Below are 67,982 nucleotides of genomic sequence, written 5' to 3'. Positions count from 1 at the left end.
GAGGGTCATTTAGCGCGCCGGCGGACGTTCGCAGTTCGCAGCAGCAGACAGCGAGCAGTCCACGAGGCACGCAGTAACGGCAACTCGACAAACATTCCAATTTGCGTTGTCTATCTCGTAAAAGGTGGGCGCCTCGAGTCTGACGCACACGACATCAAAGTCAGGAAGCTGAATTTCAAAGCGAAGTTGTTCCAAGCACTGTGCGGCTCTCCGTTCACGAGGTAACTTGGGGCGTTTGTTGCCGGTCAGCAAGGACCGCGGCAACCGGGCCCGCGCGTACACGTGGTGCAAGAAGACTGATTCCGAGAGCCGTTTTCGTCGCTCTGTCTCTCCCGCACTCATGGGGCGTCCCGTCTCGGTGCGAGAGCGACAGAGCGACGAAAACGACTCTCGGAATCAGTCTACTGGCGGTGCCCGAGTCATGATAACGTCCTCGCGGCTTCGCGGCTTCGGGGCGTCGCGGGTCAAAAGAAGGTTTTCGCCTAGGCCGCGCGGAGCGGCGCAGAGTCAAGGTCCCTCCCGCCTCGCGACGACGACGCACGGTCTTCGACGGCCGGTGTCCGAGAGCGCGAGGCGCGCGCCGCACAGTGGGCCAGAGGACCGCTGGAGGCGGACAAAACTCTAGACGCGTTTAGAGCTCCAGAGTCGCTACATCGGACTCGAACCGAACGTGTGACCCCACCAATGGATTGCTCTCCGAGCGAGGAATCCATTCGTGGGATCACACACTCGGATCGAGTCCCGTTTAGCGACTGTGGAGCTCAAAACGCGTCAAGAGTTTTGTCCGCCTCCACCGGTCTTCTGGCCCACTGTGCCCGGCCGCCTGAAGGACCGCGCTTCGTCGCTCTGTCTCTCTCGCACCGCTACGGGACGCCCCTTGAGTGCGACAAAGACAGAGCGACGAATCGATTCTTCAAATGAGGCGACCGTTTTGGTACAACAATCCAACCTGCACACAGTGGGCCAGAAGACCGGTGAGGCGGCCAAAACTCTAGAGTCTAGAGTATAGACGCGTTTTGAGCTCTAGAGTCGCTAAACAGGACTCGAACCGAACGTGTGATCCCACCAATGGACTCCTCGTTCGGAGAGCAATCCATTGGTGGGGTCACACGTTCGGTTCGAGTCCCATTTAGCGACTCTGGAGCTCAAAACGCGTCCGGGATTTTGACCGCCTCCACCGGTCTTCTAACCCACTGTGCTGCACCGTGCTGGATCGCGAGTCCGCCACCGTCTACGTGACCTTGATCCACCTTTTCCGCAGTGACTGTCCGCTGTCTGTTGTCGACAGACGAAACGAAAACGGCGGGTCGCTGAACCGCGTGCCGCGTGCCAGGGGCGGGCCAGTCCAGGCGCCCGGCGGAGGGGGGAGGGGGGGGGGACGACTCACTCGGACCCACTCCTGCACGGCCGCAATCAACATCCAACTTTTAGCCAAGTCGGAGTGTACAGTGTACCAGGATTCGCACACTGCTCACCGACCGCGACGCGCATTCCTCTGTCGATTCGGTTCGGTTTCGAAAAACCCGTCATTTGGCCGCCATTTTGCGCGCGCTTCCGCCGCACAGTGGGCCAGAATGCCGGTGGCGGCCAAAACTCTAGACGCGTTTTGAGCTCCAGAGTCGCTAAATGGGACTCGAAGCGAACGCGTGACCCCACCAATGGATTCCTCGTTCGGAGAGCAATCCATTGGTGGGGTCACCCGTTCGCTTCGAGTGTGGAGCTCAAAACGCGTCTAGAATTTTAGCCGCCTGCACCGATCTTCTGGCCCACTGTGCGCCGCTTCAACTTTTCCTCTTTTCCCAGGACGAGGCTCCAGTGACAACGTACCGAGTACCGAGCCCGCGGCACAATGCCGATACCATCGGGCGCTGTTACTACTATGTATATCAGCGACTTAATGTCTTGATTAAGAGCGAGGCGAGGCTGTAAACAATAATTACGGTTGCGCGGGAAGGCCGGGGCCTTGTCGCGAGGGGCCGTCCGTAAAGGGGGAAGTCCGCGGAGAAAGAAACCACCGTTCGTTTTGTTGTTTTTTGTTGTTGTTGGAGGGCCCCCGTGCTGGACAAGCTCGGCCTCACAGGGACGCCGTCGTCGTCCACCTCACCCTGGCGGTGCACGGCCGGCACGCCAGCGGGACTCTCCGGTGACGAGACGGCCGTCGCCGTAAAGAACTCCCCGATAGAGAATGGAGGATCAATCGGCGTGATTTTCATCAAATCCAAACGCGACGGCAAGTTGCCGTTGTCGGCGTCGTCGCGCGCGGCGGGGCGCGCCGCCACGGTGGGACAGAGGGCCGGCGCCGGCGGCCAAAACTCTAGACGCGTTTCGAGCTCCAGAGTCGCTGCGCAGGACTCGAATCGAACGTGTGACCCCACCAATGGATTCCTCGTTCGGAGAGCAATCCATTGGTGGGGTCACACGTTCGGTTCGAGTCCCATTTAGCGACTCTGGAGCACAAAACGTGTCTAGAGTTTTGGCCGCCTCCACCGGTCTTCTGGCCCACTGTGCGCGCTGCAGTGCGCGTGATCCGCCATTGTGAGTACCTGCAGTGCAGGTGCTGCAGGTGCCGCCGAAGGTGTGGTGGAGCACCACGGCCGCCGCCACAGCCTCCACGGCTGCCTACCACCTCAAGGCCTCAAGGTCAACCTGCCAATAATTCCGATCCTCGTAAACAAAGCTGAGCCCGCAGAGTGAATCGCGCTTCGTACTGTGGGTCGTGGGTTCAAACACTCGCCCCATTTTATTCCTTATTTTTCTTTCTCTCGTTTTGCCATGCATTTTTAATCGAGCTCTGATCGCGATTGGAGTCCAGCGAGGGGCTTGGTGGGGGAAGGAGCCGCGCCGCGGTGCATTCGCCTGCATTCGTGCATTATGCACGCTGCATGGTGCGTTAATGCACGCCATGCGCGCTGCATGCAGGCTGCACACTGAGAGTCGTTTTCGTCGCGCTGTCTCTCTCGCACCTACGCGGCACGCCCCATGAGTGCGAGCGAGACAGAGCGACGATAACGACTCTCGGAATCAGTGTGCTGGATGGCGCTAGCGAAGCCAGCGACAGCCTGGAGGTCACCCACCACCACCGGTGGCAAAAGTAATAACAAAGACGCGCTGGAAAAGGAAATCCCTCTCTAACAAGCGAAATAAATTTCCCGCCGCGACGACTTATTTAAATTATGGTGAATCAGTCCCACGCTCCGGCGGTGCGGCAACATCCATTCTCGATCCACCGACCGAGATTCGAGATTCGAGACAAGCAAGAGCGCGGCTGTTTCCGGAAGACGGTTGGCCGGCCTGCTCCGGGACGGAGTAAGTTCGGTTGCGACACGCCGCACAGTGGGTCAGAAGGCCGGTGGAGGCGGCAAAAATTCTAGACGCGTTTTGAGCTTCCAGAGTCACTAAACAGGACTCGAACTGGACCGTTCAGAGAGCGATCCATTGGTGGGGTCACACGTTCGGTTCGAGTCCCATTTAGCGACTCTCTCTAGCGACGAGAGAGAGAGAGAGAGAGAGAGAGAGAGAGAGAGAGAGAGAGAGAGAGAGAGAGAGAGAGAGAGAGAGAGAGAGAGAGAGAGACAGACAGACAGACAGACAGACAGAAGAGAGAGACAGAAAGACAGAGAGACAGAGAGACGGACACAGAAAGACACTGAAAGAAAGACTGAGACAGAGACAGAGGGGGAGGGGGAAGGGAGGCACACACGAGGACCTGCCTCCATGGTTACGTTGGGTCTTCCGATTGAGACAGAGATAAGGAGGGTGGCCCGGAATACGGGAAAATCCGACGTGGCTCGCAAACGACCCCTAACCCCAAGACCCTGTTGCTTTGACACAAGCCGCTCCACGCGCGATACCGTGACACCGTAACCTCCACGCGTTAACGATTGCCGTTCGAGTGGGAATAAAACGAAAAGTGGTTGCCGTTGCTCGCCCGCTGTTTCCCCCCGTGTTTTTCGCTCGCGAACGATTGCGTTGGCGTGGCCCCGCGGATTTTCCTCTCGAGTTTCGGGGCGCTTTTCAGCTTTCAGCGGCGGCGGCGCACAGTGGGCCAGAGGACCGGTGGAGGAGGTCAGAGTCCCGGACGCGTTTTGAGCTCCAGAGTCGCTACCTGGGACTCGGACCGAACGAGTGACCCCACCAATGGATTGCTCTCCGAACGAGGAATCCTTTGGTGGGGTCACACGTTCGGTTCGTCTCCCTTTTAGCGACTCTGGGGCTCAAAACGCGTCCGGGACTCTGACCGCCTCCACCGGTCTTCTGGCCCACTGTGCGGCACGTGGTGGTTCGCGGGCTGCTCGCCGTCCTGACCTGAGGTGTAGTGTTGTGCAAGTTAACACAACGGGGCCGGGCCGGGCCGGGCTGACGGCCGGGGGTCGCTGAATGCGGCTCGGCGCGCAGCTGTTGGGGCTCTGTTTTCAGCTTAGCGCAGCGCAGCGTAGCGCAGCAGCAAGGGCAGCTGCGGGCCGCGGCCGTGCAGGTTCACCAGCTGCTAGGCCCTGCCGCCCTGCCGCCACTCCGTTCGCGGCACGACCCCGCGAGGCACAAGGCAGAGGCTTCACGTTCGCCGTCTTCACCGACCGCTTCAACCACTTCAACCAGTAAAATAACTCCAACTGCTTCAACCACTTCGAGTACTTCACCCCTAACCTGAGCCTCACCAACTTCGCGCTTCACCGCGCTTCACCACGTTTCATTACGCTTCAACACACTTCACCACGCTTCACCACACTTTACCACGCTTCACCACGCTTCACCTCACTTCACCACGGTTCACCACGCTTCACCACGGTTCACCACGGTTCGTTCACCACGCTTCACCACGCTTCACCAAACTTCACCACGCTTCACCACGCTTCACCACGCTTCACCACGCTTCACCAAACTTCACCACGCTTCACCAACGTGGCGGGCGCGGGCAACTTGGTCTGCAACACAGAGCAGCCTGGCGGGTTGCCTACCGCGGTCTCGCAGGCGCTCCAGCTGGCTCGGCTAGCTCGGCTCGCTCTCGGCTTGCCCGGCTTTCTCGGCTCCCACTTCAAAGGCTTGGCGGATTGGCGCTTTGCAACGCGCTTCGCTGTCCGTCTCTTTCCCGCGCTTTGAATTGCGCGCTCGCTCCGCGGCTCCGCGGCCCCGCGGCGCACTAGATCGCCTCGTGTTTAGGTTTAGCTCGCCGGCGCCAACATGAAGAGCGCACGCGACGCCTGTACACAGAGTGGGTACACTGCCGCCGGGTACACTGGACAAAGTCCTTAGGCCGGTCACTCTAGGTCACTCCAGCCAGGACGACAATGCACGGCGCCAGAAGCCCGGAAACTCGGAAACTGTCCCTAAGCCGTATTTTGCAGTCATTACCGTAAATGTTAAAAATGTGCTCTCAGATGTTTCTTTTTCAAAATAAGTATTATATAAAATTTTAAGAAATCAAGTAGAAACTTGGTTCTTAGTTAGCCCTCAAAAAATGTGCCACCACACCACATTACGCGGAATCCTGCGCTAAGTTCGTGACGTGTCTCGAGCTACACATCGCCCCGCCACGCCGCACCCCGCCGCGCTCCGCCCCGCCCCGCCCCGCCACGCCACGCCGCGGGTAAGAAAGTAGCGCCACACGTTGTAATGCACGCCACGCCACGCCACGCCACGCCACGCCACGCCCCGCCAGGCTGCCGCACCCACCGATGTGACCAATGGATGTGACAGCGCTCCGTTCCCGCGGCGCCCTTGTCGCTGCAGTCCGCGGTGTAGTCCTTGTTGTTGTTGTTGATGTTGTTGTCGTTGTTGTTCGTGTTGCATCTTATCGAGCCGATCGGTCCAGCAGCGCCACTGTATACGGCCCGGTCTTCTGGCCCACTGTGGAGCGTTCGCCGCCCTGTCTCTCTCGCACCCGTCGGGGCTTCTCGTTGGTGAGCGAGAGAGACAGGTTGACGAGGAGCACTGAGGAGGCAGCCTGCCGCACAGTGGGCCAGAAGACCGGTGGAGGCGGCCAAAACTCCGGACGCGTTTTGAGCTCCGGAGTCGCTAAGCAGGCCTCGAATCGAACGTGTGACCCCACCAATCGATTCCTCGTTCGGAGAGCAATCCATTGGTGGGGTCACACGTTCGGTTCGAGTCCCATTTAGCGACTCTGGAGCTCAAAACGCGTCTAGAGTTTTGGCCGCCTCCACCGGGCGTCTGGCCCACTGTGTGCCGGCCTCTCTGAGTCTCTGGGCAGGCGGCCTCCTCGGGCTGGCGCCGCCGGCCAGGGGGAAATCTAATAGAAAGAGCGGCGGGGCGGGGCGGGGCGGGGCGGGGCCTGTCTCAACGTAACGCCCTTGGGTGTTACTCGGGGGTTACGCGCAGCAGGTCCTTCCGTCGCTCTGTCTCGCTCGCACTCATGGAGCGTGCCGTAAGGGTGCGAGGGAGACATAGAGCATTCTGCGTGCGTTCAAACTGCAGCGCGAATGGCACAAGCCTGGCAGTGTAGGAGTCCCGTTCCGTGGGCCGCGCGCCAGGAAAATAGAATTGCAGTGGAGTAAGACGCCCCCGCCCGGCCCGCCCGGCAGGACGTCCTCGCGGCGTCCTCGCTGCCCCACTGGAAGTCGCTTCTCGATCCGCCTAGCGTTACCCGGTCCGGCCCTGCCGGCCCTTTGGCGCAGTCTATTCGCAGGGCGTCCCCCCCCCCGCCCGCCACTGCCCGCCGTGGCTGACGTGCGGCGCGGGGGCGGCGGGCCGGTCGGTGATTGATACTGCCCGCGTGGGAGGGGAAAACAGGGAAAACCCTGCCTGCTAAGTAGTGCTGCTGCCCGCGTGGCCAAAAAGTTTCAAAAAGAGACTCGGTCCTGCCGGGATTCGAACCCGCGGCGATGGCGCTGCGGAGTGCGGAGCTCGGAGGTTCGGTTTGGACCGTCCTAATGGCTTCGGTGGGCCCCGCGAGTCGGGTCGTGTTGTTGTGGCCTTGCCAGGCCTTGCGGCTCGTCGACTCGTCTGCGGCTGCAGTTGGCGGGGCTGCACACTGATAGATCTGTCTCTCTCGCACCTATAGGGGACGCGCCATGAGTGCGAGAGAGACAGAGCGACGAGACGACTCTCGGAATCAGTCTGCTGGCGGGCCGTCTCGGCACCGCCATGGCACCGCCTGGGCAAAGGCAGCGCGCTGCAAGTGTGCAGCCCGGGCGACATACAGTCTGCGAGTACTGTGCTGCTGCGCCAGATAAGCATTGTCCAAGACGCTCCTTACAACACGTCTGTGTATGTGCGCGCGCACACACACGCGCGCCAGTGTGTGTGAAAGAGGCAGCAGTCTGTGTGTGTATTGGTGTGTTTTCTTCCGTATGGCGGCCGATGTGTTATCTCCGTGGCGATTTTTACTGTGTACCCGAGTACGCAGTGCGGCGGTCAAAATTCTAGACGCGTTTTGAGCTCCAGAGTCGCTAAACAGGACTCGAATCAAACGTGTGACCCCACCAATGGATTCCTCGTTCGGAGAGCAATCCATCGGTAAGGTCACACGTTCGGTTCGAGTCCTGTTCAGCGTCTCTGGAGCTCAAAAAGGGTCTTAGTATTTTGGCCACCTCCGTCTGCTGAGGCCTAACAGCGCCGATGACGATGACCGGTCTTCTGACCCACTGCGTACTTCGGTCTGCTTTGGCCTCCTCCGCCGGGCTTCGCGTCTTCTTGGCCCACTTACAACAAACATGTGTCCCACCTCGGTCATACTTTTTAAACTGTATACGGAGCCTTTCCTAGAGCCCGCCTACGCAGACGGTAAGCCACGCGTCTGGTCCAGGGCAGACCCCCCCCCCTTTCCCCCTTCCCAACTACGTCTCACTAAACCGCGATAAGTTAAGCATCGCCTTGGGTGCTATCGTCATGCTATCGTACTGTATCGGGCTGTAGGCTGTAAAGTCTAAGTTAGTTTAATGCGTAGTTAGCCCGGCCGCCATGCGCTCACCGAGCCCAGCCCAGCCTGGCCCAGCCCATGCACTTGCAGTGCCCTGGGGGAAAGGAAAGGGGGGGAGCATGCAACACATACCCTATCAAATCAAACCAGAGTATGCTGCGGCTAAACTTTCGGCCGTGTAACAGTTTATCCGTTGCTGTTTTGCTGATTAAAATCTAATGAGTCGGTTTATAATTCATAATTCAAGAAGATGGATAAGCAAGCTCGAACGCCTGTCTAGCGGAGTAATCTTCATACGCGGCCCGGGTTCGAACCGCCGAAAAACTGAGAGTTCTAAATGTAGGACTTTAGGACATCAAAGCGTTTTATGTAGGACTTTAAGACACTGAGAGGTCCAAATCGAGGACGCTAGAACTATTGAGGGAGTTCCATTACTTTTTCGCACACCTTCTTGGATATTTTAATCATATTTAGGAGCGGTGCAAATGTTACATTTTTCATAATTCATTTTAATAGTAAATTTTGTATGTTCCTCTAATTTTGGAGCAGATTCTTTTCTGATTTGGCTTCCACCGCCCCGGGCCCCGGTCAGTGCAGCACCCTGACCCAGGCTAACCCAGGCCGAGGAGCAGGGCGGTCGCAGCAGTAGTAACAGCAGCGGTCCGATTCGGAGGACTCTGTCTCTCTCGCACCCATGGGGCGTTCCGCAGCACCGCAAGGGTGCGAGAGAGACGGAGCGACGAAAGCGGTCCTTAGCGTGCAGCAGCAGCGGCGGAACACTTCCCGGCCGAGCCGCTCGACCGCGTGACCGCGGTGTGACCGCGCCGACATTGGCTGCCGTGCAGCAGGCTGAGGGTCGTTCTCGTCGCTCTGTCTCTCTCGCACTCATGGGGCACCCCGTATGGGTGCGAGAGAGACAGAGCGACGAAAACGACTCTCGGAATGTGCCGCCCCGGGCGTGCCAGTGGCGTGGCGCGAGCGTGTTTGGACCAGACGGCACGCACACGCACGGCGTGGCACCGCGCTCCGCACGCACGATCAAAGCTTCGTTGTGGCGGCAGCGGCGCGCCAAAGGAAGGATATTGTTCTCGCTGAAAAAAATAAATAAAAAATATCGGCGAGTCAGTGCAGTCTGAGACACAGTCGGAGACGCCCGCCCACCGCAAGCTTGCGTCATCACTGTGGACGGAGGGTCTGAAAAACGTCTAACAGTTTTGAACGTGTCCTTTGAAATGTTTAAAAATTTCCTGTTTCGCCCTTCCCGCGACTCCTCGATTTTTTTCGCGTGTGTCGTCCTCAAGTTAGGAAGCCACGAGCTCACGAAATCGTGGTGAGTCACTCGGCTGATTAGCTTCTGTCCTTGTGTCACGAAAAAGCCAGCGCGAACTTTGAATTTCGGCACTTGGGGGACCAAATTTGGTGCCTGCAGAGTGCAGACTGACGAGACGTTCCGTCGCTCTGTCTGTGCCTCTCTCGTGAGGCTCGAAGGAAACAGCCGCCTGAAAAGAAGTCTCCACTTAAGGGGTATTCGAACCCACGACCGCGCGCAAGGGGTCCAGACCATCCCCCGCTCGCCCCGCACCACAGTGGGCCAGAAGACCGGTGGAGGCGGCAAAACTCCAGACGCGTTTTGAGCTCCAGAGTCGCTAGATGGGCGAACCGAACGTGTGGCCCCACCAATGGATTGCTCTCCGAACGAGGAATCCATTGGTGGGGTCACACGTTCGGTTCGAGTCCTTTCTAGCGACTCTGGAGCTCAAAACGCGTCTAAAGTTTTGGCCGCCTGCACCGGTCTTCTGGCCCACTGTGCGCACGCTCCGCTTGCTCCAAATGGCGAAGGAACGACCCTTGATGATGTTACTTGTCGACGGCACGGCCCTCCTGGCCTGCCTCCGCCCACGCAGGCCCGCCAACATTAATCACACACAAAAGTAGTGCACAAATTTCGCCCCATCACCCGGAGGTCCAGACGATGACGTCAGGGCCGGCCGGTCTCCCCGGAGGCGGGGCGGCGGGGCGAGCGGGGCACCAGAGAGGACTCTGCGGGGCACTTCGCCATTGGTCAACACACACACACACACACACACACACACACACACACACACACACACACACACACACACCACACACACACACACACACGGGATTCAAGCTCTGGTCGGTCGTCTGAGAAGGGCTTGGGGCTGAAATCGTGCCCGAAAATCTGTATCAATTTTGAATTGTTTTTGGAAATAATTTTCTTTTGGTTCTAGGCGAAGCCCACACACGTGCATCCGATGCAGTGCTAGCGACGCTAGCGTGGCGACGTTAGTGTTGTTTGTAGGCGGTGCAGCGGCGGGGCAGCCGTGCCCTGTTTCGCGACCGCTTCGCGGAGGTCCCCTGAGTCACCGTGTGGCGCACGGCGCGGCGCGGCACGGCACGGCACGGCGTGTGCGCCCAGTGTGGCAGTGCACCGGATCGCCCCGCACGCCACTGTAGCGCCGTGCGCCAGCGGCTGCAGCGGCCCCGCTTGGCTGCAGACTGATGCCGAGAGTCGTCTTCGTCGCTCTGTCTCTCTCGCACTCATGGGGCGTCCCGTGCAGGTGCGAGAGAGGCAGAGCGACGAAAACGACTCTCGGCATGAGTGTGAAGGGAAGGTTCCGGCCGCCAGAGTGCGCGCAAATGGCGGATAGGGACACGAGGGACACGGAGGGGGTGGCGGAGGAAGAGAAAAAGGCAACATTCCTGTCAGATTGCCCGGCCGGGAATCCGGACAATGCGGGGATAATCATGGAGTGCGAGTGTGTACACAAAGTACTTGTTGGCGGTAATTGACATTTTAAGACGCGCTGATGATGGTGAGGCAGCGCCTCGGCGCGGTCAATGGGCGCGCGGCGTTATTCAAAAGCCGCGGTCCTGGGTTCGAACACCAGCCGAAGGCGCGGTTTTTTCCTCGCGCGAACTCAAGTGATTTGGCGCGCGCGGAGGCAGTGCGCGCGGACCGGGCTTTCGATTCCACTTGGAGGCTGTCTCTCTCGCACTCGGGAGGCGTCCCGGGAGGGTGCGAGAGAGACAGCGACGAAAACAGGGTTCGGCATCGGCCTGCGGATAGCGTCCGCGTGCACTAGTTGCAGTCCAGGTTGTTACCTGACCAAGGTGCCCGCCCTGCCCCGCCCCGCCCCGCACAAGTCAAAGGCGATGAGCAGCGGCCGGCCCAGCGGCACGCCAGACGGGCGGGGCGGGGCGCGGCGGGGCGCGGCGGGGGCCCGCGCGGCGCGGCGACAGGGAGGGGGGGCGCGGGGGCACGGCGGGGTGAGGTCCGGGTCCCGGGTCCGCCTGGCGCCAGCAAGCAGGCCGTGCCGTGCCTCAGTGCCTCAGTCTCACCCTCGGCTCTGGCCTGTTGCCTTAGCTAGTCCCGTCGGGGCCGCCGCCGTGCCGCCGTCTCTCCGCCGCCGCGCAGCCACGCAGTGCCGCACGCGCTCCGAGCTCGTCAAGGCCGTCGCCGTGGACGCCGCCGTCGTGAACTCCGCCGCTGTGGACTGCCTCGCCGTGGACTCCACCGCAGCACACCCTGCGTCCAGGAGGCCCACGAGGGCATGAGGGCCGATGAGAGCCGCAGTAGTGAAGTCCGTGCACTGAACTCTCCGGGGGCCTTGCCTGCCTCGCCGCGGGCCCCTGACGAGGCCACGGCCTGCCACGGCCCCTGGCCAGGCCTTGCGGCCGGCTCTTCCCCGTCAACGACATGACCCCCTGGACGCTCGCCACCCTCGCCGTCGTCGCCGCCCTCCTCTGCACCACCCATGCCGCGGAGACCATCACAGGTGAGTCCACGACGCCGGGTGACAGCGCTCATTCATTGCGCGCGCCGTCCCGGGTTCGAATCCCAGCCAAGCCAGTGCTGACACCTCGCGCTCCTGTTCCAAAGTCATCGCAATGCCCGCAAATCAGGCCTAAAAGTCGCCGTCAGCGAGTTCGATTTGGCGGGATTTCGCGGCGGTCTCGCGGCAGTGCCTCGACGGCTTTCTGTTCCACGCACGTCGCACGTCACGGCCCAGGGCTGGGGCGGGGTGTCTCAGGCAACGTCTCCCGGAAGTGTCATTAAGATGCCGGCATATTTGACTATACGTCAACAAGGCGGCCTCCATACACCGCAAAACAAACACGTAAAGTGGACGTGCGCCAGCTCCAACCCGTTTCAGGGAGTTTTTCAATTTCGGTTCATTTGTGAAAGGGGGTGCACAGTGGGCCAGAAGACCGGTGGAGGCGGTCAAAATCCCGGACGCGTTTTGAGCTCCAGAGTCGCTAAATGGGACTCCAACCGTGTGACACCACCAACGGATTGTTCTCCGAACGGGGAATCCATTGGTTGGGTCACACGTTCGGTTCGGGTCCTGTTTAGCCACTCTGGAGCTCAAAACTCGTCTAGAGTTTTGACCGCCTCCACCGGCCTTCTGGCCCACTGTGGGGCGGGAGTTTTCTCCGTTTTCTCACAGCGCTGGGCCCCGCCATGGCCGCGCGGCCGAAGGGACCGGGTGCAGCTATTTCCCCGCTCTCTTATCGTTGATGACTCAGTGCTTACGGGTAAAAACAACTCCTCCAATGTTTGGTCTTTTCTTAGTACGGCTACGCGGGGAAAAATTCAAATGGGCCAACAACTCTGAAATGGCGCAGGCGAGATCTGGACCGCGCTCGCCCGCTACTAATCTGCTTCTCGAATCGGCCCAAAGCCGAAACCACTTTTCGGCGTGGGCGCGCGTGTGACGTTTGGTTGCGTTAGGTTGGCGGAAGTGCCGCGGCAAAGCCACGCAAAGCCGGCAGGCAAAGCGAGTCAAAGCGAGTCCAAAGCGAGGCAAAGCGACCGGCCTTGACCCACCGAAACGCCGATCCCGAATCCCGCTTTTCCCGTTTTGGCGCCAACATTTAAATCTATTCGAACGGCCAGCGCGTCGCCGCCAACCCGAGCCGGCGTCGCTCGTGCGACTGCAGCGCGGCCAGACTGATTCCGAGAGTCGTTTTCGTCGCTCTGTCTCTCTCGCACTCCTGCGGCGCCCCGTAGAGGTGCGAGAGAGGCAGAGCGACAAAAAGTCCACAGGCTGATTCCGGGCCAAGGGGAAATAACTCCAGCCAAATTTGTACACCGAAATTCATCAAACTTGTAAAATTCACTAAAATTCATGAAAATTCATCATAACTCGATTGAAATTCATTGAAATTCATCGAATTTTGACCGAAACTCGACTGAAATTCCTCGTAATTCGACTAAAATTCATTGGATTTGTACACCGAAATTCATAGTGGTTTCCCCTTGTTCCGGGCAGTGTTTTCGTCGCGCTTCCTCTCTCGCACACTCTGACATGAGAGAAGTGCGAGAGAGACGGAAGCACGGTTCGGCACAAGCCTACAGTGCAGCGGCGTCGTTGAAATCCCTTCCTCCTCGGCAATTGGCTATTGATTCGGAATTATCGAATGTCGAGCGGGAACATTCAAAGACTCAATTCTACGCGACCACCTTGCCGTGCTGGTGCTGTGCTTTTGCAATCGCACACGTCAAAAAACAAAACCAGCCTTTTTAAAAAAACATTGCGCAATCGTCCAAATCTCCGGAGAAACTTTTTCACGCGTGTTGGTGCGATGAACGCAAAAGTGCCTTACAGCCGCTTCGTTTTGTTTTCCAACCGTTTTCGAGTGACTCGCCGATACAAACGCATCCGACGCAGAAAGTCGTAAGTGGCGGTGTGCCGCGCGCCAGTTACGCGTTTTATTTTGTGGGCACGCCGTCGTCGAGGCGCGGCCGTCCCACAGTGGGCCAGAAGACCGGCGGAGGCGGCCAAACCTCTAGACGCGTTTTGAGCTCCAGAGTCGCTAAATGGGACTCGAATCGAACGTGTGACCCCACCAATGGATTGCTCTCCGAACAAGGAATCCATTGGTGGGGTCACATGTTCGGTTCGAGTCCCATTTAGCGACTCTCGAGCTCAAAACGCGCCAAGAGTTTTGGCCGCCTCCACCGGTCTTCTGGCCCACTGTGCGCCCGGGCCGCCTCGCCTGCCTCGCCGGCCGGCCGAGCCAAGTTTACACACTTGCCAAATGGGCGAATGAAGCAGAAAGGCATCCCATTGAGAATGAGTCCGCCCTGGAAGGACGGCTGGAAGGCCTGGAGGGCCTGGAGGGGCTGGACGCGACGCAGCCGTCGGACGGACGGGATCTCCAGTCCAGCGACTCCAGCACACTGATTCCGAGCGTCGTTTTAGTCGCTCTGAGAAGCTCCAGACAAAAAAAACCACTTGGTCGGCGACATCCTAGGAGCGGGCGCTTGTTGTGTTTTTTCGGTTCCTTCTATGTATACGAACTGCCGAAAAGACACTTGGACGAAATCCGACACCCCCTGTGGCTTTGGTACGGGTCTAAACACCCCAAAAACAGCTGTTTTCGAGGGTTTGGGACTAGATGGGTTCTCGCAAACCGAGATCCAAAAAAGTACCCAAATGGGTCTCAGATACTCAAAAAAATGCGCTCTTTCGAATGCCGTGTCGAACGAGGCTCTACGACGTCGGGCTTGGATGCTACGGGCTCTCAAAGTTGCTCAATTTCACTATTTTTACTGAAGATTTGAGCATATCAGGGCCGTTTGAAGTAGACCATCGGCGATTTCGCTCCTCTTTGTCTTGAATGGTGCCTACCCATAGGTAAACACCCCCACAAAATTTCAGCCATGTCAGGCAATTATTAGAGGAACTGTGAACAATTTAAGTTTTGGGTCATTTTACCACTGGGCTTAGGTGTTTTTGGGTCCAGAAAAAATATTTTTTTTAGCTATCTACTTTTGATCAGCACCTCTTGAAACGCCTTTTTAACATGGTGCCTCAAAACTTTTTTCGAGGACAAACTTGCCTTTTTCTCCAAGTTATGTTCTAATTACAGCTAGAAAAAGACAAGTTTGTCCTCGAAAAAAAGTTTTGAGGCACCATGTTAAAAAGGCGTTTCAAGAGGTGCTGATCAAAAGTAGATAGCTAAAAAAATTATTTTTTCTGGACCCAAAAACACCTAAGCCCAGTGGTAAAATGACCCAAAACTTAAATTGTTCACAGTTCCTCTAATAATTGCCTGACATGGCTGAAATTTTGTGGGGGTGTTTACCTATGGGTAGGCACCATTCAAGACAAAGAGGAGCGAAATCGCCGATGGTCTACTTCAAACGGCCCTGATATGCTCAAATCTTCAGTAAAAATAGTGAAATTGAGCAACTTTGAGAGCCCGTAGCATCCAAGCCCGACGTCGTAAGCCTCGTTCGACACGGCATTCGAAAGAGCGCATTTTTTGAGTATCTGAGACCCATTTGGGTACTTTTTTGGATCTCGGTTTGCGAGAACCCATCTAGTCCCAAACCCTCGAAAACAGCTGTTTTTGGGGTGTTTAGACCCGTACCAAAGCCACAGGGTGTCGGATTTCGTCCAAGTGTCTTTTCGGCAGTTCGTATACATGGAAGGAACCGATAAAACACCACAAGCGCCCGCTCCTAGGATGTCGCCGACCAAGTGGTTTTTTTTGTGTGGAGCTTCTCTCTGTCTCTGTCGCACTCATGGGGCGTCCCGTGAAGGTTCGAGAGAGACAGAGCGACGAAAACGACTCTCGGAATCAGTCTGCAGTTGCGAATCAAAGAATCCAGCCGGGAGGACAAAGCCGGCAAACGCGGCATGGCCGAAGCGCCGAGCGAAAACAGCTCGCGATAAGAAGGAAGCGAGGCGTTTGCCGGGTTTTTCAACTCCGCGGCCGCGCCAAACAACGAAATCCAAATACGAGGCGGTTTTCACGGTTTCCGATTTTCCCGAATGCTTCCTCCACCGGTAGAGTCGGCGACGCGCCGTCGTCCGCCCGCTGCTGCAGCGCGGCCAGCGCGGCGCAGGGCGGGCTGCCTCGCTTCGTGGGGGGTCTAGGGGGTCCTGGCGGAGTGGAAGGGGGAGTAGGGGAGGACGCTGTTTGCTGAGCCTGCAGGTTAATTAAAACTGCGTTTCCATCCTTGAAAAAACAAAGTCGCCCAGGTGTGTTCCTGGGCACGCTCACTGACAGGGGCGGCGAAACACGCGGAAAGTCGCGCGGCGTCGTCAAATTGGTTTCCGTCGTCGGAGGCGAGGCCGGGCTTTGACGGCGAGGTCGTGGACTGACTGGACCATCGCGACGACGGCCTTCGCGGCCTTCGCGCGAACCGACGCGGACCTTCGGGTTCAGGAGTCCCCGGAGCCGGGCCTCTTATTTGCATTCACTTGGTCAGCTATGCTGACCGGCCTCCTCACAGTGGGCCAGCAGACCGGCGGAGCGGCCAAAAGTCTAGACGCGTTTTGAGCTCCAAAGTCGCTAAACAGGCCTCGAACCGAACGTGTGACCCCACCAATGGACTGCTCTCTGAACGGGGAATCCATTGGTGGGGCACACGTTCGGTTCGAGTCCAGTTTAGCGACTCTGTAGCTCAAAACGCGTCTAGAGTTTTGGCCGCCGCCACCGGTCTTCTGGCCCACTGTACCCCGCAGAGGCGCGAGAGAGACGGAGCGACGAAATGACCGGGGAATCGGCCGGCGAGACGGCCTCGTCGAGGACCGCCAGCGCAAAGCCAGCCGGACGCAGCATTTAGCCTGGAAGCCTTTTAAACGCGGCTAAAGGCCGCAAAAGGCAGCTACAGGCTAAATCGACGGCCGGCAAAAGGCCTTTTGCCTTTTTACTTGAAACCGTCGTCGAATTAGTCGGCGCGTCTTTATCCTTTTTCCCCTTTCCCTGCGAGATGCGCCGGCGGTTTGATTACGTCGTGGCAATGCCCATTTGAAGCGGCTAAGTGGCGCTGTCGCTCTGTCTCTCTCGCACCCCTACGGTGCCGCGCGGCGCGCCCCGTGAGTGCGAGAGAGACAGAGCGATGAATCACTGTTCGGAATCAGCGAGCAGCCCTGCCGCCATGCCCCTCGAGGTCCACGACCGACCGCGCCACTGCCGCCACGCCGCTGCCCTGGCCACCGAGACCGCCGGCTGGCCGACCGGCGCCCGAGGCCCCGCACAGTGGGCCAGAAGACCGTTGGAGGCGGCCACAACTCTAGACGCGTTTTGAGCTCCAGAGTCGCTAAACAGGCCTCGACCCGGCCGTGTGACCCCACCAATGGATTCCTCATTCGGAGAGCAATCCATTGGTGGGGTCACACGTTCGTTTCGAGTCCCATTTAGCGACTCTGGAGCTCAAAATGCGTCTAGAGTTTTGGCCGCCGCCACCGGTCTTCTGGCCCACTGTGCCCCGCCAAGCTTCGCGCACTTAGCGCCGTCTGCGTCCGCGCCACAGTGTACGTGCACCGTGGTCCAGGCCGCCGTCGCCGAGGTCCAGGACGCACCTCGTCAGCACGACGGCCACCCTGAGGCGCTGCAGGGTGGCGGGCCTGCCTACCACACCGCAAGGCGCGGATAGGTAATCGCGGCGCCCATAAACGCTCCAAAACGACGCACTACTCCGAGGGGCCGGGGACTTTTAGACGCTGCAGCGCGCTGAGGCGTGCGTGGGGTATTGACCGTGAGGGTACCCGGGGAAGTGCTCGTAATGGGGCCTGGATTGGGCAGGGCCTGCGGGGCCGGCGGGCCTCGGGGGCCTGTGCAGGGTCCGGGGGCCAAAGGGCCCCGCCCTGGAGGCCCTGGAGGCCCTGGAGGCCCTGCGCTCGTTACCAACGAGGATGTGATGATGGGTGTGCTGACTAATTGTAATTGATGAGTTTGGGGCCGGGCCCGGCGGGCCGGCATGGGAAGGTACCCAAGGTACCCAAGGTACCGCCCCTTGATGGCCTTCATTTTCGTTTCGGTCGTTTTATGCGTTTTGTGTGGTCAACATCTTGACTTCTCCATTGTGTGGCGCGGCCGCCGCCGTGCCGCCGTGCCCGCGATGCAGTGCAGTGGCATTGTGGCTGCGTCCATGCACACACACTCATGACGACTCGATTCTCGGAGGGGCCATTCAAGCGGGCAGTGCGGTAGCGACATCCGAAAACGAAACACAAATCAAAAATTAAATTGACCTTTGTTGCTTCTCGTTTGAATGCTCACAGCGGTGTATGTTTCACATGTCGGTCCGCCACCGCTCCGTGCACGCGCGTCGTCAAGTGCACGAGCAACGAGGGGCGGCAACCTCCGAGAGAGAGGGAGAGGGGGGGAGGGGGGAGGCAGCCAAGCCCGGCCCACCCAGCAGGTGACCGCCCCGAGCCCCGCGCCCCGCGCCGTCCCGGGGCTTAGGCGTGTAACTCTGTAACCTCTTAACTGGATAGGATTGTCTAAATGGATACGGGCCGCCGCCCCGCCCCGCCCCGCCCCACCCCGCCCCGCCCCGCCCCGCCCCGCCCCGCCCCGCCCCGCCCCGCCCCGCCCCGCCCCGCCCCGCCCCCCCGCCCCCGCCGCCCCCCGCCGCGGTTGACTCGGACGGACTCGGAGCGGAGCGTTGCCCCGATGCGGAATGCGGCTACTTTGTGAATGGCCGCTATGAGAAATTCGGTGGCCGGAGTGACTGGCCGGCCAGCAGACTGATTCCGAGAGTGTCCCTGTCTCCCTCGCACCTTGCACGGGACGCCCCGCGAGTGCGATAGAGACAGAGCGACGAAAACGACTCTCGGAATCAGTCTGCAGGCCGGGCAGACCAGGCACGCCCCTGTAGGCTGCGCCCGAGAACGCCGCCTGTCTCTCCCACACCGCCCCTACGCGACGCCCCGCGAGTGCGAGAGAGACGGCGCGGGGAAGCCCTGCTTCAGAGTGAGCCGGCGCTCGCGGAAACGCGTCCGATTCCTGATAACTGGCAAGTGCGGGAGCCACGCGGATTAGGGCGGGCTCGTTACGGTGACGGTGACCTCGGCGACGGCGGCGGACACTCCGCCTACACGGAACGACGGAACGGCGCCGGCCTCCAGGAACCCCATCCGGGGACATCCGAGGACCTCCGGCACTGCGCACAGTGGGACAGAAGACCGGTGGAGGCGGCCAAAATTCTGGACGCGTTTTGAGCTCCAGAGTCGCTAAATTGGACTCGAACCGAGCGTAAGACCCCACCAAAGGATTGCTCTTCGAACGAGGAATCCATTGGTGGGGTCACTCGTTCGGTTCGAGTCCTGTTTGGCGACCCTGGAGCTCAAAACGCGTCTAGAATTTTGGCCGCCTCCACCGGTCTTCTGGCCCACTGTGCTGCAGCGCCCTCCCGGACCACGACACGCTGTCTCTCTCGCACCCTCACGGGACGCCCTGCGAGTGCGAGGGAGACAGCAAAGACGGGGATCCCCGGCGTCATTACAAACCGGCAGCCTAATCATGTGGCGGACGCGGCGGGCAGCAAAGCAACCAACACCGCGGTGGCGGTAGGCTCGATTCGTCGCTCTGTCTCTCTCGCACTCAAGGGCCGTGCCGTAGGGGTGCGAGAGAGACAGCGCGACGGCGAAACGATCGTTCGGCGTGAGCCGAAATAACGCGCGCATCACGCGGCGACAGTGGCGTGGCACGGCGTGGCACGGCGTGGCGGCCGCGGTTCTCCCCACGACGCGGCGACAGTGGCATGACCGCGGGGCCGCGAGACTGCGTGACTAGGGGCGTGACGCGTGCGTGGGCTGCCGGCTGAATCACACCATCACACACGCGCGTGTGTCTGCGGCGGCGTCGCGGCGTGGCGGCGGCGTGGCCGAGCCCTTCCCCCTCCCCCCTCGCGCGGAGAAGACGAGTCAAATGTCGCCGCCACTTCCTCTCTGATTCACCAGGAGCCCGGCCGGCCGGTCGCGCTGTCTCTCTCGCACCCTCGCGGGGGACGCCCCGTGTGCGAGAGAGACGGCACGCCGCCAAGTGGAGTGACTCAACGACCCGACGGACCGACGCACCGGAAGTACGGACGTACCATCGCGGCATCGCGGCGTGGGAAAAGGACCGCATCGCCTGGCGTTGCCTCAAACCGACAAGACTTTTCCATTTTTTCGCGGGGGGTCGCTGTAATTTGCCTTCGCCGGCAGCAGCGCGCTGCTCGTTTAGCCAGCCCCGCTGCACAGTGCGGTAGAAGACCGGCGCCGGCGGCCAAAACTCCAGACGCGTTTTGAGCTCCAGAGTCGCGAAACAGGGCTCGAACCGAACGTGTGACCCCACCAATGGATTGCTCTCCGAACGACGAATCCATTGGTGGGGTCACACGTTCGGCTCGAGCCCTGTTTAGCGACTCTGGAGCTCAAAACGCGTTTTGGCCGCCGGCGCCGGTCTTCTGGCCCACTGTGCGCTGCCTCGCGGCGTGGCGGCCGTGGAGGCCGTGAACGTGAACCACTTGGAGGTGGCCGTCAGCGTCCGGGGCCGACGGCCATCGCGCGCACTGCTGCGCTGCAGCGCACTGCACGACGTGTGATATCGAGATATCGAATCGAGGTATCGGCGGGCAGCGATTTACTGTTGGCACTGGCGTGGCACGGCCAGGCACTGCCCACGCTGGCGCCGGCCCGACTTGCCGCGCTCCCGTTTAATGCTTGCTATATTGCAAAGGCCTGTTTACCCTGGCGTCCGTACTGCGTAGCGCGTAGCTACGGCGTGGCCACGGTGTGGCCGACTGATCCCGCACAGCTCGCTCTACATACATATCTCTCTCGCACCCCTGGCGGAAGGCATGGCGGAAAGCCCCCCCAGTGCGAGAGAGACGGGCAGGTGCGGCGCTAGACTACCGGTGTAGTGGCGGACGGCCTCGCGCGCCTCGCGCCGAGCCTCGCGCCTCACCGCGGCCACCGTGCTCTTGTTTTTCCACTCCGTGGTGCAGGTTAGGTTAGGTACACTCTAAATATGGGGTGACAAAGGCGCCCAGTTTCTGGACAGCCTACATTTAGAGTGTAGTGTTTGTATGGGATTTCTAAGTCTAGGCTAGGCCAGGGTTTTCTTCTTTTCTTCCTTTTTAGCGTGTGGTGCCTGTGTCGGGTCGTCCAGCGTCTGCGTGAATAAGGGTTTGGGCGGTTCCGGTAGGTTAGGTCAGGCTAGGCTCGCTCCAGACTCGCACTGCACAGTGGCCCAGAAGACCGGTGTGACCCCATCAATGGACTGCTCTCCGAACGAGGAATCCATTGGTGGGGTCGCACGTTCGGTTCGAGTCCCATTTAGCGACTCTGGAGCTCAAAACGCGTCTAGAATTTTGGCCGCCTCATCGGTCTTCTGGCCCACTGTGCGCTGGGCGCTGGGCTCGTGCCGCGGTGGCCGCGGTGGCGCGTGTGCAGTGTAAAGGGGCCCGTGCACTCCGTGCTCGATACGTACCCGCGATCTCGGCGATACGGCCGCTGCAGCGACTGATTCCGAGAGTCGTTTTCGTCGCTCTGTCTCTCTCGCACCTGCACGGGGCGCCCCATGAGTGCGAGAGAGACAGAGCGACGAAGACGACTCTCAGTGTGCAGGGCGCGCTGGGCCCAGACCACTGCATATGAAGACGTTGGGCTGGAGCCGATGCCAAGGCGTTGTTGCCGAGTACAAGTGTGACCCTGATAGATCGATAGTTTCGATAGTCTCGATCTAGGCGTGCGATCTCTCGCTCCCGCTCGAACTCTCACCTACAACACGCCGCTACCATGCTTCTGCTACCACGACACTGTCGCGACAAGGTTTTCATTCCATGCGTTTCTTGTACTGGCAGAGATCGGTTTATTCATGAGGATTTTGTTTCTCAGAATCTGGGGTGATTTCTTTTCAAATTTAGTAGTGTTGTTTTCCTGCTCGCAGGCAAAAACGCACCCGAAAAATGTTTTGCTTCGTAACTGTCTGTACTGTGCGTATTGCACACACAGTCCAACACGCACACACGCACGCTCGCACTCACACACGCGCGGGTTCGTGTCCCTCCGTCGCAATAACTGGTTTTAATCGATTTGCCCGCGATGGTCAATCCGATGCATTCCCCCCAATAAATCAAACCAGAAAACTCGTTTGCCATGTCAATCGCCCTTATTTTTTTTGTCTGTTCTATTTCATTTTTCTTTTTTCGGAGAAAATTAATCCGAGTTGAAGTATTTAATTGTCAAAAGTCAGAGAGAAATTCAAAGACAGAATTTTGTTTTGAACGGGCAGCGCCCTCCCTTTCCACACACACAGAATCCTGCTGCATCCCGCATGGCGGTGCAGTGTCGCAGTGTGGTGGCAGTGCAACCGCACAAAACCCTAAACCCCTTGCCGCTGGCGCGGTGGCCGTTGCCAAGACGCGGCCAAGCGCGGCGGGTGGAGGGGCAGAGCCGGGCAGAGGGGCAGAGCCAAAGCCAAGCGGCGAGGGTGCGACAGCGTCTCGAATGTCTCCAAACCATCCCAATAATGTCCCTGGAAACACGTCCGAGCCGAGCCGAGCCGAGCCGAGCCGCCTTTCGCGCCGTTTCGACGTTTTGCAACGCCGCCGGCTCAGCCAATGCAGCCAATGCAGCCAATCAGGCGACTGCTGGTCTGGGCACACTGGGCTGGGCCTCCGGTCTCCAGCGACCACTAAAGGTCGTCGAAGAATGCAACACTGCTGCACCCAGCCGAGGCGGCGCCACGCCACTGTCGCATTCCTCCCGAAACCTGAAATAATCAGCATTGCTGGCCGTCTCTCTCGCACTCGCGGGGCCTCCCGCAGGGGTGCGAGAGAGACGGAGTGAATGCCACAACGACGACGCGGCCGGCAGACACTGATTCCGAGTGTCTCTCTCTCCCTCGCACTCATGCGGCGTCCGGTACGGGTGCGAGCGGTGCGAGAGAGACAGACCGATGGGGGAGCCGCCAACGGGCACCTGTTGCACCAGCCACCCCGCCCCCAGACAGGCCGCCAGGCCGGCAGGCCGCGCACCGCGCACAGGTGGGGGCGGTGGCCAACCCGGCCAACCCCGCCAACCCCCAAGCAGCCACAGCGCTGCTGCTGGACAAGCTGGACAAGCTGGCGCTCATTCCAAACAGTGCCCCCGTCGCTCTGTCTCTCTCGCACGCGTCGAGGGTGGCAGTGCGAGAGAGACAGAGCGGACGAAGCCGCCGATTGAGACCTCACTGACTCAACAGCCGCCGGCAAGGCACGCAATTTGAGCGCGTTATTCGGACTTTGTCGAGACGCCGGGCGACTTCCCGGAACACGGTGCCCCTTTGGGCCCTACCGGCCCCACCGGCCCTTCCAGTGCCTTCCAGCTCCGCGGGCCCTACCGGCCCTACCCCATACAAACTGGACAATGGAGCAATGAGTCACCACCGTCCACTTAGCGCCCCCCCCCCTTTTCCCGTGACTTCCCTGGAATGCGGCCCGGGCAAGGCCAAGGCGGAGGCAGGGGCGGGCCCGGGGGCGGGGGAGGACCACGTCGACGGCACCGAGAAGAGAACCCCCAATGGAAAACTCTTGTCGGTTACCTTGGTTACCTGCTGTGCGGGGCGGAGTGGCACAGAGTGGCGGGCCGCCGGCAGAGGCGCCTCATATCACCGGCCCACCACACTGTCGGTCGGCCCTCCCGCCCACACACGAGCCGGCCGCAGTGGGCCGCAGTGGCCCACCCTCAGAGCCGACCGCGGCCGCCGCCCTCCGAGCCAGCGGGGCCCAGCGGGGCTGGCTGACCAGCGGCCCGCCGGCGGCAGTGTGGCGGCAGTGTGGCGGCACGGCAGACCGCCGCAGACTGGCAGACTCCCGTCCGCCAGATAAATAAATAAATAAACAATGCGGTGCATAAATAAGGCGCAAAATGAATGAATGGGCTGGTTAACGAGGGCGGAGGGACCCCCGCGGAGGTCCTTGGGCCCCACCGACCCCACCGGCCCCACCGGCCCCACCAGGTCCCACAGGGGGCGCGACACGGACCCGCCAGGCCCCGCCACACGCAAACGCGCGCGCGCACACACACACACACACACACACACACACACACGCGCGCGCGCACACACACACACACATTCGCACACTGGCACTCATCGGCAACTTGTGTTCTGTTCGCAGGAGAGCGGCAGCCCTGCAACGAGGAGGGCGAGGCGGTGCACGTGGACAGCATCAAGGACATGCGCTGCTTCTCCTGCATGTGCAAGGTAAAGTCAAACAGCGTGGAAACCGCGGAACACTTTGTATAAACGGCGGCCGGTCTCGCCGGGGGAAGGGGGAGGGGGAGGGGGGTTTCCCAGTGTAGTGGCAGCATTTCCCCGCCGAGAGCGTTTTCTTCGACCCATGAGCGTTTTCCCGCCAAGAGCATTTCATTGGCCAGAGGCTATTTTTTCCACGAAGAACATTTCTTCGATCCAAGAGTATTTTTCCGCCGAAAGCATTTCTTCAACTCAAGACCGTTTTTTCCCACCGAGCGCATGTCTTCGGGCCGTGGTGAGGGCGAGTGAGGTCCGGACGGAGTACACCCCACCCCTCCCCACGCAGGCGATCAAGCTCTCCCCCAAGAGCTCCCTGCTCCACACCTCAGCCGTCGTATCGGCGTCATGCCGCTCCATTTTCAGCATTCCACCTATAAAGCACCCCCCGTTCCTAAGTACCCCATCCATCCTCATTGACGCCACTTTATCTCGGGGGGCTCTTTTTGTTTCTTTTTCGTCGAGATGCCAGGAAACGACGTGCAGAGGGCTCTCTTGTTTTATTGAGGTGTGTGTGTGTGTGTTTGTCCGAGAGAGAGTGAGAGGGGGGGAGAGGGGGGAGAGAGAGGGGAGAGAGAGAGAGAGAGAGGGAGAGAGAGAGAGAGAGAGAGAGAGAGAGAGAGAGAGAGAGAGAGAGAGAGAGAGAGAGAGAGAGAGAGAGAGAGAGAGAGGGGGGAGGGAGAGAGAGAGAGAGCACACTGTCTCATTCCGCGAGCAGGCTGGCGCAGGCTGGCCATCGTCACGCGTCACGACTCGTCACGTTGGCCAACAGACAAAGGGGCGCCGCGGCCCTGCCGCCCTGCCGCCCTGCCCCCTGCACTGCCCTGCGCGGTTCGGTTCGGCTCGGCCGAGAGTGAAACCTGATGATCGGTCCGCCGCCCCGCCCAGGCGATCCCGACATCCCGACCCGAGAGGCCGAGAAGAGAGGTTGCGTTCGGGAAAGGGCCGAATGGACGTCGGTCGGGCCGAGTGGGTGCACAGTGGGCCAGAAAACCGGTGGAGGCGGCAAAAATTCTAGACGCGTTTTTAGCTCCAGAGTGACTAAGTGGGACTCGAACCGAACGTGTGACCCCACCAATGGATTGCTCTCCCAACGAAGAATCCATTGGTGGGGTCACACGTTCGATTCGAGTTCGACTCTGAAGCTCAAAACGCGTCTAGAATTTTTGCCGCCTCCACCGGTCTTCTGGCCCACTGTGGGGCGCTGCCGCGGCTGCCGGGTCTGCGTGCTGCACCTCGAGCGACGGCCGCCGGGCCGACGGGGAGGAACAAGGACGTGACGCGGGAGGTACGAAGATCCGAAGACAGCCGGCGAGCCAGCGCGCTGATTGAGTCTTGCCGTGCAGCACTGTGTTTGTTTTTCCCGCCGCGGCGTTGCGCGAGTTCCCGCCAAAACGGGCCGCTGCGATTGGTGCGTTTACTTTGCGCGGGGAAAGCCGCGGAAAAGCCGCGGAAAAGCTAGGGAAAGCCAAGGGCGCGGAAGCACCGAGACGCCGGGACGCTAGTCGCACCCACTGTGAGAACAGAGCGCCGCCGTCCACGTCCACGACGGCCCGGTGCACAGTGGGCCAGAAGACCGATGGAGGCGGCCAAAACTCTTGGCGCGTTTTGAGCTCCAGAGTCGCTAAATGGGACTCGAACCGAACATGTGACCCCACCAAATGGATTCCTTGTTCGGAGAGCAATCCATTTGTGGAGTCACACGTTCGATTCGAGTCCCATTTAGCGACTCAGGAGCTCAAAACGCGCCAAGAGTTTTGGCCGCCTCCACCGGTCTTCTGGCCCACTGTGCGACGGCCCGGTGACCGCGGCCCGGGCGGCGTGTTTTGAGAATGATAGAAATCAGCTGCCACTCGCGTCGGTCGTGTCTCGCGTCCCTTCGGATCCCTTCGGATTTCGGAGCAAACCCGCAAAGGCTCTCAGGCTCGGTGGGTGGTCAAGCCGTTTACGAGTGGATCCTCCGCCGCCCCGCTGCCCCGCCGCTCTCGGCGCTGTGTGTTTTAGGAAGGCGGCATTCTCCGTCTTTATCTGGGCACCGCCATGGCTTCTCGGAAAGCGGCTTGCAGTACAAAGTACGAAACGACGAAACGAAACCAACATGACTTTTTAAAGTCGACCGCCGCTCCGTAGGTGGCTGGAGCGCGGCAGTGAGGCAGCAAGGCAGCGGCAGCGAGCTAGAGGCCGTGCGTCTTTACTGCTTACATTAAGCTAAGTGGTTCCCTGGTTCCGTGAACCCGTGTCGTCCTTGTTTGTTTAGCCGGCGTCACCTTGCCACTGCCTTGGTGCTGCCTGCCTCGGCGCCTTGGCACGCACGCCGTCCTGGAGGCCCTGGAGGCCCTAAAGGCCCTGGAGGCCCTGGAGGCCCTGGAGGCCCTGGAGGCCCTGGAGGCCCTGGAGGCCCTGGAGGCCCTGGAGAAGGTGTGGGCCCCGGGCCGTAGTTCCATATAGAGGGCGGGCCTGGACGGCCAGGGAAGGGCATTGGCTACGCCTCCATAGCTTTATGATTGCTCCAGGGTTGCTCCAGCATGGCCCCAGGATGGCTCCAGGATGGCTCCAGGGTGGCTCCAGAATGGCTCCAGGGTGGCTCCAGGGTGGCTCCAGGGTGGCTCCAGGATGGCTCCAGGGTGGCTCCAGGGTGGCTCCAGGGTGGCTCCAGGGTGGCTCCAGAGTGGCTCCAGGATGGCTCCAGGGTGGCTCCAGGATGGCTCCAGGATGGCTCCGGTACGCGCTCGGGCTTGCCGCGCGGACGGCGCGGTCATCGGCGACGTGCATCCGCACTTGCATCTCGTGCTGTGCCTGCTGTGCCGAGGCAAGGCAGGCGAGACTGCGCTGGAAGGCTGGAGAACCCAACCCCCCACCTCCTTGAACGACTCCTCGAACGACTCCGAGGACGAGGCGAGGCCTTGCCGCGGGCGGGGCCAAGGCGGGGCCAAGGCGGGGCAGCGGGCAGCGGCGGGGCTGCTGCCCCACCGAGTCCCGGTTACCGAGTCGCCGAGTCGGCGCGGCGCGGCGCGGCGCGGAACCCCTGCTGCCTGAGTGCCTGCTCGGCCTGCTCGCCGAACCAGGGCGATTCTGTTTGTAAAATTTGGCGTCCTGACCTTCTGGGCGAGGCACGGCTCGGCCACGGCACGGCCACGGCACGGCCGGGCTCGGCCACGCCAAGGTGGAGCAGCCCCTCCACTCCAGGCCTCCGGGCCGCCTCCAGGCCGCCTCCAGGCCGCCTCCAGGCACCACATCTCACATCTCGCGAGATGTCAGCCTGGAAAGATATTTATACTCGCCCACCTGCCCGCCTGCCCGCCTGCCTGCCCTGCCGCCGGCGGACCAGCCAACCTCACCGACCGGCCTGCCGGCCTGCCGGCCCCGAGTGCTCAAATTACCACGCGCCGAATAATAAAACCGGAACCGGAACCAAAACGAAATTCATCCGCTGTTTTGTGTGGAGCCGGGCCGGGCCGCCTGCCTGGAGGCTGCCTGCCTGAAGCGGATCAATCTGGTCGACCGGCCGGCCTCCCCGGCCGTTTTAACAAACATAAATAAAAGAAAGTAACTTCGCTGTACGGAGGGTGTGTACACACTGTGTACGCGGGCCGCGAGGTGGCCGTCGCTCGGAAACTGCGCGCCTGCCTTGCCGCTCCAGCGCCGCTCCAGCGTGTTCGCGTCGGCGCGGCTGGAGGCTGTGACGCTGGAGCTGCGTTTCGTCTGGGCTCCAGGAAAACAGCAGAGTCGTAGCGTGGGCCCTATCCCCGGCTCCCTAGAACGATTCCAGACTGTTCCAGCGGCAAGGGTGGCAACCTAGGGCAACCCTCGTCCTGCACCGGCTCGCTCGCTGCCCGCCCGGCCCCGCCCCGCCCCGCCCCGCCCGGCTGGAGTAGCCAGCGTGTGCCTTGGCATGCAGTCAAGCCGGTCCCCCGCGCCCCCGCCCGCCCCCGCGCCCCGCGCGCCCCGCGCCGCCTCTGTGGCCACGTCTCTCGATCCGATCACCGCACTGCCTGCCTGGCTGCCGGGCCGAGCCCGCAACGAGTTAGCACAGCTACACATCGTACACACCTGTTGCAGGCGGCAGCGAGGCAGCGCGCCGACCTCCAGCAAAGCCCAGCCAAGCCCAGCAAAGCCCAGTCCGTCCCGTGTCCAGTCCGCCACGTCGGCCAAATGACCGGCGCAGGCGGCCAAAACTCTAGACGCTTTGAGCTCTTTGAGCTCCAGAGTCGCTGAGCAGGACTCGAACCGAACGTGTGACCCCATCAATGGATTCCTTGTTCGGGGAGCAATCCATTAATGGGGTCACACGTTCGGTTCGAGTCCTTTTAGCGACTCTGGGGCTCAAAACGCGTCTAGAGTTTTGGCCGCCTGCGCCGGTCTTCTGGCCCACTGTGCACCAGTCCGCGGACTAGCGCGGTTCGCGTCGCTGGCGTCGTGGCGTCGTTGGCGTCGTTGGCGTCGTTGGCGTTCTCCGGACGAGCCGGACGGACGTCTCTCAATCAATAAATCAAAACGCCGCCCAAAATAAGCTCGCCCGCTCGGCGTTGCTCCGCGTTCTCCGCGGTGCTCCCCGGACCACCTGGCCGGCGACCTTGCCCGGCTTGCCCGGCGCGGGGTACGCGACCCGCGGAGATGCCTTATCATCACCGGGCGCCCGGCGCCCTGGCCGGGCTGGCAGGCGGCAAGGACCCACGAATCCGTTCTCATCTGGCCGCACAGTGGGCCAGAAGACCGGTGGAGGCGTCCAAAACTCAAGACGCGTTTTGAGCTCCAGAGGCGGTAAATGGGACCCGAATCGAACGTGTGACCCGACCAATGGTTTGCTCTCCGAACGAGGATTCCATTGATGGGGTCACACGTTCGATTCGAGTCCCATTTAGCGACTCTGGAGCTCAAAACGCGTCTAGAGTTTTGGCCGCCTCTACCCGTCTTCTGGCCCACTGTGGGCCGCCCGGACCGCGCAGTGCGCCAATTTGAAACCAGGACTAGTCGTAAACTGGCTCGGCAACGCAGTTCGGAACGCAGTTCGGAACGCCTCTCGTTTTCCGATCGGCAAGTCGAGGTGGCGCGCCTATTCGGCCTGGGAGATTCATCAGTCTGGCCGACGCGCCGCGGCGCCAGGCAGTGCCGTGGCAGTGCCCTGCCGGCTGACTCCGAACACGTCGCTCTGTCTCGCTCGCACTCGTAGGGCCTTAGCGGACGCCCCACGAGTGCGAGAGAGACGGAAGCAGCCCGCCGGCAGCCTGGAAGCGTTCTGAAAACAGCTGTCTCTGTCACGTCGTCGCGTCGCGACCAGCCATCCTGCAAGCGGAAAATTTCTCCACCAAAACAGACGCGCGCGTGGCGCCAGCCCGGCCGCCTTCGAAAAAAAAAAAAAAAAACAGTGGCGCTTTTATTTTAATTGGTTTCTGTTTGTTTCCAGAATGGCTTCGTTGAGTGCCTGCAGGAGTCCTGCCCGGCCCAGCAGGGCTGCTACCTACTGCTCGCGACACCACGCGACTCCTGCTGCAACGTCTGCAAAGGTAGGTTTGTTGAGGCTCAGTTAGATTTAGTTAGGTTAGGTTACGTTTAGTTAGGTTAGGTTGATTTGGCCCATTGGAAATAAAGAATCAGTCGAGGGGGTATGCACTCGCGTAATAGTCGGTTCACTCTATCTGTAATAGCACGCGTAATAATACGCGTAATAGTCGCGTTATAGCAGAAATTGTCAAAATTTGATCAATTTTGGTGTGTTTTAGGCAGTTTTTAGCCAAATTCCGATTAATTTGTGGCGTAATAGAGCGTAATAGCGTAATAGTCGGTACACAGGTTCAGAGAGCGCATACCCCCTCGGAATCAGTACTACTGTGTCTGCGCGATTCTCCGACTCTGTGACGCTGGTATTGCCTTTCCTTTCCTTCGGAAGGCCCTCGCGGCGCCTCGCGGAATTCGCCTTATCTTCCGGATAGTGATGGCGTTGGCAGGTCGACTGCTGTCGACCCGAACCACCCGAACCAGACACGTGATAGTAGTCTGAGGGGGGAGGGGGGCGTCTGGAATCCCGAGAGAATCCGGGCAGCGGGTATCCGGTCCTGCCAAACTCCCCGGTAGGTCGTCGCGTTCGTCCTCGACGAGAATGTCGCCCTGCACAGCGATTCGACGCCGTCTCTCTCCCACCGGTGCGGGGCGCCGCGCGAGTGCGAGAGAGACGGACGCACTGCGCCGCGAGACGCGTTTTGTTTTGTTCGGCGTGCGAGCGGACGGCGTCCCCGAGCCACGTAACGCCGGGCTGCATTCCGGCCTCCGCGGGCGACGTCCGCGACGTCAGAAATGTTAAAAACGCGGGAAAGGCAAGAGCGCCCCGTTGCACAGTGGGCCAGAAGACCGGCGGAGGCGGCCAAAACTCTAGACGCGTTTTGAGCTCCAGAGTCGCTAAACAGGACTCGAACCGAACGTGTGACCCCACCAATGGATTCCTCGTTCAGAGAGCAATCCATTGATGGGGTCACACGTTTGGTTCGAGTCTTACTTAGCGACTCCGGAGCTCGAAACGCGTCCAGAGTTTTGGCCGCCTCCGCCGGTCTTCTGGCCCACTGTGCGTTGGTTGGCTGTCGTTGGCAGGCGCGGCGCCGCGCGGTGCTTAGTGACTGGTCAGTCTCCGACCGGAACCTCGGCGGCCTGGCCTGGCCACGCCGTGCTGGCCGTGCTGGCCGGGCCCTCGAGCTGGCTGGCGCGCTGGCGCGCTGGCGCGCAGGCACTGGCGCCGGCCGGGCGGCTCCACGGCGGCTCGCAGCAGGTCCAGGCTGTCCAGGCCTCCGGGCCTCCAGGCCGCGGCGCGTGGCGGCGGCGCGTGCGTGGGTAGGGGCAGCGGGCAGGCGGGGCGGACGGGGCAGCCAACCCAAAGCCGCAGGGGCAGGCCCGCAGGTCGTCAGTCCGGCGGCAGTCCACAGGTCCGGCAGGGACATGTTCACCTGGCAGCGCCTGGCAGCCCGGCCGCGCCGTGAAATATGCCGGCCGACGCTCGTAACCAAGCGCCAGACTGATTCCGCTCGTCGCTCTGTCTCTCTCGCAGCGCCCGCAGCCACGCGGCACGGCCCGTGAGTGCGAGGGAGACAGAGCGACGGCGAGGATAGGACGGCGGCGCGTGGCGCGTGGCCCGTCGTCGAGCGCCTGCGGGCAGCGGGGTAGGCAACCGTGACCGCCGTGAGGAGCGGGTGGCCTACCCCGGAGTGCGCGGGCGCTCCGCCGACTGGAGGACTAGGGGGACTAGGGGGAAGACTATGGATAGCGAGGACTAGGGGGAAGACTGAGGACTGGGGACGCGGGGACTAGGGGGAAGACTGAGGACTGGGAGGACTAGGGGGAGGACTGAGGACTGGAAGGACTAGGGGGATGTCTGAGGACTGGCAGGACTAGGGGGAAGACTGAGGACTGGGGACTGCGAGGACTAGGGGAAGACTTGGGACTGAGGACTGGGAGAACTAGGGGGAAGACTGAGACTGGGAGGACTAGAGGGAAGACTGGGAGGACTAGAGGGAAGACTGGGAGGACTAGAGGGAAGACTGAGGACTGAGAGGACTGCGAAGACTGGGCACGCGGAGCGCTATCTCGACGAGTATCGCGACAAAGAATGCGGTTTCGGTTTGAAAGCTGAATCAGATTATCCCGTTCGAATGTGCGCACGTGGCCGCGCCGGCCGTGGACGCGGACGCGGACTCGCGGACACGCGGACGCCGTGGACGCGGACCGGGAATTTATAGGGAGCGCGTCGTATCGCGTCTCCCGGTTTGCTGATCTTCATTAGCCTGCCGTCGCGGTGTCTCTGTCCCTCTCGCACTCGCGGGGCACGGCCGGCGGGGCGCAGGGGCTGGAGAGAGACAGCGACGACGCGTGTCCCGGCGCCCGTTTCCGGAACTACGGCCTCGGGGCCCTGTCGGGGCCCTGTCGGGGCTCGGGGCGCCAGGGTGGCGGGCCACGGCGGGCCACGGCGGGCCACGGCGGGCCCGGGCCCTGGTCACGACACGTCGCGACAAGATGTCCTCTCCTTTCCTTTTCTAATTCCGGTGCCCAACAGGTTGCGACTACCACGGCAAGAGCTACGCCAGCGGCTCCGAGTGGAAGGACCCGGCCAACCCGTGCCGGGTCTTCACGTGCAAGGCGGGGGTGGTGACCGAGTCCGAGGAGGTGTGCTACGTGCCGTGCCCCGCCCACCAGTCCCTGCCGCCGGCACCGTCGCAGTGCTGCCGCACCTGTCCGAGTAAGTCAGCCGCGGGGACAGCGTCAAAGTCACCGGTTCCAAAGGTCGGCGGTTCGAATAGCGATTTTTGATTTATTTTTTGTCGCAGCGTGCCCGATGAGCGACAAGGAGCGCGACCGGGACAGCCGGTCCGTGACGCTGGCGGAGGACCCTTGCGTCAACTGCCAGTGCCGGGGCGGCCGCCTGGCGTGCTCCAAGAAGGCCTGCCCCGTGCTCAACTGCCCGCCGACGCAGATCGAGCAGTTGCCCGGCCAGTGCTGCCCCGTGTGCAAGGGTGAGTCGCGGAGAGCAGTCCCTCCCAACGCAGCACAGTGGGCGCAGGCGGCCAAAACTCTAGGCTCGTTTTGAGCTCCTGAGTCTCTAAATGGGACTCGAACCGAACGTGTGACCCCACCAATGGATTCCTCGTTCGGAGAGCAATCCATTGGTGGGGTCACACGTTCGGTTCGAGCCCCATTTAGCGACTCTGGAGCTCAAAACGCGTCCGGGATTTTGGGCGCCTCCGCCGGTCTTCTGGCCCACTGTGCGCTGTGATTGACATGATTGTCGTCCTCCAGGAAGCCGGCGGCTGCTGTACGAGCCGCCGCTGGGCAGCTGCCTGCTGGGCCTGGAGATCCGGCAGTCCGGGCGGCCCTTCCACGTGGACCGCTGCACGTCGTGCACGTGTGTCAACGGCACCTCGCTGTGCCGGCGGCCTTCCTGCCCCGCCCTGGACTGCCCGGCCGAGCTGCAAGTCACCGAGCCGGGCCAGTGCTGCTCCAGCTGCACGCCCGCCCTCGAGAGCAAGGCCGCCTGCACGCTCAGCGGACAGACCTACCAGGTGAGCTCGCGGACCGCCACGCCCGCCGCGCCCGCCGCGCCGAGCTCGCGAGGGGAGACAACTTTTCACACACTCAACATCTTATGATCGTTTTTATACGTACACCCTTAAAACCTTACGAAGTATTTTGAGCATACGTATATCAAACTAAAATACTTTGTTATACGAAGAAATAGTTCGTAAATTACGAAGTATTTTCTTTGTAAGCTTACGTATGCTCAAAATACTTTGTTATACAAAGTACTTTTCTTTGTAAGGCCCAAAATAGTTTGTAAGGTTTTCTCAGTGTATTACGATGGTTTTTCATCGTAAGGTACGCATAAATTTGCACATACGTAATATGCTTAATTTTTCATCATATTACGCATGAATTTCATTGTATTACGCATGTTTATCATCGTATTACGCATGAATTTCATCGTATTACGCATGAATTTTATCGTATTACGCATGAATTTTACTGTAGTACGTATGTTCTCATTTCAACGTATGTTACGATGGCCCTTTCATCATAAGAATCTGAGGGTGCAATTTCTTCAAAGTGACCCATTCGAAGAACAACAAGATTAAGACTAAAAAGATGGAATAGCAAAATATTTTTACCCGGTTGCTAATTTACGAATGGGAGTCGAACCCAACAGCCCCACACCGGAGACAGTTCACCGGTCGCCCACAATCCTTAGCGTGTGGTGGTCGGAAAATGTCTCGCACTTTGTGGACGGTTTCCTTTGCTGGAGTTACGGAAGTTGAGGCTAGAGTGGGAGTAAAGGATGGTCCGTTCCGCCCCACGTGCGCGGAGTGCAGCCTACCCCGCAGGCTGATTGCGAACAGTGTTGTCATCGCTCTGTCTCTCTCGCACGCATGGACCGCCCCGTCTGAGTGCGAGAGAGTGAGAGAGACCAGAAGCCCTGTCCGGAATGAGTCGGCTGCCGCCGGCCCGGCACTGCAGACTGATTCCGAGAGTCGTTTTCGTCGCTCTGTCTCTCTCGCACCTATAGGGGACGCGACATGAGTGCGAGAGAGACAGAGCGACGAAAACGACTCTCGGAATGAGTCTGCTGCCCCGGCCGGATGCGGGCTGGAGGGACCAGGGCCAGGACGCTATGCACACGACACGCTGATTGGGCTCTGTGTTTGAATTTTGAATACCCTCGTTAGCGTGCAGGGCCGGCGGGGAGAGAGGGGAAGAGGGGGGGGGGGCTCAACAGTCATAGACACGTGATGAAGACGCGCGAAGACGCGGCGGGGAGGGCGGAGCCGCGGAGCCTGCTAAAGGAGTAAAGGAGTCGTTGGCTCTCTCATTGTGTGCCAGCCTGCAGACTGATTCCGAGAGTCGTTTTCGTCGCTGTGTCTCTTTCGCTCTCGTGGGACGACCCGTAAAGGTGCGAGAGAGACAGAGCGACGAAAAGGACTCTCGGAATCGGTCTACAGCAGCCTTACCGGCAAGGGCTTCCAGGTAGTCCGACAGCGACAGAGCAAAGAGACTGAAGAGACTGCGCACCAGTGTGTGGACCGTGCTTAAACAAGGGGACAGCATTTCGGCTACTGTTGTGTGTTGTGACGGTGGTCCCGGCGGTCAGGTGTAGGGAGCCTCGTAGAACCTCTTGTCAGGTGGCACGCCTTGCGATGCCTTGCGCGGTGGCGGGGGTGCCAAGGCGAGGCAAGTTGGGTCGCCTACCCTGACGGCGCACAGTGGGCCAGAAGACCGGTGGCGGCGGCCAAAACTCCAGACGCGTTTTGAGTTCCAGAGTCACTAAACAGGACTCGAACCGAACGTGTGACTCCACTAATGGATTCCTCCTTGGGAGAGCGATCCATTGGTGGGGTCACACGTTCGATTCGAGTCCCACTAAGCGACTCTGGAGCTAAAAACGCGTCTAGCTAGAACTTAAGCCGCCTCCACCGGCCGTCTGGCCCACTGTGCGGCGACACGCGTCTGGGAGACTTGACACGTGTGTGACCCTTTGGTGCTGATGTTCCAGGACGGGCAGCAGTGGCGGCTGGACCCCTGCAAGTGGTGCGTGTGCTCGGGCGGCGTGGCGCGCTGCACGGTGGAGCGCTGCCCGCAGCCCGCGCCGCAGTGCCCGCCGCACCAGCGGCTGCAGCAGGTGGACGGCGAGTGCTGCCCCAAGTGCGTGGACACGGACGGCGTCTGCGCCGTGTTCGGCGACCCGCACTACCGCACGTTCGACGGCAAGTTCTTCAGCTTCCAAGGCTCGTGCAAGTACCAGCTCGCCGCCGACTGCGTCAACCACAAGTTCTCCATCCGCGTGACCAACGACGCGCGCGCCACCAAGACGTCGTCCTGGACCAAGACGGTGTCCATCAAGGTGAGGCTGCAGACTGATTCCGAGAGTCGTTTTCGTCGCTCCGTGTCTCTCGCACTCATGGGACATCCGTACAGGTGCGAGAGAGACAGTCCGACAAAGACGACTCTCGGAATCGGTCTGCTGGCCGCTTGGTTTCAGCGGATTCGAACCCCGTCAACAGCGCCGAAAACCTAAACCCCGGTTTCCTTTCAGGTCGGCGCCGTCAAGGTGAACCTGGGCCAGCATCTCCGGGTCAAGGTGAACGGCGTCCGCATCACACCCCCGTTCCGGCTGGCGGGCACCTCCGGGCAGGGCGCGCAGGGCGCGGACGCCGGCGTGGACGCCAACAGCGAGGTGACGGTGGAGAAGCGCGAGGACACGGTGCTCGTCACCACGGGGGTGGGCGTCAAGGTCACGTGGGACGGCAACTCGTTCCTGGAGGTGTCCGTGCCCACCACGTTCAAGGGCCAGCTCTGCGGGCTCTGCGGCAACTACAACTCGGTGGCCCGCGACGACCTGACGACGCGTCGCGGCCGCCTCGTCGCCGACGTGGAGCGCTTCGCGGCGTCGTGGCGCGTGGGCGGGCGGCACGCGTGCGCGCGTCCCGGCCTGCTGGGCCTCGGCGGCGGCGTGGGCCCCGGCAGGCCGCACCAGGCCGGCGACGCGCCGCCCGCGTGTCTGCGGCTCAGCAGCACGCGCCGCATCCGCGACTACCGCCGATGCAAGCCGCTCATCGCGGAGGCCTTCTCGCCCTGCCACAAGAAGGTCAACGCCGAGATGTACTTCAAGTAAGTGTGAGTCGCCAGCCGAGGTGGTGGCGGTTCCGAGCGGGTCGCAGCGGGCCGGTGATAAGCCAAGGCAGCGATAGGCCACTGGCCGCCACTGGCCGCCGCCGGCCGAAACACGCGGTGCGCGACCCAGCGCCCCGCGGCCCGGCAGCCCCGGCAGCGAGGAATGATTTTTCCCGTTTTATCGGGAAGGCGAGATAGCGAGTGACGTCTTTGTGTTTTGCTCTTGTTGCAGGTCGTGCCTGCTGGACATGTGCGAGTGCCCGTCGGGTCGCTGCTACTGCGAGGCGTTCACGGCGTACGCGTACGAGTGCCGGCGCGCGGGGGCGGCGCTGCTGGACTGGCGGGCGGCGACGGGGTGCGTGGCGGGCTGGGCCGAGGAGGCCAGGGTGCCGCCGCCCTTCCCGCCTCGCGCACGCGGCGGCGGCCACCACGGAGGCCGGGGGCGCGGCGGTGGAGGCGGCGGTGGTGGCGGCGGACAGCGTGGCCGAGGTGGCGGCGGTGGTCAGCGGGGCAAACAACGCGGTGGCGGCAGCAGCGCCAACTTCCCCCGCGTGGCGCAGCTGCAGCACCTGACCGGCCTGGCGGGGCTGCGGCTACCCCAGCCCGGGGCGTCGCGGCCGCCGCCCCCCGGCTTGCATTGAATCTCTCTAGTCAGCCTTCCCCGCCACGCGCAGCGCGTATCGCGGAGCCAGGGCGCCCCGACCACCTCCGCGTAGACAGCTTGAGCACCGCCGGCCTGCTTCAGGACCTGCTTCAGGACCTCATGGCACATCGGCTTCACACGACTCGCCTTCAACTTTTCGGTGGCAATGGTGAGCACGTCGCAACCAAACGCTTCAATGTCCGCGCCAGTCGCCTGCATCCTTGTTTCCCTGTGCTAAACCACGCGTTTCTCGGCTTCCAGGAAGCTTGCAGTGAGGTCGCGGCGCTGGTGCCCTCCGCCGCGCCGGGCCGAGACTCTGGGCGTGGCGCGGTGCGTCTGGCGGCTGTCGGGCGTCGCGACGCCGTGCCACTGCCACTCTCTTTCCCGGACGGGCCGACGCGACGCGACGCGACGCGGCCACATTCTTGGCGTTCCGGCCATGCACGGCACACGTGCGGCGCGGCATGGCGCCTCCAAGAGCGCCAAGACCACCTGGCAGCCGGGCCTGACGGCCTGACCGGGCCCCGGGCCGCGCCGTACCGAAGCCGGCCCCCCGCGGAGATGGTCGTCGTCGTCCAGGCGCCTTGCCTTCCTATCCGGTCCGGCGGTCTTTGCACACGCGGGGTCGATGCGAGGAATGCCGTGGCCGTGCTAGGCCAAGCCCTCGGCCGGGCCGCTGTCGAGTCCTACCTGCCCTGCCTCCTGCACCACCTGCATCGGCACGGCCAGCCCCGGCCCTCGCCGCGCCGCGTCGCCACGCCGCACTGCGTCTCCATGGACAACCCGTTATGACGCAACCAGCCGCCCCGCCGCGCCCCGCCCAACTTGGCTTCGGAGTGTGGACGCGACGACGCGGCGCACCGCGGCCAGGCCTTTCGAACGCGGCTGTGCACGCCTGGAGCCTGGAGCAGTGTGGCGAGGCGACCCACCCTGCTTGCCGAAAGCCTGCCGCTTTCTGGCGCCAATCGCACGCCGCATCACACCGTCGCCACCCCGCGCGGGAGAGAGACTCCGCACAGAGCGCCTCGCGCGCGCGGGGTAGGGGCGCCTCAACTTTTTGCCTCTGGAGTCCTCTACTGATTCTCGAGATGGTTGCCAGCAATTTGCTTTGCACATTTAAGGGACACATGTTCTTCGGCAGGGAACGCACCGCACAGGCGTCGGAACTGCCGCTCCACTTCCTCAATGCATGTTTTCGTCACGGACTGTGTCAGACTGTGCTGTGGTGCCGTTCCCCTCCTATCGCTTGAGGAGTAATATGCAAATTTGCGCCACCAAAGCCATTTTCTGAGCGCCTCATTGGTGCCAATACTGAGTTGTATTTGTGAATGAATTGCAAACCTGAGTCATTAATGTTAATTATTGATAAATTTACACCGTACTATGTAAATCATAGCATCCCTTGTGTGAGACAAAGAGTATTATTAATATTAAGCATTTACATAATTTACTATTAGTCAGACATAGAAAACGTATACTGAATGGAATGTATGTAGTTTAGGCGTATGTGTTGAGTCATAAGTTTAGAGTAATTGGGATCATAGCACAGGTCAACTAGAAGGATGTCAGATTCAAAAAATAAACACAACATATCTGGTATCTTGTTTTTATTGGATAGGACTTGTGCTATGAGCTCCTGCTGAATCGCATTCAAGGATCTCGTTACCGCATTTTGAATTAGGATATTGGAAAAGTGTACATAGTTGTGGGCACTGTACATATTGTGTAAAGCTCGCTGTTTGTCATAAACCTAAATTGTTCCTATAGCATTATGAAAATGTGTGCCATTTGGTCTGAAAAAATGGACAGCCCTGATGCAAAATAAATTAATTACTCATCAAAAAATCAAATTTGAAGAATTAAAAATTGTCAATGTTTGAAATTCCAATAAACTAGTACAAAGACAGGAACTGGAGAATGCACACTTCAAAATATACCACTTGCTTCAAAAGGAAGGTATAATATATCCTACAGCTTAACATAACAAACCATTGGTGACATGTTATCACTGCATTCAGAAATTTCGTTACTAAGTACAAAAAAGTACCTGAACAAAATAAATTTTAAAAAAGGAGGGGGGGGGGCAACAGTAGCATGATGGAGATGCTGCACAACAGTTTGAATGAAAATCCTTGGCACATACATTTTTCCATGCTTGCTTGAACCTCCTTCTTCAGTTTCTGACATAAAAAAACAGTAGCTACAAAATCATTAAAACACTACAACTAAATAAAAAAGGGTATGATGTAACAAACATTCAATAGGACATCCTAAGAAGTACAACTTCTAATAATAAACGCTGAATAAATTAGAATACACTGAGATTGAAGACGAGTTATCAAGCATACACCTAAGTGAGTGCTTAGAGGGAAGTGATCAACATAGTATGATGAAACAGTAAACTTAAAATACTCCTTACATAGGTATGTTTACTCAAGGCTTTCTAGGGTTTCTTACAAAATAAACATAAATTTTAGTTTAACTAAGAAAGTTACACTTAGTGCTCCCATGTGTCACACAGTATGTATAACAATGACCATCAATAAAATGTGGCAACACATACCATCCTCTTGATCTTCTTCACATTATTTCCTGTAAGCAAACATAATGTTAAGGCAGAGTAAAAACACGGTTGAAAAGTAATTTGGTGAAACAAGAAAAGAAAGTGGCACCACAAATCAGCAACTTAGGCCAGCCGTGAAAGAATGAATGACACAGCACGCATCATATGATATAGAGGAACTGCCGAGAGAACGTGGTATCCGTCTCTCTCTCTCGCACTCACAGGCGGGATGGACCAAAAATCAAAGAACTACTCACTTGTGTTTTTTCGAGCTACCACGACGATCTCGGCTGTCATCTCTAGGACGTTTGCTGCTGCTGCTGCTGCTACTCTTCTTAGGGCTGTCAAAGAAGAAAAATAATTAGCAAATGTCATTTAGTGAAGCTAGGAAGGGACAAGTCTGCTATAAAATGATGCCACATCAAATCTTAAAAATCCTATCCAAACATGAATTGACCAACTAAATCAAATTACAGCTTTGAACTTTGAATGAAATAAAAATAGTGGAACAACATGAAAGCATGCACTTAGACAGAACTCAACAGTTACAGTGATAGAAAAAAGATAATGAAGGAAATGACCAGTAACTACATTCAATCTACCTGCTGTGTTTTGATGAACTTGATGATTTCCTGTCTTTGTCCCTGCTCGAAGAACTACAGACAAAATTACAGTGTCACAATTAGGAGAGTGTACAGGACATAACACAAACACCTGCCCAAGAAACTACCATGATACCACCTCAATATCTAATTCATACTCCAGACCAGGTAAGCTATTCCCATATGACAAAATGTTTACTTGAAATGGTTGGTGATAGTTTTTAGTGTACACAAAAAATGCACCTACCTGTGCTTGCTTGATTTATGGTGACTGCTCTTGTGCTTGGATGACGAGTGCCTGAAAATAATGAACATAAATAAGAGACAATATCAAAGAAATACAGAGTACCACATCTCAAGTTTATATCCTGCATTTACCTGTCTCTATCATTATGTTTAGATTTTTTATCTGGAGAGCGGTGGCTACCTCTATCAGAACCACCTTTTTTCTTCTTATCGTAGTCATCCCCATAACTTGTGCGTTCATTATCTTCCTCAGCAGCCTCCCTTTCAAGATCAGACCAATCTTTGCCAGATTCTTCAGAACTGCCAAGTTCTTCCTCTGCATTAAAATAAAAAAGTGATGTTAGAACTAGAGTTCTACCACTGTAAACCGCTGAAAATGCCAAACACAGTAACATTTCAACAAACCATCACTTTCTGAATCTTCAGAGGCTTCTGAATATTCGGAGTCATCATCAGACTCCTCCTCAGTTTCTGCATCTGTAGGCTGCGGGCAAGAGATAAAGAGTTAATAAACATGGGCAAGTTTGAAAAGACTGAGCTTGAAGAGTTTAAGACATACCTCATAAGCATCATCCTCAGACTCTTCCTCCTCTTCAGCAGCACCTGCTTCATCATCACTTTCCGGATCAAGGAAGGTCCATCCGCCACTTTCAAAGAAGCCATCCGGATCATCGGTGATTGTTTTCATAATTTTGGACCAGTTGAGTGATTGAATACCCTCAGAGTATCTGATATCGCAAGAGCTAGAAAAAGCAAAAGCAGTGTGTTAGAATATTCATTAACAACCATAAGAACACAATAGCAAGGTGAGAGTTAAATTAGTAAGGAACTGAACTTACTTGAGCCATTCCTTAACATGATCTAACATGTTCATGGGGATAGCATTGACCATAACAACCTTTTTAGTATAGTCCTTAAAGACGAAGATCATGTCGAAGTTTTTCAAATGGAATTGGACACGTTCAAAGTGAACAAGCTCAACATCTTCAAGAGTTACAACAAATGGAGGCTGTAAAAAGATACAAAATGTCAAAGCCACAATAAATTTAAAAGTGTTCTCAAGTGAGGAATGTCACAATTCTCACCCATTCTGTAAGGTTAACAAGGGATCCACTAGTCGGTTGTAGAAGAACTGTGCTTCTGAATGGAGCACCAGGGAATCCAAGTTCTCTGAAAGGTGTATCAAATTCAATTTCTTGCTTGGTAAGTGCTTCCACTTTCTCACAAAAACCCTTGAAAGCTGTCTTGAGTTTATGCCTAAGCTCTCGTTCAGCTTGTTCGGCAGCCAAATCATCTCTGTCATGCATGTGTTGGTGCTTCCCTAGATCAGTTGTGATCTCTCCCACCTCAGTATAGAACTGCACATCGAGATGTTTCTTTTTGCCAAACATAATGGCATGCTGGGGAAAGAAAAAAAAAAAAGAGTTTTCAATCAGTACACAATGTGTTTTGTTTTACACTTATTAAGCTGGCATTTATTTACCTTCAAATGGAAGTGCAACAAAATTATCATTTCACCATCGCATGGCTGGAATAACGCATTCTTAATATTGTTGTAAAGAATGTCAACTTTATCTCCACGAACAGATGTGAAACGGAATCCATTAGTGTGAGCCTCAAGAGAACCTGAAAAATAATGTACCAGTTAGAAATTACATTGAAATTCAGATGAGGAAGCTGGGTTTGAAAAACAGAAAGCAATTATTCATTTTAAGCTCCAGATGTCAACAAGCAATTACCTGTCATTCTCTTAGTCATAATATTTGGCCTAATGTAAAGATCTTTCAGTTTAGGATTGCCTTTGTTTGTAGTTAATACCAAGGTGTCTTGTTTAACAAGATCTTCCTTTTCTCTCTCTTCAGCCTCACGATTTTTGAATTTCTTTTGCACTTCCTTGATAAGTCTGAATGCCGTGTTCAAGTTTGAGGAGGGTGCTGAGAGTTCACCAGGTTCCTTTGTATTAATACTCCTGTAGGTACTGTAGACAGAGAAAGCACAACATAGAACATGACAACACTAACATATTGCAAAAATATTATTCAATAGCACAATGCCACTTGTGACCTACACTTCTTTAAGGAATGTAGCATCAGGTTGTGGGTAAGAGCCACCCTCATTGCGGCCCATGGTTGCACCAGGGTGGAAGAAATTAATACGCAGATAGGTGTAGTCACCTTCCACAGACTGGGATATGTTCTTGATTGTGCAAATGTGGAATGGAACAGGTATGCCAAAAACAGGCAAAATGACAGTCTCATATTTACGATCTGAAAAGAAAAAAATATAGAACAAATGAAGAAGAGATGCGGCTCTGCAAATACCCAAGACTTTGACAGGAAGGACCTCTTACCAACATAAATCTTCAATTCACGAACATCTGCCTCATTAGGCATTTGACTGCGGCTCTTGTATGATACAGTAGACTTCCGGACCTTTTCTTTTTCTTTACCCTCTCCCTGCTCGGCCATGCGAGCACGAGCTGCTTCATTCAGAGCCTGAGCCAACTCTTTCTGATGCTGCTTACGCTTTTCTTCCGATGAAGAGTCCGTCTAAACATGTGTTAAACCAAATTAGGAACACAATGAGAAAGCAAATACAGCAAACAGCAAAATACAAGTGCCAAGTTTTACTCACTCGAAGTTTAGAATCAAGGACTGCAGTTCTTCTTCCTCTACCCAAAATTTGGTCAGATTTGCCTGATTGCTCACCCTTCTCTCCTTCATTATCATCATCATCGTCGTCATCATCTTCATTTTCATCTTTCAAAAAGATTCCGACGTGATTAATTTTTTTCTTCAGGAGTGTCAAAATAGTTGCTGGTTGACCCTGTTCCAAAATCATACATTAAACAAACTTCCATACATTCTATGAACCACTGAGCAAATAAATGATTTTAATCAACTCACATCATTAACAATCACTGTGTCACCAATAAACAATGCGTAAGTTTTACCCTCCTTATCAGAAGCTTCTTTGTTGGTCAAACCAGATAGACCAACATTCACATTAAAGACTGAACCCTTTTTAACAACAGCTGTTGTTTTAGGTCCAATTGTGAGGGAACTTTCTCGAAATTCAATACCCATAGCAAAGCCAAACGTTTTGGTTAGTTTGTCAACAAATTCAGGCTTCTCCTTTTTGACAAATGAAAGTACGTTTTCATAAACATCAGAAAGTTTGGCTCCAGCTACTAAGGCTTTGAGAATTTCTTCTTCAACAGAAACAAGGAAATTATAGTTATTTTGCATGGATTCAGGTGGGTTCACCATGAAGGTACGAACAATATTTGAACAGTAGGACTTGTATCGGGCACCCAACGAGCACACAATCACACCAAAGTGAAGAATGTTCTTGTCACTGAAAAGTATAGAAGAGAGAGGATAATGTTAAAAATATAGTCAGATAGAATTTTGAAATGTCTGAAGCAAAGTTAGCAAAGATTGTACCTCGTCACACTGAATTTGAGAGCATAATTGCCACCAGATTGGATGATAGCAGGATAACAGGTGTCAACCTGGCTAGTATCCACCCCTGTCACATATTTTTTGTCAGTTAAGGCTTGATCTACTCCTTCAGCTAGCTTCATGTGTTTCACTTTCTACAAAAGATAAGGAAAAACAGACCACACAGAAACAAACCAAAATTAGACAGGTTTTGTACAGGATGAGAAACTACTCATTCGGATGGCAAGTAAACTTACTTTGTCAGAGTCAATAATTTCCATCAATTGGTCCTTCAGGTACTTGGTGAATACATCCATTGTAACATTACTGGCCTTTTTGACAATTGCTAATTCATTCTCCTCCTTGGGGGCCATAACGTAGGCCACTACAGGGCTTACATCAACCTGTATGCGTAAATCCACAAGATAGAAAGAAGGACCAAAAATTTAGATAAGATAAGACAGTTGTGCACTTACAGTTTCGAAGTTTTCTTTCTTTAGCATGCTGCGCCATAAGTCAGCAAAGGCACCAGGATAATTCTCCTTTCCAAAAACACCAATGGTCTTTCCATTCTTGCTCTTCTTGATTTCTTCAATGAGCTTTTTCATATGGCTCTTATCAACATCACCCTGAATAAAAGGATATCTAATGTTTCACAATCTTACATGAAAGTTACATAAAATAAAGAGATGAAGGAGAATGGTTACCTTTTCACGGGTAAGGAGCTTCACAGGTGGTACATTATTTTCATCCTTACTTGCTTCGATTTGACGCAAGAACTCAATCTTTTTCTTGCTGGACAGGAAATGAATAGCCTCTGATGTCAAAATCATAATGGTGTCTTTGAGTTCATAACCAAGCAGCCAAGTCTAAAACAAAAATTTGAAAACTTTTAATGCAGATGTAATTTTTTAACAAGAGAACCAGCTGGATATTAATCAAAAGATGTACATACTTGCAAAGCTGACGATTTGCTGTACATAATATCGTCGTTTTCACCAACTGCCGATACAAGGGCATCCATCTTCGAAAAGCCATCATCATTGCTTCCTTCGCTATCCTGCAATGAATGAACAACGTGGCTCCATGAAAATCCGTTCATGAATAAAAGACAAAATACTACAGGACAATGTATAATGGGAGTTACTGTGTGCAATGGAACAGAGACCAGAACAAGCCTAAAAATTATGGGTTGCTTAAGAGCAACTAGTGACTGGGAGACTAGAATGAGAAGACACAGACTCAAATATCTGGAGTGTCTCAGGTGCATGAGGAGGGGGAAACAGAGGATAAAACAATGGCTCAAAGATGCGACTAAGGTGAAGAAATCTGATATACTCGACTAAATGAAATGATAAAATGGGTCTCAGGTGACATGGAGTGGCTGAAGAACATAACCCGAAATGACGGAGAGAGCACAAAGACGCGAAAGCGGAGAGAGAAGATTGAACTAACTTGAAAGCACGAATTTAGAGGAGAAAGGGAATCGAAGAGGAAGAGTAAATCCTCACTAATTGCAAGCTTTTAGGCTTCAAACTAATAGCCTACCTTCCACGCCGAGTACAGCTTCCTCATGCGCCGGAAGAAAGTATCCTTGTCTAAAACTGTATTCGACATTTTGACAGCGGACGGTGGAAGGCTAGAGAAAAATTAGAAATCGGACACAGCTCCGATTCACTTCAAGAACAATACAGTCATTTCAATAGACGAATTCCCAAGATCTCACAGATCCGTTGCGCCACTGAATGTACAAAACAATAACATGGCGGGAATAGCGGTGCGGTGATCAGCAAGAGAAGACAAAGAAGAAGAAGAAAGACCAGAGTCTTTCCGCTCTTTAGTACAGTCACGCAAACTGATTGCAAATGTAAAAGAATTGGTTCGAGGAAGCAAATACACGCTAAAACGCAATTAAATTTGATGAATTCTAAAACATTCATACACGAAGGTTCCTTTTGCGAGGTCCTTTGGCAGTCCCCCTCCCTGTGGCGAGTTGCGACAAGTTGCGCGTGTGGCATCATCCATCGCAGTCGCAGTTTGCGTGCGAGACAACGTGGTTGGCGAGGCAAAGTGTTTTAACACTTTGGTGTGTTATTTCCCTGTGGTTTAAATGTTTGCACCAGCTTGTTCTGCTAGTGATTGTTTGAGATTAGAACGTCTCGTTTTCCCCAAGAGTGAACCGTTTTGGAGTCGTCATTGGACAGTCAGCACCAAGGTATGTTTGTTGTGAACCATGTGACATTTGAGATTTTGGACTTCATTTTCGGTCGTCTTTGATTCGTTTGCAACACTTTGCTTTATTTTATGGACTTATCATCAACACATATGCTGTTATCACAACAGACGTTTCCAGTTTTATCCTCTTTTTGGTACTTTTAAACTTGCTCTAACCTTCAAGAAATTTTCACATAAATTTGTTTTTAACTTTCTCTATTGTGTTTGGACTGAGTATTTCGACAGTGTGCATTAACTGACCTGACTGCTTATTTATTTATTATTTGGGGTCAACTTTTCAGTGGCTTTAAATTGAGTTTATATTTTTCTTGCCACCAGCTTCAACAATGTCGACGATCAAGGATCACAGGAGCTCCATTGGTGCACATATTGCACGTCGACAGTCCATAGCAAAAAAAGTCAGCTTTCAACTGCCTCGTAACTTGAAAGGTACTCTCCTGGATTTTACCAATGGTCTGGATCATCGACCATACCAAGACTTGGTATGCATTTTGCGTGATTCGGAAGTCAAGGTAATATTTGTTACATTTTCAGACGTTTTGTCCTATAACATATATTGTATTGTCTCAATAGCACTTCTCTTGTACTCTTATTTCGCATTGCCTTCTTATTCATTTTTATTTCCCTGTCTATAGGATGAGGACCTCTGCCTCCTCTTGAAAGAATCTCAGGACTGCATTTCTATTTTAAATCAAAATCTTCGGTTATTCATTCAGGTGTTGCTTGTAAGTTTCAGGACCCATAAAGGATGATTTCTATGATGGTAACATATCAATATTGTGCCCTTAAACTAATTTGGATGCATCTTTTCTGTGTGTTTAGATTGTTAAATGGACACACAGAGGACCAGAAGCTGTTTCAGCTTTCCAAAGTTTCCTCTTAGACTTGTGCTCAGCCCACAGCTACCACACTGTTGCAGTGCTGGATCACCTTGTTGAAAATTTCATGAGAGGTTATTTTCTTGCTTTTTTTTAAATAAAAAAATTATTTTATTGAAAGTATTTTAAATATACATATCTTAGTGAAGTGGCCTCAACAAAATTTTCTTTGCAGTTCCAGATCCTGATTCAGATTGGCCTGCTGGCGAACCGTCCCCTATGGAAGAACAAATTTTTCAAAATTCTCATCATGTTCTGAAGCAGTTACTGAAGATGGTCCCAATGTGAGTCTCCTCGTGCTGATATATCTACTGTATGTGGGTTTTCAACTGTTAGTGTTGTGTCTTATTGTCTTTCTTTGTGTTTTATCTTCAGGGCGGGTGAGCTACTCGTTTCATCTCTGGCAAAGTCTTTTCCATATAAAGGAAAAACAACTGCAATACATCGGTCTTATGTTTACAACATGCTGGAAATTTTAAAATACCAGCCCAAGTATCGACAAGACTTTCTTTCCTTGATTGTTTCTAAGTAAGTTACCTTCCTTTTTTTTTTCTGTGGTGTCCTTCCTTTTTCTTCTTCTTCTGTCCTCAAGGAGGTGTTGCTGAGTGACTTCCTAAATCAAGCAATTCATTACTTTACTTATGGAGCTATGTCACAGTCGCACACCAGAATTGTGTTATCATGGCATGTGACTTGTTATTACACCTTTATGTTCAACGACGTTTGCTAATCCTCAGGATGGTGGAGCTAGATGTAAATGCACCAAGAGCTGACATTGATTTGGCTGAAGATGAGGAGATGGATGTGGAGACTGAAGACATTTTCTCCATGGAGCAAAACTCTAAAATGAAGCATCCTGTAGCAAATACTCTAGATCATTTAATGTTGCAACTCTTCATATTTATCAAAAAGGAATGTACTGATCCTATTTCCAATGCAACAACTCTCGAGAGATGTTACTCAGTTTATAAAGAATTTCTTCAGGTTAGTTTTATTATTATGATTGAATTGTCTGGTTTGTATTCCAGTTCAATACAGATGTTGATGTTCTGTTTTGCAGATCTTTGAAAGGGTAATATTGCCAACTCACAACACTCACCATGTACAATACATCATGTGGTACATATGCAGCCTGAGGCCTAAGCTAGCAGAGGTGTTTGTTAAGTATCTATGGGCTCAAGCTCTAGGAGTCCACCTGCCCCCCATAAGAAGACAGTCAGCAATTGCATATATTGCTAGTTTTCTTGCCCGGTCCAATTATGTCAAGATTGAGTATGTATCAACAACTTGAAAGCCTGATTCTCATTTACTTATTTTTGTATTTTATCACTTACCTTTCTGTTAAATTTTGTGTCAAGGTTCCTCAAGGATGTATTGCAAGATATGGCTGACTGGATTCACGGCTACATTAATAATCAAGACGGACAGAAAGCCGTAGAAATAAGACTGCATTCAGTATTTTACAGTGTTTGTCAGGGATTATTTTATCTGATGTGTTTCAGACACAAGGAGTTGTTTAGAACAAAGCAGAGTATGTATTTTCAAAGCTAGCCTGTACTTCTGGTTTTGTGATATACCTTGCAGTCCAGGTACTAATTTTTCTTTCTTTCTGCAGATATGGTGTTTTTGAGGGGGTTGAACCTTACCAAAGTTGTCACTTGCAGTTTAAATCCTTTGAAAGTGTGTCTTCCCGAAGTAGTCAAAAAGTTTACAGCAATCACTCGTGCTTACCAGTTGGTGTATTGTAATTCTGTGGTTGAGCGTAACTCAAGAAGTGCTGTGCCTATAGTTCATACCAAAAACCATGTTATGCAGCCTGACCAACCAAGTAACTTGCTGGAGACCTTTTTCCCCTTTGACCCATACAGACTGCAACGGTAAGATTGAAATGAACGTTGGTATTCTCATGTAGGGTCTAAGTTTTAAATCCTATAACATTTTTTTCAATTTTGTTTAGGTCTTCCGCTTTTATTGCTCCTCACTACAGTGTTTACCAAGATGACATCCCCAATGAAGAAAACAACAAGAAGGCAGACAATGACGAAGATGACTTCCTCCATGAGTCCATGAGTGTCAGTTTTAATGACAAGAGATTCAGTTACAGTTCGTCACCAGGATTCTTACAAGAACATCCCCTGCATTCTGCCTCATCACCCCTCCTTAGGCAGTGCATCTGAAACCTTCCTGCTGCTCTGACCTGTTAATTCAAGGAACGGAACATGTATGAAATATGTTTGGTTCCAACATGCGATGATCAGAAAAAATGTGAGTCTTAGTTGCTGTTAGCAGGTATAGCTTACATTCTTGCCTGAATGTTTTATGGTTGCAGGTTGCTCTAAACCTGATTTCCTCCACATAAAGGAATAAATATGAACAGATGCAACCTACAATGGAGTTGGTTCAGTGCTGGTATGAGCATAGTTAGAATTGATGGAGGCTATACACGAGAAGAGGGATTTGTTGTATCTCTCTCTCTTTAATGTGTATTTCCTGTAAATTTTTAAGGCATTGATGAGATCTAATTAGATTAAGTTTTGAATTGGTGCCCAACTATAGCATACTGTTTGCTCACTTTGACTGTTATAAGTTTTGAAGATATTACTATTTTAAAGTTGTTAACAACATAACTGTGAGGGTGTATGGTGTTGAATGAACACTATTTACTAGTGTAAAGGCAGTTGTTTAATTCTGTGATGTTTATTGTTTGATTTTGTTAAGCTGTGTACAGATGTTTTAGCTTTTTTATCTGGTTGCCTTATCTGGGCCATAAGACCGTTTACTTTTGTTGCAAATTAGACAAATCCATTGAAATTGAATTGATTTTTTAAATATTTGATCTTTTCATGTTCCAGTTTAATTCTTGAGCTTTGCTCATTGTGGAAGTATGAACAAATACAATCTATAATGTACTTTTCGCATTGCTAGCTGTTTTGGCTGAGTCTAGTTGTGGATGTGTCCGAAGAAGTAAGATGTGCATGTATTGAATACACAATTGTGTCAGTGCTTTTTGAAATCTCACTTCTTTCTTCTTTAGTTTGCTCAGTCACTGGTAATCGTCATCATACTATCCTGCTTGTGAGTCCTTGATTTGATTTCCTTTTCATTTGTTATGATTATTTATTGGACGAAAATCAATTTGTTGTGTACATACTTCCTTCTTTCTTCTTCTTAGGAACTATAATTGAAGGGATATAATGGCATAATCGATTTCTTGAGACATTATGAAATCTTATTTTTGTTGTATGAACTGTGATAAGCTCCCATGAATGCAAGCAAAGAATTTGTGCTATAATGATATGTGACAAGTAGATTTTTTGTGTCCATACTTTGTACATTTGCTTTCATGTACAAGTATTTATTAAAGAAACTTCAGAAAAATTTCGTGTGACCTTACTTTTTAGACTCACTACTTATCTCCTAAATGGATAAGGGCTCAAGACATCATTTAAGCAGAGTTAAGACATTCATCTAGGGCAACAGTGGTTGAGTCATTCCCAATAAATAGGTTTCTTAATTTTCTTAGACTTTTATTTACATAATTCAAATTTATAATCTTTAATATTTTATTTTATTTTACATTGCTAAAACAAAAAGAAAAGTTGGCCTAAAACTATGGATAGACTAAAGGTAATGTAATTACTACCCGAGTAACCAAGCTCTGAGGCCTTTTTCACAGCTGAAAGGAATTGAGCTCTGCTTCAACATGACACGTCATGATTCAGGTTGACAGATCGTCCAATGGCCACCACACCGGCAGCCACAAACCCACCGCTGGTCCCATGCTCTAATAGCAGCTGTTCGAGTTCTACTGTGAAGTTGTGATTGAACCCCACACCTGTCACAAATACGTAAAAGGCTGTAAGCATATGAATTTTTAGTGTATAACACATTTGATGTTTTAGACTACAAATTACCTTGTACACTGCTTCAGAACTCTCGGATTTTTGCCAAGATAAATGTGTCTAGTTGTGTCCACAAACTGTTCTGATTTGTTGACACATTCAGGGTTAAGAAGTTCAGGAGAAAATTGCAGTACATCAGGCTCTGTTCCATATTCCAGCTGCATAAGAAGTTCCAAAAATGTCATTGAAACCACTAATAAAAACAACACATCTGAACACTTGTCCATTAAAAAATTCCAACTTAACAAACCTGTAGTGGAAATGACTGTTGGAAAAAGGCGGGGGATGCAATTACTCTGCAAGGAGCCAGAGAACTGAAAGCAGGGAGCATCACATGACTCGGCAACTGCAGGCATTCATCTGAAAACAAATCAAATCACAAATAAATGTTTGTCCCTTGTCATCAATGTCACAAATAAATAAGAAAACATGGACGGCTCATTACCAATCAGAGAGTCATCGGGCTGTTCAAGACTTTGAACCAGCTTCGAAAGTAATTTGAAAATATGGGCTAAAACATCCATTGAATCATGATTCTGGATAAAGACAGGCAAACAGGTTTTTCGGAGGAGTCCCCAAATGCGAATGATGACCAAGAGTTCTCGTAGAGTATTCAATGCCTTGTGATCACGCAGAATGTCATACTGAAAAGCAGTATCAAAATATATGATTTCAAGTTACATGAGATGGACTTGACTTTAAAAGAGTATTTATACCTATAGTTAGTCTCTTACCCCAGATGGTTTAATTCCACGAGGCAAACGAGCCAATAACGATAGTGCTAGATCTGCAACCCATTGAATGAGCTGCTGAAGTGATTGCAGAGTGCTTGGCTCCATTGTAAATTCTTTAGCTTCTATCAGCAAAAGCACTTTATCAACATCATCATATTGTGAATCTGAAACAACTGGACAAAAAGAAAGCAAGTATTCAGAAACAAATTTCTAAAGAACCATTGAAGCTACATAAATCAAAATGAAACTAACCAGCCAGACTCTCAGCAGGACCTTTTTCATGACTTGAGAGGTCAGAAGGCCGCAGCAAAGATTTGAAAGCTGTAGCTACTGATTGCAACATCATCAGGGCATTTAAATCTGCTGCTTTAGACTGGCAATTAAATGAGAGCCTACAAAATAAAAAACATTACGTAGTTAAAAAACATGAAACACACTCTTTCCACAAAAGAAATATTTTCTTTGATATTTAAAAAATGCTACTAGGTAATTTTATTCCATTTTATTATTTTATAAGAGATTCCTCAAATCATATCTTATGTAAGATTCTGACTCATGAAAAGAAAAAGAAAACTGCTAGTGTATGCTGCCAGAACTCAGCACAGTAAAGGTTTGCCAAATAGCAGGGTTTATGTGTAATATCAGAATGTTACATAACTTACGAATGATCCATAATTACCTGTACAAGGATGCCTTTATGCTTAGAAATTGTGCAGAGTGAAATTGTTGTACCGCTTGCTGTTGGCGATTGTAGCTTTCAGTAAATCTGTCACAAACTGCCTCCAGCATGGATGTGCGCAAACTGACCAGCAGATCCCACCAGTCCAGTCCACTAACCAGACAATATTCCAGCAAAGTGCAAGCATACGGCACAGTCATTGGAGCACCTTTAAAGATAAAACAAAAGAAATTACTAACAGCACAGATAGGAACATTTAAAGGCAATGTGATTTATCTGAATGCTCACCAGGTTCAGAAATTGGGAGAAGTCGGTACAAATACAGTTGTCCTTGAGTGTCAACAGCCACAGCAACGTTTCCCAACCAAGTTATATCCATATGAGAGACACAAATACCAAGCCTTGGCTGCTTTGGTTGACTCCAAGACATGTTATTAATGGATGCTGTGGCAACCTAGATTGAAGCAATTATTCCAGTTAAGTAGCCTTATTCACCAAAAGTTCATCTTACGCAAACTAGCAAATAGTCACCTGCTTTAGTCCGTCTTTATACAAACAACTGATTTTCCCATCCTCAAATGCTACCAGCACATAAGAGGGTGGTGGAACAGCAGTTGTAATTGATATCTTTGATACAGTGAGGCATGAGATCGATGAGGTGCTTTGACACTGAGAATGGTGCTGCCAAACCTATCACAACAAAATTTAACTTGTATCAATGCGTTTATTAATATTATAAAATTTGAATTATTTGGCTAGTGCAGAACCTACCACAGTTTTAGAATCAATAGGAAGATTTAATTTCTGTTGAAACATGGCATGAATTGTAACAGGTTTTTCTCTCAGCTCCCATATATCAATCTGAGATCCTTGGTCAGTGCTTGAGGCTACAACTAATGAATCAGCATCTTCACGAACCACAAACTTCAAGTGTGTTACAAACTTAGCTTGAGGAGGATTTGGTCCTGATTTAGAGCAACAAAAGAATTTAAATGAGACAATTTTCCAGTACTATTAGTTACTGCATTAGACTTGGATAATACAACTCACGCTGAGGTGTAGGAGTTTTGCCACTTTGAGGGAAAAAGCTGGGGAGGGCTTGAGACGTTACAACCAATTTGTCATCAGGTTTAGTAACACCTACTTGATAGCATAAGATGGGTAAATTAACATTACCACTACTTGCAGCAATCAAAAAGTGTCCATCTGAAAAAAGTAAATTGTTATTATGATAATTCTTGAAATGACCTTAAATTGCTTGATGGAAAGTGTGCAATCAGCTTACTCTTCCCAAAGCAAATGTCGACAGTAGTAATGCGATGCCTAATGGAACCCAGGCTTGCTGTTGCAGTAGTCACTCCGCCATGACCTCCTCTGTTGAGACCAACCACACCCACCATACCAGTACTAGTTATAACAATACAGCCCTCTACAGGCTTCCCACCAAACTGACGCACAGAAGCTGCAAAGCGCTGATGGCTAAACTTTTCATAGTAATGCATGTTATCTTTTCTCTCAGCAACCAAGCAGATCTGAAAATTTGAAAAATCAAATACCAGCAGTTAGGAAAGGTATCATGGATATATATATTAAAAAAATTTGGCCTCAGTCAATTTTTTAATTACCTTCTTGCCATTGTGAAAAAAAGCAGCAGCAACTATATTTTCTCCATGAAAGGTAGTAGTTCCTAAACATGTCCATTCATTCAAGAGATGATCTTTATTAGCCCAGATCTGCACATTTCCTGAAGCATCAGCAATAAGTAATTTAGAGCCAGGTATATCCCAGTCAATGGCTGTAATAAGTGCTTTGTTTGAGGTAATTCTGTAATAGAATCAAACACAGATTAAGAAGACAGTAGTGGAGAGGTACAGAGTAACATCAAGCGGCAGAATTGCATGAAATTGCATACTTGTGCACGTTCCAAGGGGTGTTGAGGTCAGCCACATACACATGAGAGCCCCATGTTTTCCCTGCAATATCATCTACCTCTAAATTTGTCACAAAAGCAATGACATTTTGACTAGATACATTGCAGATGCCATAGCCTTCGTATAAGCTGAAACAAACACACGTGGTTAAAATGGGGCAACTGAGGAATAAATAGACCACAGATATATAAAACTGTCAAAATTACCTCTCCAAATCATAGCTTTTCGAGCCACTTGCTGGCTGTTTTCTTGATACAGAGTAGAGCAAGTCCATCGTAGAGGCAAATAATACCACAAACAATTACATGGAAATTCTATCGCAGAACATAGACTGGAGGTCTGTGAACCTGTGATCAATAAAAGAAAGGTCATCATAAAACCAACAATACATCGGTAGGAACTTCAAATACAACTTTGCGATGCAATATTTACAAAAGTTGATTTAGGCAGACAGGTGAAAGTTAGGTTAGCAGTACCTGGAAAGGGACAACAGTTTCGAGGCACCGCTTCATTTTGCTCTCTGATGGCTATTGTAACTACATCACAACAAAAGAGAGCGTAAAGTAGCCGGAATTTAACTGATTTGAAACGATTTTCTCACATAAAGAGGAGAAAATCCTATATATTTGACAGATCAGTGTGAACTCAAATGAAAGCAAACGATGACCTGTGAATGGGGTGGGGGTAGGGATGGGGGGGTGTTGAAGGGGGAAGGGAGGAAGGACAGAGGGACCGAAAGGGACAAAAGTTTGCTTTGCAAGCAGCTTTGCAAGAGCAGACCCCTGTACGAGGCTTAGCGGGTGCCTTCCTTTGCAAACAACGGAGCTGGAATTCTAGTCTCGCGGACGGGTCCATCCCTCTATTTCAAAGATAAGTCGGTTGGAATGGTTAGTTGGCGGGCCGGGGGAGGTAGGTGAGAGGGGAAGGGGAAGGTGTCACTCGACTCCTCACTGACACACCACACACGCTCACAAGCACTCACACATACACATCAGTATTTATAGGTGAGCCAAACTTGGGCCGGGGCCAAGTTCGCGGGCTACAGGTGGCAGCAAAGTTGCACATTTGGCCGGGTAGGACCAATCGCATTGTATCGCGTCGAAGCATTAGGCAGGGGACTTCTTTTTGTGAGGACGGTGAGCATTCGGTCGGGAAAAGTGGGTGAGACAGAGCGCTGTGTGGGTAGGTGGAGACGCGCGTGTGTGTGGGCGGGGCGGAGCGGGGAATGCACGGACGTACCTGGCTGTGATTGAGTGGAAAGTGGTCCGACCAAATCGGTTTAGAACCACGTTAATCTGACGTCTTCGTGTTCGTTCTGCTCGGTTGATTCTCAGCGCTTAGAAGTTGACCGAGTTGAGGTTAGGTGCCGTCGCACTCCTATCTGTACCTGTCATGTTCTATTGTGGGAAGCATGTCCTCCCCTTTTATGACCGATGGCCTCGACGAGCCACACCTTGCATTGGAGATCGCTGCTGCCTTTATCAATGTTCTCTGGAACCGCTGCATTGGCGAGTCTCTGTCATGAAGATAATTTTCGGTTGGCTAGGGGCTAGGAATTTCATATTTTATTCATTTGCTTTGGCTGACTGTGTAGACCTTCTTGAATGGGGCCTTCTTCTCTACCTTAATCTCAATCATTTTTGTGGGTCTCGGCACCTTAATTTAATCATCTTATCAATGAAAATAGTTATGTCCTATTAATGTTTTTCGATTTGCTCACTGTGAAGCCTGTTGCTCATCGGTTTTACAGTCATGTGTAGATCTATTTTATCGTTGATTGGATGACTGTTCCGTCATATAGCAATTTTCAATTTGTTTCAGCAGGTGCAGGAAGTCTTTTAGACTGTGACAATGGCAGACCCAAGCTATGGCAGGACCACCACGGTCACCACCGAGACGATTGTGACATCGCCCAATATACGATTTGATCCCAGTTACATTCGAACTGTTCCGGGAATACTGAAAGCTGCTCAGATTGTAAGTCAATTTCTTATTATCAGCTGTAAGGTTGTCTTTTTAAAAATTAATTTTTTTTTCATTTTAACTAGATTTTGAATCTATTGGGATTTATCTGCATCACCGTCTCTCATTGGAGTGTGACATCTCGTGCTGGATGGTTCAACTTTGTGGCCATGACAGGGTTCTGGTTTACTGGAATACTGCTCGTTTTGTATCTATTCCATGTCATTGAAAAGTTTTTCAAGATTCCCTGGTTGAAATTGGTTTGTAAAATTTCTTTATGCTAAAACTCATTTTTTATTATTTTTTGACATTGAACATTTTTATTTTTTACACAACAATCTTCAAGGCTATAACTAAGAATTTATTTTGCAGGAATTTGGGTTCTGTGCCTTGTGGACCTTCTTCTACCTTCTCGCTGCATCATTGGCTGCTGGTTTTGCTTCTGTTGATGAGTCTTTCGGTGCTGGTGCAGTGAGTGTCTTTCTTGTTGCATATATCTATTTTTAAACTATAATTTTACACATCTTAATCCATAATTGTCTTTCTTTCTCTCTGTTTAGTTCTTCGGCTACTGTGCTATGGTTGCATATGCATATGATGCTTTCCTGAAATTCAAGGCATTCAAATCAGGACAGCTTGCTCAAGGAGAGAAGACCACCACCACGGAAACTGTTTCCCCCACTGCCTACTAACTGGTAGCCTAGCTTACTGCCACCAGTCAGTACAAAATATTTTCTCACAAACTTGCCTGTACCTAACTAAAACATCGAAACTATTTCTTTGATGGTTCACCATTGTTCTTAATATTTTTGTGACTACTTAATTTTTAATTATAGTGGCACGTACGGCCGCTATGTGTTGTTTTTTTATAATAATGGCTCATAAGGCAGCATGTATCTTGAATCAGAACTGTATTGTTTATTTTTCTACTGTGTTTGTAACTTGTTAAAAGTATCTCCCAATGAATGTGACTTCTTTTACTATAGACATTTGGGTGCAAATTGAAATTTTGATAAGATCTTATTTTTATGTGGATTATTAATTTTTGATTGATGGAAGTGTGATCTTGTTAGCTTGCACTCACTAAAGCTTACATTGGAGGTTCGCCTCTGTTACTCAAAGTAGGGTCATTGCCTTAAAGACTGCACTGTTACTGACAAAGTTTGTTGAATTAAGCACAATAAGATTTGGTTGCTTAAACACTTAATAATCAATTTTGTACATAATTGTAAGTTCCAAATGTCACATTTTGTCCAAAGTGGTGGGAGAATGTGACTCAGTTTAATGCATCTGAGTTGAGTAATAATATGGTTATTACAAAAGATGGCTTCTCTTAAATGCTAGTCTTGCTTTACACTTACAGACAAGAACATTAATTAAGGTTGCTGTATTGTAGTCTTAATTGTCCATCTATATGTTAAGATGTTGCTTGAATAAATGTGGTTTAAAAGACACGGACACAAGTTTTGAGTTATGAATGCTATGATGTTGCATGTTACCTGCCTTTTGAATTGTTTCCGATGCGTCTCTTCAGTGTTTCTAAAAAGAAAATGGTGTTTCAATGTTTTGGATTGTGACATTGCATATCGATCTTCAGCATATCTTAGGGTACATGTATTGTAATTTTTGACTGGTTTTCAATTGGACCATATTTGTTAAACCATACATTTTTTTACATGTGTTGTTGTTGTAAATCTCAATTATTGTGAGCATTGGATAATGTACTATTTTTCCTGTTGTTAACTCTTGACTAAAAGCTATTCTCATATTGACTGGTTTAATCAACCTTATTTGAACTTAAGTTTTGTATTGCTTAATTCATTGCAAGTTTTTTAGTTCTGTTAAAGAAACGACATAGGTTATAGAATTGTTGAATTCTCTGTTACACAACTATTTGTTTCTTTCATTTCCCTATGTCTTTGTGGACTTGATCCAAAAAGGGCAGCTTGTTTCGGAGGTTTTCTCTCAGTTGGTTTTTGTTTTAATTTGACTGACATTTGATCTTATCTGTGTATTGTAACTGTTTGCGTTGAATGAATTGTTGTCTTTTTACTCATGCTAGTGCTTGTTAATGCACCCTGAATCACTGTACTTCAAATTGGCAATTTCAAATAAGGAACTGCTTTGTTTCCAGTGTCTTTGTAGCCTGTGCACATACATTTGGTTTCGCATTTTCTCTTAATCTCATTTTATGGTATATGTCTCCTTTTTTGGTTACCAAATTCAAGTATTATTTAAAGTACTAAGAAAAAAAAAAGGTTTCCTTTGTGTTTACAAGATGCAATTGTGAACTGTTACTGTCTTGAAGAATGCCTCTGCTGTATTGAGAGAGAGTTGAGTGTACAATATGTATATAATGCAAGGAGATCTAAGCCTTAAGAGTTTGACATAAACTCTCGGCACTTTGGTTCATTCTCAATAATTTATTTAGTTTTAATCTAGCCTTTGCGTCCCAAAGGTGTCACTGCAGCTAAAGAAGGAAATACATTTTCCAAGCATCATGAGACTTGGTGGCTCTTGGTCTAACCTGTAATCATTTGTAATGGTCCCTCGTCCACTCTTTTGAAAAAAATAAAATCACTTTTTTTTCCATTTGTGTTGTTCTTACACCAGAAACCTCAACATTGGCAGATTTCATAAAAGCAGGTTGCCTAATAGGACAATCGGCCGGGCAAATTATTTTCGTTTTCCAGCAAACTTTGTGGCCTTCTTGACGGGCATACTGACGGAACCGCGCCTTCTGCTCGACGTGATTCAAGGGTTTGGCACTTCCCCCTCCCACGGACCCTCGGCTGCGACTCGGCGCCTGCCTGCTGTCTAGAGCCCTCTAGGCCCTCGAGCGGACGGGACGGGCCGGGCCGCCCTGTTCTGACGTTGATGTATAGAAACTTGTAGGTCGCACGGTAATGGGAAATTCTTATAATGCAAATTACTGGTGCGCGAGCTGGCGGCAGCCTTGCGGCGGCGGGCGGCAGCACTGCCTCTTGAGTCGGGGCTCCATTTATTTTGTTGTGCTTTTTCTCCTTTCGCCCGGGACCCGGCCCACCCCACGCGGCGCGCCGCAGCACCCATTTATAAAAGTTGCCCGCAATGTAGTGCCTCTCTCCTGATACGACGGTGATTTTGAAGGGCAGAAAGGGCGCCCTTTCAAACGGACAGAGTGTTGCAAAGAGGGGGCGCGCATTCAAGTAAATTAGGCCAACCAATACCCGCCGGCCTGCAGGATGTTTGGCACTCATAGAAGGGAAGGGAGGAGGGAAAAGTAGAGGCGACAGAATCCCCTTCCAACTCCCCGACTTAAATTTCAAACAAGTAGCAGGTTCGCTACGCTTTTTATTTTTTTTCTTTGGTTGGCACTTCTCCTTTGACCGATAAGCTCTTGCTGGGAGGGAAGCCCATTTCTCGACGGCCTGATTAAGTGGCCGGAAATGACGCTTACAAGTAAGTCCCCCTGGATCGGACTGGAGAGGCACATTTCTGGAGCGGTCTGGGTATTTACCCAGCCAGGCGCGCGGCGCGGTGTTGTCGGCAAAAGTGACGGTGAAGGCATGAGAGGGGCGGTGAGCGGGGTGCATGTCGACAGGAAGGTCTTTAATGGCATTTCGCCACGAAAAGAAAAAGAAAAAGGCGGAAGTGGCGTTATTGGACGGCCTGGCGAGGCCTGGAAGCCGAGGCCTGGCACGGGAGTTACATCAGTGACGGCCCAGTGCACCGAGGCGAGCCGGAGCCGGAGCCGAGCCGCACCGGAGCCGAGCCGCACCGGAGCCGAGCCGGGCCCAGTCCAGCCCGTGGGACGGCGACGATGCACGGTGCACGGTGGGCCAAGACCTCGGCCAAGACCGGTGGAGCGGCCAAAATTCGAGACGCGTTTTGAGCTCCAGAGTCGCTAAATGGGACTCGAACCGAACGTGTGACCCCACCAATGGATTCCTCGTTCGGAGAGGAATCCATTGGCGGGGTCACACGTTCGAGTCCCAATTAGCGACTCTGTAGCTCAAAACGCGTCTATAATTTTGGCCGCTCCACCGGTCGTCTGACCCACTGTGCGATGCCGTGCCGTGGCCAGGAACGCACCTACAGCCTCCTCATAAGTTGGGAGGGTTGAACTAACGAAAATTCGAGAACTGTGACCGTTATAGGGTTCAGGCCACTTTCAATAATTGGAAATTCGAATTCGACTCCCTACGTTTAGTCATGCTAAGCGTTTCCCTACTCACCCTTCGCGAGATGCTAACACCTGAATTGTCGTCAAACTGCTCCCTGGTCCTGAGAGGACGCTCCACAGTGGGCCAGAAGACTGGTCAGGGCGGCCAAAACTCTTGACGCGTTTTGAGCTCCAGAGTCGCTGAACAAGACTCAAACGGAAAGTGTGACCCCTTCAGTGAATACCTCGTTTGGAGAGCAATCCATTGGTGGGGTCACACGTTCGGTTTGTGTCTCAATTAGCGACTCTGGAGCTGAAAACGCGTCTAGAATTTGGGCCGCCTCCACCGGTCTTCTGGCCCACTGTGCGCTCGAGCCCTTCCCCCTCCCCCTCTCTCCGTCTCTCTCGCTCGGTCGCTAATTGCAGCCGAGCGACGAGGACGGAAGCGGCCGTTTCCTCCAGGACTCCAGCAGGAAGCAGCGCCGCCGGAGATCCGCTCACATAACGACGCGTCAGGGGGAATCCTTATTATCGGTGGCGGGAAAATAAGGAGAAAGTAAAAGGGACGGTTAAAATATGTCGCAGCGTCCGCGTCGAGGATGAAGAATGCCTTCCGATCGGAGAAATGAGCACTGTGAGAAAAAAGTACGGAAAAAGTACGGAACATGTCTGGTCAATAATTTGCCTGGAACGTCCGTACTTGCCAACTACGGAACGTTCTGTACTCTTTTTCCGTACCCATTTACATGGGTTCATATGGAACAAGTACGGAACGTTCCGTACTTTTCTCCGTACCTCCGTACTATATTTTTCTGTGCCATTTCCTTACAAAAGTACGAAATTTTTTACAGTGAGGAGGAACGGTCCTCGCTCGAGTCAGGCCAAGTCTGAATGCGTGCACTGGTTTCGTCGTTCTCTCTCGCACTTTTGCGGGACGTGTGCGCGCGAGAGACAGAGAGAAGAAGTCACTTGTTCGGAATGAGCTTACGGGGAGGCGGGAGCGCCGAGCATGTGTCGGGCCCGAAAATGGCATACGATCGTGTGTGGTCTAGCCCTTAATGGTAATGGTGCGGGTAGCCGATACCGACGCTCCGGCGCGCAGCGGGTGGCCTACCCTCGACTCGACGGGCGCACTGATGGTGCAGTGAGTCTGCACAGTGCTGCCACCAAAGTAGGCCAACATTCCTACGATGCCTCAGTGTCGAAAGGGTTGCCGTTCTCAGCCTATAGTTCAAGTTAGGGGTTCCAACTCGCAGGCATGAATTGGCTTTTAGGTCGGTAGCGCGGTCGGTAAAAAGGAGCACTACGTTGCACAGTGGCCCAGAAGACCGGCGGAGGCGGCCGAAACTCCAGACGCGTTTTGAGCTCCAGAGTCGCTAGACAAGCCTCGATCCGAGCGTGTGACCCCACCAATGATTCCTCGTTCGGAGAGCGATCCATTGGTGGGTCACACGTTCGGCTTGAGTCTCATTTAGCGACTCTGGAGCTCAAAACGCGTCTGGAGTTTTGGCCGCCTCCACCGTCTTCTGGTCACTGTGCGTTGGCGTCTTCAGGGCCCCCTCTGACAGGCTGAGCGTGTCGGCGGCGGCCAGGTCGTTGCCGTGCGGACTGTCACCCCACGACTGTCCAGAAAGACTGCGTAGGTGGCCAATACACTAGACGCGTTTGGAGCTCCAGAGTCACTAAACAGGTCTCGAACCGAATGTGTGACCCCACCAATGGATAGCTCTCCGAACGAGGAATCCATGGGGGCCGTTCGCACCCATTTAGCGACGCACGTTACTTTGTGACTTTGAAACTGAGCAAAAGCTCCAATGCAGATAATCGCATTTGTAAAAAGGCATGCAAAGGAAGTCTGACATTACCGTAGGTGCGTTTCGCTGGTCGCGCAGTATCTTAAGTCGCACAGATTTGCAACTTGATTGACAATTCCTCTGCTCAGGTCAGTATGCACCCTAAAAGGCAAAAAAGGATTCAAAGACCATGCTTGAGGGGGTTGCGCCCACACCTGAGTTAAGTCACAGCAGATCTTACTTTGACCTTTTGATATGGCTCGCCCAGTTCACGTTTAGCACGAAACCCCGCCAGGCGACCCCAGCCAGGACCCCTGATGGGACAGGGGACCCAGGTGAACCGCTGTCTACCTTGGTAATGGTGCGGGTAGGCAACCCGATGCAACCGACGCCCGGCGCGCAGCGGGGGCCTACCTCGACTCGACGGGCGCACTGAGTGCAGTGGTCTGCACAGTGCTCACCAAAGTAGGCCAACTTCCTACGATGCCTCAGTGTCGAGGGTTGCCGTTCTCAGCCTATAGTTCAAGTTAGGTTCCAACTCGCAGGCATGAATTGGCTTTAGGTCGGCGCGGGTAAAAAGGGAGAGCACTACGTTGCACGTGCGAAGACCGGCGAGGCGGCCGAAACTCCAGACGCGTTTTGAGCTCCAGAGTCGCTAGACAAGCCTCGATCCGAGCGTGTGACCCCACCAATGGATTCCTCGTTCGGAGAGCGATCCATTGGTGGGGTCACACGTTCGGCTTGAGTCTCATTTAGCGACTCTGGAGCTCAAAACGCGTCTGGAGTTTTGGCCGCCTCCACCGGTCTTCTGGTCCACTGTGCGTTGGCGTCTTCAGGGCCCCCTCTGACAGGCTTGTAGCGTGTCGGCGGCGGCCAGGTCGTTGCCGTGCGGACTGTCATCCCGCCACCGCACTGTGGGCCAGAATAAGACTGGCGTAGGTGGCCAATACACTAGACGCGTTTGGAGCTCCAGAGTCACTAAACAGGTCTCGAACCGAATGTGTGACCCCACCAATGGATAGCTCTCCGAACGAGGAATCCATTGGTGGGGTCACACGTTCGGTTCGAGTCCCATTTAGCGACTCTGAAGCTCAAAACGCGTCCGGGATTTTGACCGCCTCCACCGGTCTTCTGGCCAACTGAGGATCTCAGCGGTCCGTGCTCACGACGTGCATTGCCGTTTCGCCGCTTTTGGCACGGGCTGTCGTGGCTCGCGGCTCGCTGTTCGCGGTTCGCGCCCATCACCTCCGACAGGGCCTCCGACAGGGCCTCCGCCGCGGCCTCGCCGCCTCCGCGCCGCTGGAATGTCTTATTATCTCCACACACCCTACTCGGGCGGAAATGGAGTGGAAGGGCCTGTAAGTGTCCCGCTAATGCCCCACCGCGACAAAATAAAACGAATAAGAAATTTTTGGCAACAATCTTCCCTATCGATTGTACTTTATCGAGCTTAAAGCGGCCAGATAGGAGGCTGCCGCGCGCTGCCGCGCCGCGGGCGGCCCGGGTCTGGCGGAGCCTGGCGGAGCGAGCGAGAGGGGCCAGAGTGGCGATGCAAATGCCCTGGAATAAAAAGAGATAACGAGTTTTTGGTAATTTAAGTGCTGTGGAGTGGAAGCGGCCTCCGGAGGCGAGGCGGGCGAGCAAGGCGCTGGCAAGTCCATGGACGGCACCGCCCCCGCCCCCGCCCCCCGCCCCGCGTCACTTTATTTCTCAATTTCTGGCGAAGGTGGCGACAGGGCGGTGAAAAGGCCGCCGTGCCGTCGATACTGGAGGCGCTGGAGGCACTGGAGGCACTGGAGGCACTGGAGGCACTGGAGGCACTGGAGGCGGAGGCACTGGAGGCACTGGAGGCACTGGAGGCACTGGAGGCACTGGAGGCACTGGAGGCACTGGAGGCACTGGAGGCGCTGGAGGCGGCCGTCGTCGTGTCGCCGCCCGGGACGCAGCCTGGCCCTCCGACCGCCGCCGCTGCAGACTGATTCCGAGAGTCGTTTTCGTCGCTCTGTCTCTCTCGCACCTATACGGGACGCCCCATGAGTGCGAGGGAGACAGGGTGACGAAAATGACTCTCGGAATCAGTCAGTCTGCTGACTGACGCGACGCAATTACAATTAAATTGGGAGCGCGACTTCCACGGTGCGGAGTGTGGAATGACGCGTGACGTCACGTGGCGGCAGCCTGCACGGCGGTGAGGTCCACCTGCCGATAGGCGTCGCGACACGGTTCCATGAGAAAGCTAAAAGTTTTTTTTTTTTCAGTGTGAGGTTAACTGGGTGTGACTGGAGCTAGTGAAGCCTTTTCCACTGTAGGAGCCCAAGGCATGCAGAACCCGGGAACAGTTGCTCCAGTGTCCATGATAGATCAGGCGGGGAAGGCCACGCGGTGACAAGACCCATAGAGAACAGGCAGTCGAAGTAACGTTGAAACAGTGGTCATTTTGACATCATTTTAACGTCACTTTTTAAGTGACATTTTAACGTCATTTTGACGCCATTTGGCATGACCAGGCAGGACCGCGCAGGCGGGCAAAACTCTAGACGCGTTTCGAGCTCCAGAGTCGCTAAATGGGGCTCTAACCGAACATGTGACCCCACCAATGGATTCCTCGTTCGGAGAGCAATCCATTGGTGGGGTCACACGTTCGGTTCGCGTCCCATTTAGCGACTCTGGAGCTCTCCTTGGACTCCGCTCAGAGCAGTGAGCTCATCGCTTCGTCGACACTCGACACAACTCTCGCGTGCGAGCGCGGCCTCCTGGAAGGCGTGCGCTTGGTGCGCGTGCAGTGTGCCAGTCGATTCCGCCCAGTTGCTTCCGAACAAAGAGGGCAGCGCGGACACCCCCCGGCCCGGGCCAGCCCGGCCCTCAGGCACAGCCCTCAGGCCCACCGCGGCTTCCCTTAAAATCACACGCCACTCTGACCACAACACTGGCAACCCTTCGCCGCGCCGCCGGGCCGCCGGGCCGGGCCGCCGCTCGCCGGCCGGGAAGGGTCGGAAAGGGCCTTCCACCCCCGCACTTCGGCCGCGCTCGGGCGCAGCTAGGGCCGCTCGGCCGCCCTCGCCGCCCTCGCCTCCCAGCTGAGCAATCGATGTCCTTCCCCCACCGCGAGCCTGTTGAGCGGGTTGCCTAACCCCGCGGCCGCCGGGCGCCTGTTGCTCGGCGGGATGCCTACCTTCGGGCCTTCAGGGGCCACGGCCCCGGCCAGGCCCCGGTCTCGCGGCAGCGCGGAGCCGCGGGGGGCAATGCCGCGCCGGTTGCGGTGCCATGCGGCGTCAGGGGCAAGCCGGCAAGGCAGGCTCGCCGTGCTACAGTGTGCCAGAAGACTGGCGCAGGCGGCCAAAACTCTAGGGTTTTGAGCTCCAGAGTCGCTAAAGAGCACTCTAGCTGAGCATGTGGCCCCACCAATGGATTCCTCTTTCGGAGAGCAATCCATTGGTGGGGTCACACGTTCGGTTGTCCCATTCAGCGACTCTAGAGCTCAAAACGCGTCCGGGATTTTGACCGCCTCCACCGGTTTTATGGCACACTGTGCGCCGCCGTAGTTGGCGACTCTCGCTGCCCGCTGCAGCAGACTGATTCCAAAAGTGGTTTCAGTCGCTCTGTCTCTCTCGCACTCATGGGGCGTCCCCTAGGTGCGGGAGAGATAGAGTGACTCTTGGAATCAATGCGCGGGCTGCCTCACAGTATTTAAACATCTAAAGATATATTTTCATTTCTCTTTTCTCTCGAGGGCACTTGGTGGGAAAGGCGTGACAGCGGTCGAGTAATTGTTTACGGTGTCGGACCAGGATTATCTCGTCCTCCCCTCCCGGCCCATTGCCGGCGGCGTGCGGCGCGCGTCGCGCGGGGTGGCCAACCCAACCACCCGCATTGCCGCGCATTGCCGCTTTGGGAATGTCTTAATCGTCCCGCGGGGCCTGCACTGTAGACTCAGTGACGCGCCAATTAGCAGCCCTCGCTCTGTCTCTCTGTCTCTCTCTCTCTCTCTCTCTCTCTCTCTCTCTCTCTCTCTCTCTCTCTCTCTCTCTCTCTCTCTCGCAACCGTAGGGAGAGCCCCGCGGGTGCGAGAGAGACAGAGTTAATTGCGTGACAGGCAGTCGCAGTGGTGCCAACCGATGCCCATTGAAACGAAAGGGCCGTCAGCCTCAGCCGGCCTTGCCGGTTCATGTTCCAGGTGCCGAGGAGCGATGGGGGTCAAGCGGGCGGGACAGGCAGACAGACAGACAGTCAGACAGGCGGACAGACAGTCAGACAGGCGGACAGACAGTCAGACAGGAGGACAGACAGTCAGACAGACGGACGGACAGACAGTCAGACAGGCGGACAGACAGTCAGACAGGCGGACAGACAGACAGTCAGACAGGCGGACAGACAGGCGGGCAGACAGGCGGGTAGACAGGCGGGCAGACAGGCGGGCAGACAGGCGGGCAGACAAGGCGTGCACGGCACGTGGCGCGGATGGGGGAGAGGGAGAGAGACATTGCGAAGCTTTGCAAGTGAGGTGGTTGGCCTACATTCATTCGGCCAGGGTGCCAGCAAGGGTGCCGGCCGGCAGGCGGCAGGGGATGGGGGGAGTCGCAGCGGGGACTCAGTGCAGCGATTCGACGCAGATTCAGATTCCGGCAGTGTTGTAGTCGTCCGCCGACGCCCCCGGAAGAGTGCGGGGTGTCATCAAAGTCGCCCGGAGCATCACGGCGCTGCAGCCGGAAGCGGAACCTCCTTTGTGTGACAGTGCGCCCCGCCCCGCCCCGCCTCGGCGCCGGGCCGGGGGGTGGCTTGGCTCGGGCGCGGGCGCGCCGGGCTGGCGTTAGGCTTGAGCTTGCCCACGCAGCCCGGCGAGCCCAGGCTAGCCCAGGCGAGCCAGGCCCCAGTATCGATCCGCGGCGCATGCGCGGGGGGCGTGCCGGTCTTCGGCACTACCGCCACCAGGCCAGCAGGCAGTATGGCGGCGGCGGACGGCCACCCCAGGTGGAGCGTCCTGCAAGTCCTGTGACGTTGCGACGGCGTCCCGGGGCCGCCCTTTGGGGCCTTGCAGTGAATGCGACGCCGAACGTCCCGTGAAAGTCCCCCGGAGAGCTCCGCGGCACCAGGTCGAGATCGCGAAGGCGTCGTCGTCCGGGACAGCGCCGGACGTGGGCGACAGCACCGTCCCCACCACCACGACCGCCGCTGCGACCCGCACCGCCTGCAACATGAACGCCGTCTTAACCATAGGGCCTGCGTACATGCCCAACGCGCCACCAATCCAGGTGCCGCCAGCTCACTTCATCAACAACCACGACTGGACGTGAGTATGAGGTCCCGGGCAGTGTCAGCCCCCTGTCAGCTCCCTGTCAGCTCCCTGTCAGCCCCGTGTCAGCGCCGTGTCAGCCCCCGGAAGTGGCTCAGGAAGGCCCAGTGCCCGTGAGACAGGCAGTAGGCCGGTCTGCGGCAGTCTGAGGGCGATCCGCTCGCAGCTGCATGCTGTCAGTGCAGCCAGACTCACGGTCCCCGCCGTCCCTACTCACCCTTCGCGAGATGCTAACACCTGAATTGTCGTCAAACTGCTCCCTGGTCCTGAGAGGACGCTCCACAGTGGGCCAGAAGACTGGTCAGGGCGGCCAAAACTCTTGACGCGTTTTGAGCTCCAGAGTCGCTGAACAAGACTCAAACGGAAAGTGTGACCCCTTCAGTGAATACCTCGTTTGGAGAGCAATCCATTGGTGGGGTCACACGTTCGGTTTGTGTCTCAATTAGCGACTCTGGAGCTGAAACGCGTCTAGAATTTGGGCCGCCTCCACCGGTCTTCTGGCCCACTGTGCGCTCGAGCCCTTCCCCCCCCTCTCTCCGTCTCTCTCGCTCGGTCGCTAATTGCAGCCGAGCGACGAGGACGGAAGCGGCCGTTTCCTCCAGGACTCCAGCAGGAAGCAGCGCCGCCGGAGATCCGCTCACATAACGACGCGTCAGGGGGAATCCTTATTATCGGTGGCGGGAAAATAAGGAGAAAGTAAAAGGGACGGTTAAAATATGTCGCAGCGTCCGCGTCGAGGATGAAGAATGCCTTCCGATCGGAGAAATGAGCACTGTGAGAAAAAAGTACGGAAAAAGTACGGAACATGTCTGGTCAATAATTTGCCTGGAACGTCCGTACTTGCCAACTACGGAACGTTCTGTACTCTTTTTCCGTACC

At 54.0% G+C, this 67,982-nt stretch overlaps 5 protein-coding genes across 17 annotated transcripts; 3 read left to right on the top strand and 2 right to left on the bottom strand.

Annotated features, from left to right (window-relative positions):
• Window positions 1-11,267: 11,267 nt before the first annotated feature.
• Window positions 11,268-36,423, top strand: LOC117651649 (BMP-binding endothelial regulator protein; the record flags this gene model as incomplete). The annotated part of the gene is made up of 9 exons (XM_034395846.1): window positions 11,268-11,673; window positions 23,787-23,872; window positions 29,325-29,424; window positions 31,956-32,138; window positions 32,227-32,412; window positions 32,696-32,958; window positions 34,941-35,288; window positions 35,481-36,055; window positions 36,291-36,423. Coding segments are annotated over exons 1-9 (1,953 nt in total), but the record flags the coding sequence as incomplete, so codon positions are not given.
• A 1,868-nt stretch (window positions 36,424-38,291) lies between these two features.
• Window positions 38,292-45,313, bottom strand: LOC117651644 (FACT complex subunit spt16). 2 transcript variants are annotated; one of them, XM_034395834.1, is made up of 21 exons: window positions 45,104-45,313; window positions 44,511-44,615; window positions 44,263-44,424; window positions 44,032-44,184; window positions 43,813-43,959; window positions 43,559-43,710; window positions 43,019-43,469; window positions 42,747-42,938; window positions 42,463-42,661; window positions 42,181-42,379; window positions 41,852-42,090; window positions 41,596-41,738; window positions 41,198-41,512; window positions 40,952-41,121; window positions 40,672-40,855; window positions 40,518-40,596; window positions 40,245-40,428; window positions 40,114-40,164; window positions 39,867-39,920; window positions 39,522-39,605; window positions 38,292-39,293 (listed from the first exon to the last, which is right to left on the bottom strand). In XM_034395834.1, exons 1-21 carry the CDS (start codon window positions 45,170-45,172, stop codon window positions 39,287-39,289), a joined length of 3,339 nt encoding a protein of 1,112 aa, XP_034251725.1. In that variant the 5' UTR covers window positions 45,173-45,313; the 3' UTR covers window positions 38,292-39,286. The 2 variants fall into 2 exon arrangements, with proteins under 2 accessions (XP_034251725.1, XP_034251726.1); XM_034395835.1 differs by lacking the exon at window positions 39,867-39,920.
• A 188-nt stretch (window positions 45,314-45,501) lies between these two features.
• LOC117651652 (RNA polymerase I-specific transcription initiation factor RRN3) lies at window positions 45,502-50,049 on the top strand. Its single transcript, XM_034395850.1, has 11 exons — window positions 45,502-45,770; window positions 46,109-46,302; window positions 46,426-46,515; window positions 46,613-46,742; window positions 46,844-46,952; window positions 47,044-47,196; window positions 47,406-47,652; window positions 47,729-47,940; window positions 48,027-48,199; window positions 48,284-48,545; window positions 48,626-50,049. Exons 2-11 carry the CDS (start codon window positions 46,117-46,119, stop codon window positions 48,843-48,845), a joined length of 1,782 nt encoding a protein of 593 aa, XP_034251741.1. The 5' UTR covers window positions 45,502-45,770; window positions 46,109-46,116; the 3' UTR covers window positions 48,846-50,049.
• Window positions 50,050-50,204: 155 nt separating this feature from the next.
• LOC117651647 (mediator of RNA polymerase II transcription subunit 16) lies at window positions 50,205-54,608 on the bottom strand. Of its 2 annotated transcripts, none has more exons than XM_034395843.1 (16): window positions 54,347-54,608; window positions 54,121-54,261; window positions 53,896-54,042; window positions 53,609-53,807; window positions 53,269-53,515; window positions 53,034-53,189; window positions 52,755-52,948; window positions 52,515-52,673; window positions 52,272-52,437; window positions 51,984-52,191; window positions 51,557-51,696; window positions 51,305-51,477; window positions 51,016-51,214; window positions 50,821-50,930; window positions 50,583-50,728; window positions 50,205-50,503 (listed from the first exon to the last, which is right to left on the bottom strand). In XM_034395843.1, the coding sequence occupies exons 2-16, from the start codon at window positions 54,186-54,188 to the stop codon at window positions 50,380-50,382; spliced, it is 2,436 nt and encodes an 811-aa protein (XP_034251734.1). In that variant the 5' UTR covers window positions 54,189-54,261; window positions 54,347-54,608; the 3' UTR covers window positions 50,205-50,379. The 2 variants fall into 2 exon arrangements, with proteins under 2 accessions (XP_034251734.1, XP_034251732.1); XM_034395841.1 differs by having other exon boundaries at window positions 54,391-54,608.
• A 248-nt stretch (window positions 54,609-54,856) lies between these two features.
• Window positions 54,857-58,148, top strand: LOC117651665 (CKLF-like MARVEL transmembrane domain-containing protein 8). Of its 11 annotated transcripts, none has more exons than XM_034395906.1 (5): window positions 54,857-54,918; window positions 55,739-55,891; window positions 55,963-56,136; window positions 56,249-56,347; window positions 56,437-58,148. In XM_034395906.1, the coding sequence occupies exons 2-5, from the start codon at window positions 55,766-55,768 to the stop codon at window positions 56,566-56,568; spliced, it is 531 nt and encodes a 176-aa protein (XP_034251797.1). In that variant the 5' UTR covers window positions 54,857-54,918; window positions 55,739-55,765; the 3' UTR covers window positions 56,569-58,148. The 11 variants fall into 11 exon arrangements, with proteins under 11 accessions (XP_034251797.1, XP_034251796.1, XP_034251794.1 ...); XM_034395905.1 differs by having other exon boundaries at window positions 54,863-54,918; window positions 55,736-55,891; XM_034395903.1 differs by having other exon boundaries at window positions 54,863-54,987; window positions 55,736-55,891.
• Window positions 58,149-67,982: the final 9,834 nt, after the last annotated feature.

This window comes from Thrips palmi, unplaced genomic scaffold (assembly GCF_012932325.1).
Source record: "Thrips palmi isolate BJ-2018 unplaced genomic scaffold, TpBJ-2018v1 HiC_scaffold_6, whole genome shotgun sequence".
Classification (NCBI taxonomy): Eukaryota; Metazoa; Arthropoda; class Insecta; order Thysanoptera; family Thripidae; genus Thrips; species Thrips palmi.
Note: the sequence above shows the minus strand (reverse complement) of the source record. Positions and strands in the feature narration are given on the sequence as shown.

Bases quoted from the DNA above. Each gene is read 5' to 3' on its own strand.
- LOC117651644 (XM_034395834.1), bottom strand. From the start codon at position 45,172: ATGTCGAATACAGTTTTAGACAAGGATACTTTCTTCCGGCGCATGAGG. The intron at 40,597-40,671 runs GTATGTCTTAAA...TCTTGCCCGCAG, and splicing joins CTGAGGATGATGCTTATGAG to CCTACAGATGCAGAAACTGA. The intron at 40,429-40,517 runs GTTTGTTGAAAT...ATTTTAATGCAG, and splicing joins TGAAGATTCAGAAAGTGATG to AGGAAGAACTTGGCAGTTCT.
- LOC117651652 (XM_034395850.1), top strand. From the start codon at position 46,117: ATGTCGACGATCAAGGATCACAGGAGCTCCATTGGTGCACATATTGCA. The intron at 46,743-46,843 runs GTTATTTTCTTG...TTTTCTTTGCAG, and splicing joins TGTTGAAAATTTCATGAGAG to TTCCAGATCCTGATTCAGAT. The intron at 47,653-47,728 runs GTTAGTTTTATT...TCTGTTTTGCAG, and splicing joins TTTATAAAGAATTTCTTCAG to ATCTTTGAAAGGGTAATATT.
- LOC117651647 (XM_034395843.1), bottom strand. From the start codon at position 54,188: ATGGACTTGCTCTACTCTGTATCAAGAAAACAGCCAGCAAGTGGCTCG. The intron at 52,438-52,514 runs GTGACTATTTGC...GCTTCAATCTAG, and splicing joins ATAAAGACGGACTAAAGCAG to GTTGCCACAGCATCCATTAA. The intron at 51,697-51,983 runs GTAATTATGGAT...TTTATTTTGTAG, and splicing joins ATAAAGGCATCCTTGTACAG to GCTCTCATTTAATTGCCAGT.
- LOC117651665 (XM_034395906.1), top strand. From the start codon at position 55,766: ATGGCAGACCCAAGCTATGGCAGGACCACCACGGTCACCACCGAGACG. The intron at 55,892-55,962 runs GTAAGTCAATTT...CATTTTAACTAG, and splicing joins TACTGAAAGCTGCTCAGATT to ATTTTGAATCTATTGGGATT. The intron at 56,348-56,436 runs GTGAGTGTCTTT...CTCTCTGTTTAG, and splicing joins AGTCTTTCGGTGCTGGTGCA to TTCTTCGGCTACTGTGCTAT.